The following is a 72,089-nucleotide window of genomic DNA, read 5'->3' on the forward strand; positions in this document are numbered from 1 at the left end:
CCATAGAAGTTTGGTTTTTTTTTTTAACTTCTTTCTCTAAGGTAGAACAGGAGGTTGTTGCTAGTTTGTAGTATTTCTATTTCGTTTATCCTGAGAAAAACCTAGAAATGAGAAGAGAATGAAATAATATTTCACAAATATCGCTAATGGGAAAATTCTTAACCAAGTGAGATCACAAAAGACAAAATAGAATATTTTAATTGCATGCAATTAGAAAACTTTTGAATGAATAAAATGAATACATGCAGTTAGGGTAAAGAAAACTGCCATTTGAGCAAAGGAAGGGCCCTCTGAATCAATTATCTCAAAAAGAGGCCAATATCTAAATGTACAGAATAAATAGAAAGACATAAACTTGAATTCATGGTCCTCTCAAGAGAGGAATTCTAAATAGTCAATAATTATATGCAATATTGCTCTAAAACACTATGCATAGGAGAAATGTGAATCAAAACCATTCTAAAGTTTTACCTCAACTAACCAATAAGGATCTATTAAGTGCCTTCAACATGACAGGTTTAGTGTTGGACACTGGGGTTACAAAGACAAAAGTTAAACGGTGGTTACCCTTAGGGAGTTTACATTCTGTCAGAAGAGACAGACATGACTGAAAAATGATTGAACAACAACAAAGAAATAATATGAGAGGTTAAGAGCCATCCTTAGAGCTACTCTGACCTGGGTTCAAGTCCCTTACATATGACCTTAATCATTTAATCTCTTTAGACAAACCTCTAAGATTGTAAATTACAAAGAAGGTACCAACCTGAATTGGCAGAAAGAGTTTCCCAATACTAATTCAGTTCCTTATACTAATGAAATCATAGGTCCACACCCTACCTCCTCTCCTATGACACATATACTGATGTGAAATGATATAAGCAAAACCAGATATAAGCAACCTGATAGATATAATTACTACAATACTATAAATGGAAAGATCCAAAAACTGAAAGTGGATGTTATGTATTCTATCAACCTTGCTCCCATAAAAGAATTCAGGAAAGTCATCTCTTTCCATTTGATGAAAAGGTGGAAGACTATGGGTATGAAATGTTGTATGTTACATATGGTCATTCTGTTGATTGGTTGATTATTTTTTCCTCCTTTTACCTTTTAAATACTTGTTACATAGGATGTTTTATATAAATAAATTATATAAATATATTATATAAATAAATGGAACATAAAAAGAAAAGCCATAAATAAAAACAATTTAAATGGCCCAAATAATTGTACTATAACAAAACCTCATTAATTCACATTCCCTGACTTCAGATTCTGTGACATAATTTAAGGGCTGGAGTATAGTTTATTTTCACAGTACCTATGAATAAAGTGTGTGCTAAAGTCTCAGCTTAAACTCTTACCCCTTTTCTGGGCCCTCCAGCTGTTAGCCTCTCCCTTCTGTGACCTTCTCTCTGTGTGTATGTAAGTATATGTATTATCTGAATATAATTTTCTGCCTATTGTCTCCTTCATTAGATTATGAGCTCCTTTAAGTCAGGGATTGTATTTTTGCCTTTCTTTGTATCCCCACAGGAATATAAGAATATAGTCCAGAATATAGTGTGGTAAAATAATGGAATTTGGCAGACTGATTGGGCTGGGCCACACCTGCCCTGGCCTGAGTGGCGTATGCTGATGTTGTCAGCAGGAAAAACCACTTGCCACAGGCAGTTTGAAGGACTTCCCCTTTTGAGGGAGGGAGAATAAACGCTCCCTGAGGGGAGCTCAGTTGGGTGAGCTGGCAGGAGTGGACAAGAGAGAGGTTTTTTCCTGGCAGTTTCTCCTGTGGGCCCTGCATATCTGTTTCCTATTGAAGCTACGGACCCCAGGTGGTGAGTTAATAAGCCCGGCTCTTTGAAATTAGCTGAGCTAGAAGGGAGTTTGGGGATTGTATAGGCTTTTTGTTATAGTTAGGGGGGTTATCCATTTGTCTTTTTCCCTATTCCCTTGTCTTTGACTTTATTAATTTCACCTTTGCTGTGTATTTTATTCCCATTAATAAAACCTGATTTGTTTGTGGAAAAGAGGCTGTTAAGCTCCTTTCTTATTGGCCTGGGAGAAATATCTAAAAAGGGCAGTTTGGAGGGGAGGGAGTTTCATACCTAGAGGTCCCTCATTATTTTCTGAACCCCAATATTATGGCAAGCCACCCAATTAACTCTCTACATATTAAATTTGGCCCCCACAATAGTAAATACCTAATAAATTCTTGTCGATTGATTAAAGCTAAGCCAATTGATAATTTGAATGAGGGGGATATTTTGACTACAAACCACTTTTAAGTACTTCAGAAGGATCTGTTTACATACATTTGAAAGCTAATCACATCATCATTATCTGTATGTCTTGTTGAATGATAGAAATATCCCATAATTCCAGTTTAGCCTTACTCTCTCCTTTCATTTTTTTTAGGTATTACACTCTGCTCTTTGAATGCAAGGCTTTGTCTGTGTTAGTGAAGTAGATATGTGGGAAGGAATTATAAAGGTCTGTGAAAGTCACAGAGGGAAAACAGGTCCCACAGCCCAGAATGAACTGTCATGCTTTGGAGATATAGCTTTTCTACTTTTTGGGGGTTCCTTTCAGTTCTAAGATGAGTGACTTTTCTGATTTAAATATCAATTCTAAAAACTGTTCCTTAGTCCTTCTAAAATAGAAATATAACAATGGAATTAGGTCTACATGCTCAAGGTAAAGTGGGGGAAATAGCCAATTACCTAAATAATCCAAGAAAAAGACACATCTTGACCTGCAACACTCAAATAATTGAGGCAAAAGCAAGGGTCATCTGGACAATTATCTCAGTTCTTAACTTCTAATCTATCCAGAGCTATAAAAGTACATGTAAACTGGACCCAAATCAAAGGATCCAGCTAGACCAAGGCTCCAGAATAAAGACAGCTTTAGAGGAAATGGTTAAGCAGTTCTTGGCTTTAGAGAGAAGCTTGAGGTCACTAAAACCACTGCACAATTTCCCAAAAGGCAATCCAACTTGCTCTCTTCTTTCTCTTCAACTCTACACCCAGTTCTGGGGTTCAGTGTCTGTCTAAGATTATTAAGTCTATGAGTTGTCCATCCAAGTGCACATCAGAGACTGGATAATAAGCATTTTATATCGACTTAATTTTTCCTGGTTGGATAGTTAGGTAAACTTTCTTTTCATTTTTTTGGAGTGATCATAAATTTCATTTAGGAGACCCTACACTGTCCTAAGACTTTATGTAATCAGTGCAAACATATCTCGTTTTCCAACTCATATTGTCTGTCCCACATGAAATTGCTCTATAAATTATGAAAATGCTTGTCCTAATCTAGACCATTAACACAGAGTCAAGAGGTATCTCATGTTATATCTTTAACCCTCTAACTATCTTACATCAGTTAAACTTCTCTAGAAAATAGTGAGAGAATCAATGTCTTTACTTTTGCCCACTTCCCATTGTTAGCTACAGACTGTTTCAACAGATTGGGCTGGAGTCATATTGTCCAACATATCCTTAGCCACTATTACAAAATATCAAGTCAACAGTCATCAAGGCATATGCTGATTTAGTCTGGAGGATTTTGTCATGTTCTTCATTTAATTACTTTAATCCTTCATATTTTCTAATAGAAGTTGGCCCATAAACTGCTATTACTTTCATGGTGGCCTTCTTACTTACATGCTTTTGTAGAGGGAGTTTACCCATCCTGTACTTGTCATAGTGCTGATTGGATTCCCTATGGAGCATATAATAATAATAATAACTAATAATAATGTATTGTTATTATTCCCTCCACAATGCAATGCCCAACCATGAAATGGAGCTATCTCTGAGTTCTTAAACTCTATGCCAACAAAGTTCTAAGAAGAATTGAAACATCCCCAAAAAGAGACAAAGACCTATTTCTACAAAAATATTTATAGCAGCTCTTTTTGTGGTGGCTAAGAATTAGAAATCAAAGGGATGCCCATCAATTGGGGAATAGGTAAACAATCTGAGGTATATGATGGTGATGGAATATTATTGTGCTAAAGAAAAGATAAGCAGGATGATTTCAGAAAGGCCTGGAAATACTTGTATGAACTTATAGTGAAGTGAGCAGAACCAAGAGAACATCCCAAAGGACTATTGATGAAACATATTATCCACCTCCAAAGATAGAACTGAAATTGATGGAACACAGACTGAAGCATGCTATTTCTCACTTTCATTTTTTTCCTGTTATTCAAGTTTTCTTATACAAAATGACTAATATGATAATGTTTTACATAATCGTACATGCATTTCCTATATCTGATTGCTTACCAGCTCAGGAATGGGGGAAGGGAAGGAGGGATAAAAATTGGAACCCAAAATTATAAATAAAAATGTTCATTACTTAAAAGAAAAGAAAATTGAAAGAGCCTATCTACTTGTACTTTTTACCTCTTCCCCATGTATCTTCAGCTGGCTTGGATTGGAGTGGGGGTATCTTTACTTATTTTACTTTCTATTCACCTACATTTTCTGTCCCCTGTTGCAGGTCTCATCACTTGAACACTTGACAAATTTTATTACTCCCTTCACATCATATTGCTCCACTGACCAATCACAATTCTATCAATAATATAAGAAAACAGAGTCCCATGGAGCTCCCTGAAAGATAATAGGAATCTATTTAATAAACTTCAAATAAGACATTCCATCTCTCTTCTCTGCACTTTTGTAACAACTGTTCCCCTTTTCTGGATACATCACCCATCCTGTCTCTCAAAATTCCCTGTTGCTCTCGCAATTCTACCTAAGTAGCACCTCAGTCAATAGTAAGACACCAAAAATTGATTAAGCTCCTAGCTCCTACTATGTGTGCCATGCAGTGTGTTAAGTGCTGTGGATAACACCCCCCCCCAAGGCAAAACCACAAATTCTGTTCTCAAGGAATTCCCATTCTATTGGGGAAGGTGGCATGTAAACAACTATGTATATGCAAGATATATATGGGGTAAATGGAAAGTAATCTCATAGGGATGTACTTTCTCCATGAAGCCTTCCTTGATTTCTCCCTCAAGCCTTCCCCAGTTACTAGTGGCTTTTCCATTTAAAAAATACTTTGTATTTATTTTTATGAGCTTATTCATGTATATTTTCTTTCTTCTGATAGAATATAAACTTCTTTAGGATGGGAACTATATTACTTTTTGTCTATGTATCCATGACACCTAGCATAGCACCTGAAATATAGTAGGTACTTAATACATAATTGCCGATTGATTGGTTGATAAAAAGAGTCCTTGGCATCAGTAAAATTCTGGCACTTTTCTTTTTTTAATTTTATTTTTAATTTATGGAATGGAACAAACATTTCTAGCATGTTTTATAATAAATTATCTTCCACCACTCTCCAGAGGTCTCATTTAAAGGCAGTTGGCTGGTTAATAACTTAGTTGTCTGGATTACAATCTTTACTCTAAATAATCCAAACTACAACTTGGCCCAGTTAAAACCACTGGTCAGGAGGGTACAGTTTGAGCACTTAATTGGGGCTGCTCTGTTTTATTTCATTTTCAAACATTTTCAGATACAGGCAACAAAAGAAAACCAGAGCAGAGAGAGCCTAGAAGATTGTTCTGGGTACTACCATTTTTGAATTTGAGAAATTAATTAGAGTGAATGAAAATAAAATTGCTGAAAGATGAGTTGAAACCCAATTAACATTTTGCAAAGAGTAAGAGCTTTGCAGATGTTTAAAATCTCATAACATGATCAAGTCAGAGCAATTCAGGAAAACAACTGAGGAAAATGCCTCTAATTATGAAACTCTATATTTAGATGTCATCACTGGATGTGAAGTTTTGCCAAAAAAAAAAAATTGAAGATAAAGAGAAAGCAATAGAGACAGACCACACATCTGGCTCTGCTAGTGAATAGTTTAATGGACCTCATGGGTTGAATGAAAATCAGCGGCATGGGAAATATGTATTGGCCTCAATCATTTACTCTCCCCATTTCTAGAACTTTGAACCCATAGAGTGCTCTACTCAGGCATAATAAATAGTGCGTATCTTGGGGGTAGAAGTCTGTTAGGGGAGCAATAATAGTGAGGATTGTGGTATATATAAGCATGTGTTCTCAAACACAGTGGAAAAAAGGATAGTCTCAAGTTAAGCTGAATAAACACAGTAAATTAATTAACTTGTAACACAAAGATAGAGAATTAAATGTCAAATCATGAGATAAACAGTACTCTTGATTTAGGTATACTGAGTCAGCCTGTCTCAGCTTCTTATTAGCCAATCACCCTACACAGTTTACCTAATTTTTAAAAAAAACCAACCAATCAACCTGTGGACTTAGTGTCAAAAGTTGGTGATAAGTGAATAGGCAAAAAAAATTTAGAAAGAATGTTGAAAGTCTAAATACTTAAAATAACAATATGGTGTTAATAATGATAAATGATCTTCCCATCAAGTCCTATTCTGTCAATTTCTTGTGCCATGGAGGAAGGTCCTACCAAGGTATAAAGTCTTTAAGGATATGCCCAGGTATGGGTTCTATGGCCATTGTCTCTAGGCTTGGAAATAGCCCAGAAAGCTAGCCAACAGGTGATGAATTTTTAGACTCATGATGACTCTCTATTAAAGCTTTATGGTATTATGATCAGTAGGAGGGAGAGAATCTATACTGAAGAAATTATAGATCTTTTTTGGACTAATGAAATAAAGTATTCAATTCCAAAGACTGTCATCAAACCTGAAAACACTGGGCCTTACTCAACACAAAACTCAGTGGGTGTCAGTTAAAAAATAAGCATGATTGACTAATTCTACCTTGCTCTCAGATCTCAGGACATGCCACTTATTTCCTTTTAACAAACTTTAACACATTTGATAGTCCAAGAAGCTCATAGAAATTAGATAGACTACCAGAATTTTGATAGACCACACCTTACAGTTTAGGTACTTTGTTAAGCATATTCACAGTTCTAGCCTTTCTAGTTTCAATATGTCCAGCTCCAAGTTTTATGTTTTTAGTAAAATGAATTTTATCCCCTGCCTTATCATTTCCTAAGGAATCTGCCTAGATATTATCCAGAGAGTTACTTTTATTCCATTGTAGACAGAAAGCTGATCCTTGGTGTCTGGCACATAGTAAGTGCTTGATAAATGCTTGTTGACTGACTTTTTTTTTTGTGGGGCAATGGGGGTTAAGTGACTTGCCCAAGGTCACACAGCTAGTAAGTGTCAAGTGTCTGAGGCCGGATTTGAACTCAGGAACTCCTGAATCCAGGGCCGGTGCTTTATCCACTGCGCCACCTAGCCGCCCCCCTTGTTGACTGACTCTTGACTGATTGGTGGTAAGCTGCAAGTTGATTCCTTCATTTGTGTATGTGTGTATGAATATATAAAATTAATATATATGACACATTTACCATCAGTCCTCGGCATTTGAGCATTTAATTTTTGAGACCTCAATCATTCATGTGGTTCTTTAGTATCCTCCTTTTCACTTTCGAATTGGCAACCTCCACATTTATGGATACATAAAGGAAAGGGAAAAAAATAAGAGGTATGATGCATACAAGTTTGTGAAGTGGCTGGTATCCTGCTAGGCATTTCACTGGTCTTGTTCACTATACCATTGTAAAGAGTTCCCCCTGCACTCATTGCATATTTTCATTGTTTGCTTTTAAAACTCAACTTTTATGTTGCAACTATGCCCCTAAAGAGTTCTGTAAGACCTTTGGGCTCTAAGCCCAAGTGTGCAAAGTCAGTGATGCGGCTCAGTGAGAAAATAAAGGTGTTAGATAAACTGCAGGCCTGAATATCTGCAGCCGATGGATTCATTATATCCACAAAAAGGAGGAGAGTATGGTACTGTAGATTTTGTGTGTTATGAAAAGTGAATATTGTCTGAAATATATTTTTTAATTGAGATGTTAGCACAGAATGCTAGGGAATTACTAATAAGAAAAATTTTTTGCATGTTACCAATTTTATTTTGTATGCTATATTTTAAAAATTATTTCATGATTACTGTGATAAGAAAAATACATAGTAGCAGGATTAATGTTTCATTACAAAGAATTACATGCATAAAAGTGTATTTTCAGTAATCTCTAGCAAAATATTAGTTTTGGGGGGCAGCTAGGTGGCACAGTGGATAAAGCATTGGCCTTCGATTCAGGAGTACCTGAGTTCAAATCTGACCTCAGACACTTAACACTTACTAGCTGTGTGACCCTGGGCAAGTCACTTAACCCCAATTGGTTCACTAAAAAAAAAAATATTAGTTTTTGGTTGTTGTGGGAACCTAACTCCTATTTCCAATGGGATCCATGTGTCAGCAATGATGTTTTTTTAATTTTCATGCCATTTTCTAGGAATGTTACCCTTGCAAAAGTTGAGGATTGACTGGCTACATCATACATGCATACATGCATATGATATATATGTGTGTGTATGTATACACATCCACCCATAATACTAACTACATATATTTGTATTTCTATATATCTAATTATTATTAAATAATTATTAATGATTATGTAACTATGTATATATGTGTTATATATGTATGTGTATGCATATGTGTACGCATATGAATTGTTTGCATGTTGTCTTCCTTCTTATTCCCCTCCATGTACTTCACAATGCAGTGACAATGACCTCCTTGTTGTTCTTCACACCTGATACTCCAACTTCCATTTTCACTAAATAACCTTCATGCCTAGAATGCTATTCCTCTTCATTTCTACCTCCTGGATTCCTTGGATTCTTTCAAATATCAGTTCAAGTCCTGCTTTCTGCAAAAAGCCTTCCTCAGTCCTCCTTAATCTTCGTACTTTCATTCTAAGATTATCCCCAATTTATCCTGTATACAACTTATTTTTAGAGCTGATTGCATGTTTCTCATCACAGACAATAACTAAAGCAATAAAACAAAGACACCAAAAGAAGAGCTAAAAAACATATGAACAAATGAAAACCAGCCAAAAGTCCTAAACAAGCAAAGCAAAGCACTAATACAGCTTTCCCCCAAAAAAAATTCCACAGAGAAACTGAATCAATTAGCTTAAGCGCCAGAAGCAAGAGGGATGGCAAAAAAAACTGCTATAGAGATCCTGAGAGATAGTCTCAAATCAATAAATAGCACAATCAAAGAAATTAGGCAAGAATTGGCAATGCTAAATAAAACCACAAGCCTAAATTTTAAAAGAATTTGAAGAAAGTAAAATCTCAGGAGAAATCAAGCTAAAATGAAAAGAAACCACATACATACATACATACATACATACATACATACATACATACATACATACGAAATTAGAAAATGACCACCAGAGAGAATAAAATAGAAACACCTCTAAAAGTATATAGAACAAACAATAGACGTTACAGAAAAAAACAGAATTGCACACAGCACAGAGCAATTAGAAATAGAGACTTGAATAGTTACAGAACTATCCAAATTATTGGAAAAGATGCAGACCCAAGTGACAGGCCTGGAGGATAGATCAAGACAAAGCAATCTCGGGATTACAGGCATCCCAGAAATTTTTTGTAAAAGCAATATAAACTCTAAATTCCAGGAAATCATCAAAGAAAATTTCCCAGAATTGACAAAAACAACTGGCAAAATACAGAGGAAGAACCCACATGACCCCAAAAAGAAAGAACCCAAGATTTAATACTCCTGGATGCATTGTAGTTAAACTCTTAACATTACAATTATAAAGAGGAAAATACTCCAAGTTGTCAGAAGAAATACAAAAATAACTTAGCAAATAAAAACAATCATGATCTCAGTGGACTTTTCAAGGAAGATAAGGGAAGATCAGAGAACTTTTAATATGTCAATTAAAAAATTAATATATGTGGATCATGAACTAATAATGATTTGCCCAGAAAAATTCAATATGTTCTTTGAAGGCTAGAGAAGTAGATTTGTGAAATAGACTTCAAAAAGTTTTTTAAAAGACATGTCACTTTAAGGAAGTGGTCCAAAAAAAATATAAGCTTCCAACTAAAACAATTCAATCATTCTGAAAAGCAATTGAACTTAGGAAAGGGACTTAAATATCCATACCTTTGATACATAGATCCCACTGCTAAAAATATGCCTCAAGATCAGTGTTAAAAAGAAAGTTACAACGTGCACCGTAATGTTACAGTAATAGCATTGTTTTGGGATGGTAACAAAAAAACTGAAAACAGTATTAATGTCCATTGATTCTAGTATGTCTAAGCAGTTGTGGTGCATGAATGGGATAGATTAGTACAGCTTTTAACATAAAATATAAATTTCCTTGGCTTTTGAAACAAGTCTGATATAGTTGGGAATATGTGCTTCAGTTACTTCTAGCAATAGATATCTACTCTGGCCTCTTACTAAAGGAATTATTCAACCAGAAGCTTCTGGTTGGTCATTCTTTTCACCATATTCTGGTGGGGTGGAAAAGTTTGGCTCTGTAAAATTGACATGTAAGTGAGAAGGAGTTATCCACTCAGGAAGCTTTAAAAGAAAAACAACTCTCTCTCTCTCTTTCTCCCCACCCCGGTTTGGACTGTGCCAACTGGGACTCAGACAAGCTGTCTGTCTGACCTCCCATGAGACAGTGAAGGGAATCTCTGTCCCCTACCCCCAACAAAAATGGTGACTGCATGCTCATGGCCGTGTGAACTTGTCCCTTGATCAATTTGAAATTGGACCTCATATCTCAGGCTGGTTCTCTTGCTTTCTATTCCTTTCCCTGAGCTTGGGTGATTGAATAATGATCGTGAAATAGTTCTTTCTAGACTTAGGAATAGAAGAAAGATTGTGAAGTTGGAAACACTTGGCTTTGGGTCCCACTTGCTGGTAGGAAATGAACCCTTCAATAGACTTTTGAAGAAGATGACCACTACTAGGAAAAACCTACAAATAAAAAGATGAAGAAAGTCCTGATTATAGCCTACCTAACTTATCCAAAGCTTTGGGTTTGTGAGGTTCACAGAGAGTGTAGACCAGAAATGAATGTAAGACTTTTCAAAACTTAACTAACTGTTCAGGAATTCCGGAAGTCTCCCATGAATCTTTGCTTCCTAGGAGAACATAAAAGGAGTAATGGGTTACCATGTCTTTTTTACAAACTTGTCAATGTGTACTCATGATTCTTTCGTGCTTCAAGCATTTCTTTTGTAAAGGAGGAAATAAATAATTATTTTATACCTGATCTACTTCATAAATTGAGTAAACATGTCTTGCCTTTCACCATCACTTCTGACTGTTTTAGGAAGCATTACTGCTCATAATCTTTATCAATAAGATTTTACAAACAAATGCTTATTATAAACCATTATAGCTCTTAGTTGACAAATTGCTTTTGTTGATGAGGAAATCAAGTGATTAGTAACTGGGGTGGTTTTTAGGTTCTGCTTTTGTTGTGGTGAATGGTTTATATTAGTTAAGCTTCCTTAGGAAATGGTGACAACCTGTGTTGATTTCTTTTCTCCTTTCTCCATTTCTCAGTGACAATGACTGGTTTAAATGGGTCAAGTTAGAGCTGTTTTTTATTGTATGGCAAATCTTTACATTTTTAGTCTTTTTTTCTACTTTGGTATTGATTTTCATCTTTGTTTTAATTATTGTCTTGGCTACACAGATAGCCGAATTGGAAATTACTCCCAGGTTATTAACTAGCCATTTTCCCATCTAATATAGTCAATTTATTTTTTGTATGATGTTATTCAGTACTTACCATGTCCAGTTTTTCCACCTCTCTTTAAGAAAACCTCCATGATACAGAGATGTAATGCTTCTGTGTAGGCTACAAGTCTTTAGAACATACGATTTCTTAATTCTGAGCCATATTCCTTAAAGTATTTTTCATCTTCCTTCTTATTTCCACCTTTTTATTGAAGTCACCAAGAATTATTCATCTAGTATCCTTTAAGATGAGAATATCAAGACTGATATAGGGGCAGCTAGATGGTGCAGTGGATAGAGCACCGGCCCTGGAGTCAGGAGTACCTGAGTTCAAATCCAGCCTCAGACACTTAACACTTACTAGCTGTGTGACCCTGGGCAAGTCACTTAACCCCAATTGCCTCACTTAAAAAAAAAAAAAAGACTGATATAATTTCATTACAATACAGCATATAATTTTACATTACAGTTAGGTTCTAAAATCAGCATATAAAGCAAAACTTGAATATAGTCAAAATTACCCTTGAAAAGTACCACAGTGTCTTTCAACAGTTTTAACTAGAAAGGGCTTTAAAAAATGTTTGTCTGAGAAAACAGAAATGGTCGCTATGGAAATAACTATATGTAAATGTTGCATAACTGTTTCTTTTTCACTATTCACCATGAGGCAAGTAAGGACAAAAATGCCAGGTGTGGTAGCCTGTAATTTCTGCTACTGGGGAAACTGGGATTCCTCAGGAGTAGTGAGCTGCAGCAGAGCTAAAGCATATCGAATGTCCACAGTAAATCAGGCACCAATATGGTGACCCTCTAGGGGCAGCCTGGAGAAGGGAAAAACTTCTAGGCAGCCTAAGGAGGGACAAACTGGCTCAGGTTAAAAACAGAGCAGGTTGGTGCTTCCCTGCCAATCAGTAGTGATATTGGGCCTATGCATGACCACTGTACATCCCATCTGTGTCAAATAGGGAGAGCTAGTCTCAAAAACAGAAAAGGAGAAGAGAGAGGAGGAGAAGAGAAGAGGGAAAGGAGAGGAGAGGAAAGGAAATTCAACAAACATTTATTAAATACCTACCATGTGTCAAACACTTTGGTAAGTGTTAGAGATATAAAGAAAGAAAAAAAAGATAGTCCTTGCTCTCAATTTGGAATTATGCCCAAAGGATTATTAAACTGCCTATACCCTTTGACCCAACAATACCACCACTAGGTCTATTTCCAAAGATCATTAGGGAAAAAGGAAAAGAACTCATATGTTCTAAAATATTTATAGCAGCTTTCTTTGTGGTGGCAAAAGAATTGGAAATTGCAGGGATGGCCATCAATTAGGGAATGGCTGAACAAGTTGTGGTATATGATTGTGGTGGAATACTACCATGCTATAAAAAATGATGAACTCAATTATCATAGAAAAACATAGAAAGACGCAAAATAATGAAGAGAAAAATGAGCAGAACCAAGAGAACATTATATACGATAACGGCAATATTATTTTAAGAATGATTTTGAGTTACTAAGTCATTTTGACTATTATAAATACTCCAAATTAATTACAAAGGATCTATGAAGGAAGATGCTATCTGTATCCAGAGAAAGAACTGATAAATAGAAGTATGTATAAAATGATATTACATATATATATTTTTTGTCTAATGGTAGCCATCTCTAGGATGGAGCAGAAAGGAAGGAAAAAAAGAAAAAAACAGAAATTTACATGATAACTATTATATATTTAAAAGGAAGAGCAAGTTGTATATCATAGATTTACAGTTTTATGTGCAATCATCATGTTTATCATATGATGTTATAGAAATGTTTGTTTTATTCCATAAATTAGAAATAAAATAAATAGAAATTTAAAAAATATTTCTGTCTCTCAAAAAACTAATAGTCTGAGAGGCAACATGAAAAAAATAATTGTATACAAACAACATATATACAGGATAGATATCAAATTGCTTACTCTCTTAGGGAGGAGGAAGAGGAAGGAGGGAGAGAGAAAAATTTGGAACTCCAAATCTTATTTTTAAAAGAATGTTTAAAATTCTCTTTACATTTAATTGGAGAAAATGAAGTAATATTTAAAGAAAAAAGGTACATACAGGATAAATTGGGAATCATAGCAGAGGTTATACACTATGATTAAGAAAAACTGAGAAGTCTAAGCAGAATAAATAGACTATAGATATGATCAAGATAGGCAAGACAAGATGTTAATGCTATCACAAGCACATCTACTGAGGAAATAAGAAATAGATTCACATCCAGGGCACATGTACATGTATTGAGTGTAGAATGACAATTATAATTACTGTACTATTTATATTATTATTATTAAATCATATAATTATATTAAGTGAATTATATAATTGTGTATTATATAAATTTGTATAATTACATATTATATAAATTTATATTATTATATAATTATTTAAAATTATTAAATTCTCTCTCCCTGCTCTCTTTCCCTTCCTTTCTCTCTCTCTTTCTCTCTCTCTCTGTCTCTCTGTCTTTGTTTCCCTTTGTCTCTGTCTTTCTATTTATTGTAGTCTCTTTCTTTCTCTTCCCCCCAAAACATACAATTAAATTCATGTCATTTCACATCATGGGAATCAAAAGTTAAAAACTCCAGGCTTATTTGACAGTCATATCTCCTCTGGCTCATAACACTCAAGAAATGTTTGAGCCCTTTCTTTTGTTTGAAGCCTTCCCCAACCCTTACTGTAGGAAGCAGTGAGTCTTCTAGCCTGATTTGGGATCAAGAGAGAAGGTATTTAACCTGTAACAGGAAGTGCCCCAAAGTGATAACAGGTATGAAGTCCCATGAACTGAAGTACTAAAAGTCAGTGAAAGATCTGAGGGTAGAATGGCAACATCAGGCTTCTTCTTTCATAATACAACGGACAAAATTGGGTGGAGGGATTTAACCGAAACAGAAAAGATTAAGAAGATGTGGCAAGAACACACAAAAGGGCTATATAAGAAACATCTTAACATCATGGATAACCATGATTATGTGCTTACCGATCTAGAGCCAGACATCTTGGAGAATGAAGTCAAATGAGCCTTGGGAAGCATTTCTAACAATAAGGTTAGCAGAGGTGACAGAATTCCAGCTGAGCTATTTAAAACCCCAAAAGATGATGCCATTAAAGTGTTGCACTCAGCATGCCAACAAGTTTTAAAAACTCAGCAGTAGCCACTGGATTGGAAAAGTTCAGTTTACATTACAATCTAGAGAAAGGCAATGCCAAAGAATGTTCAAACTTTCAAATAATTGAACTCATTTCCCACACCAGCAAGGTTATGCTTAAGATTCTACAAGTTAGGCTTCAGCGATATGTGAATTGAGAATTAGCAAAAGAGCAGGGTGGCTTTCAACGAAGCAGAGGAGCTAGAGACCAAATTGCCAAGATTTACTGATCATGGAGAAAGTAAGAGAGTTTCAGAAAAACATCTACTTCTGCTTCATTGACTACACGAAAGCCTTAGACTGGTGATCACAACAAATTGTGATAAGTCCTCAAAGAGATGGGAATAACAGCTCTTGATCTCTTTGATGAACCTGTATGTGGGCTAAAAAACAACAGCTGGAGCCAAACATGGAACAACTAATTGGTTTAAGATTAGAAAAGGAGTACAAGGTTGTATATTGTCAATTTATTTATTTAACACATGCATTTCACCAGGCTGGATGAATCTAAAGGCAGAATTAAGGTTTCCAGAAATATCAACAACCTCAGATATTCAGGTAATACCACTCTGGTGGCAGAAAGTGAAGAATTAAGAAGGCTCTTGACATGGGTGAAAAACAGTATAAAAGTTGGCTTGAGCTTAAAATTTTTTTTCAAAAAACAAACTAAGATGTTTGCAACTATTCCCATCACTTCCTGGCAAATAGAGATAGAAGAATTGGAAACAGTACCTGATTTTATATTCTTGGGTTCAAAGATCACTGCAGATAGTGACTGTAGCCATGAAATTAGAAGATGTTTGCTCCTTGGAAGGAAAGCTATGGCAAATCTAGATAGCCTATTAAGAAGCAGAGATATCACCTTGCCAATAAGGATCCATCTAATCAAAATTATGTTTTTTTTCCAGTATTAATAATGTATAACTGTGAGAGCTGAATTATATGGAAAGCTGAGCACAGCAGAATCAGTGCTTTGAATTGTGGTGTTGGAGAAGACTTTTAAGAGTCCTTTGGACAGCAAGAAGATCAAATCAGTCAATACTTAGCAAAATTATCTCTGGTTATTCATTGGAAAGTCAATGATTGAAGCTGAAGCTCAAATATTTTGGCCACATAATGAGAATATGAAACTCAATGGAAAAGATTCTAACATTGGAAAAGATAGAAGGCAAAAGAAGAAGAAAGTGGCAGAGGTTAAGATGGATAGATAGTGTCATGTGTTAAGGGCTAAAATTCTAGCTAGTCTGTCTAAAATATCTAATGAGTGGTCGCCAATAAATTATAAGCTTTAGTAAGAGTTAGGCTTTCAAGCATTTATTAAGGAGGATAAGAATTTGGTAAAGAGAGAGAGAAAGGCCTACATTCATCTATTTATTAAAGGGAGAGCACATTTCTAGCTCTGCTCTCCACCAAAGTCCAAAGGAAAAAGAGAAAGAGACAGAGCACCCGGCTCCCGCTTCCTCCTCCCACCAGCAAACGTCACTTCCTGATGCCAAAGAAAAGGCGCATGGTCTTGCCCTCAGAGATGTTCACCTCATTTCTACAGTAAGTCTCCAGCAGGTGGCATCATTCCAATCATTACACATGGAAGCAACAAACATGAGTTTGGAAGAGACTTTAGGAGTTAGGAGATGACAGAAGAGCCTGGTGGGCTATGGCCCCTAGGGTCATGAAACGTCAAACAGTTGAACGACTGAACAACATCAAGACTATCACACTTCCTTTTGCCTCCCCTCCTTGCTCTAGATACTATGTTTTTTGTTTGTTTTGGTGAGGCAATTGGGGTTAAGTGACTTTCCCAGGGTCACATAGCTAGTAAGTGTCAAGTGTCTGAGGCCGGATTTGAACTCAGGTCCTCCTGAATCCAGGGCTGGTGCTCTATCCACTGCACCACCTAGTTGCCCCTAGATACCATGTTTCTATGAATACAGTCTATTAACACAGATAAGATAACACTATTTTTTCATACACATCTCACAATGTTGATTCATGTTAACCTCACAACCTGCTAGAACCTTTTAAAAATGAACTGCTTTCTGGATATTCCTATTCCATCTTGTACTTGGATTTTTGAATCTAAGGGTAAGATTTTTCATTATCTTTATTGCACTCCATATTTTTAGCTTAAACCTACAATTCCAGCCCACCAAGACCTTTTAAATTCCTCATTAGATTATCTAACATATTTAAGGTATCTCTTCTAGTTTTAGGTGATCTACACATCTGTAATCTCTCTTCAGAGTCACATTTTTTTCAAAATTCTTTGATTCCTTTCAGTCAACCTATTCTATGGCACAGTGGATAGAGCACTGGCCCTAGAGTCAGGAGTACGCAAGTTCAAATCCAGCCTCAGACACTTGACACTACTAGCTGTGTGACCCTGAGCAAGTCATTTAACCCCAATTATCTCAAACATCTGGGGCCATCTCCAGTTGTCCTGATGTATATCTTGCCCCTGGGCCTAAATGGCTCCTGAGGAGAGAGTGAGGCTGCTGACTTTGTGCAGCCCTGCCTCACTTAAATCCAATTCACTACAAGTCATGACATCACCTCCTAATGTCATGGTATGCTTTGAGAACAAAGGAAAACAACAACAATAACAAGCCCACCTAATTGGACTCTCATCCCATTTGTGTCATCACCCAATTAATGCCTCTCTATCTTATCCATAATAACACTGCAAGAGACTTTGTGAAGTGCTTTGCTCAATTATAGATATTCTACATACATCGTATTTCCCTGATCCACCAGTCTAGTTATCATGTCAAAAAATGGAAATGATTTTTGCTTAATGAATCCATACTGATTCTTACTGATTCTACCTTCCTTTCTAAGTGTTCACAGACCATCCCTTGAATAATATATTCTAGAATATGACCAAGAATCTTTGTCAAATGTATGAGTCTATAATTTAAAGTATCAGCCTTTTTAAAAATCATAAACAAAACAAAACAACAACAAAAACAAGCCCTTGAACATTTTGCTTATGTTCAGTCCTATGTGTCTGGATTCCCCAAATATTGCAGAGTTCAACAATCAAACCTCCAAGCCCTTTGGCATGTTGTTCATCTGGGTCTGGTGGTTTAGGCTAATTTACATCACCTAGGTACCTTACCTATTTTAACTCCCTGTTAACCATTCTGTCTTAGGAGTGAAGGAGATTTGACTTCAATATTGTGCCTTCAAGTAACATGGGCGTCCAGTTCCAGTAGCAGCCTTTTTTTTTCAAGGAATACCTCCCAAGCATGCATTACCCAATTCCACCAAAGGCCTTGGTACCTAGCTTGGATTCCCACATATTATTCACATGAAAACCCAACATTCCAAATGGAAAACAATTTCCCTTCCCCATTCCTGGGGTAGTGAGGCAATGTACCCATGAGCCAATGTTCCATTTCTATACCTGAAAGTGGAGAGGGGGTTCTAGGGCTCCTCAAAGTAGCCAGCATCTCTGAGACTTCACTAATTTTCTGACCCAACCACAAGAAAGTCTTGGTTTGGTTCCCACATTTGAGAAGGTGTCACAATGAGAAGAAATCAGCACCACACATCTTTCTGCCCTCTAAATAGCTCATTGCTTACTCTAACACTTCTTATTCCTTATGCTGTGCTTTCTTCAAACTGGTTTTCCAGATGTTGAGCCACTCTGAACTTAATGTCAAATGCCAAAACCCTTCATAATAAGGTAGCATAGTTGAAGTTTGACTCATTAAGAAGTTTCGTCCTTTTTCTTGCTTCCAAAACAGACATTTCACACACGCTTATTAAGATGCCCGGTAAACAAGGGGAGAATGAGCGATTCCTTGGGGATCATGAATACTTCACTGTGTTTCAATCAGTCTCACTGAGCTCATAGTTTTCTCAGCCACGTTCATCATTTCCTTTACTCTCTTTTTACTTCCTTAGAAAAATTCTTATCCTTTGTGCAACTGAATTCTTTGAACTAGGATTCCAGCTCAGTCAGACGACCAGCTGCCCAAGATGATTTATATCAATAAGCTCACTGGTGAATTGGGTAGAGGAATATTTACAAGTACTTCTCTCACATCTATTTCTTTATCCTTTCAACCATAATTGATTGAAGCACAGGCCCTCTATCTGGCCCCTGATCCCATAGCATACCTTCAAAGAACAACGATCTGAGATAAGCCTCTTATTTTCTTCTACTATTGCCTCCAAAGACAGAATGCTCAATTTCTACTGCTTCTTCAAGGTTATGGAATGATAATAATGATAATAATAGTAATAATAATAGTTGGCATTGACATAGTGTAGGGTTTGCAAAGTGCTTGGCGATGAAAATTATCTCATTTTAGTTACACAAAAACCCTGGAAAGTAGGTGCCATTATTATCCCTATTTTACAGATAAAAAATCTGAGGCTGAGAAAGGTCAAGTAAATTGTCCAGGATCACACAACTACTAAGTATCTGAGGAAGAATTTGAACTTAGATCTTCCTGATTCCAAGTCTCAAACTCTAGCTACTGTGACATCTATATGCCTTAGGTGATATATAGAACATGGATCTATTCTAAATAATGGCAGTGCCTATCTCTTCATAAGGAAATATAACATCAACCACAATGTATCAAAACTTCTGACACCCTCAACCAGGAAAAGAAAGCAATGATTTTTATAAAATTGGTTTTTCTCCTTTATTGTTAACCCCAATGGGGAAAGTGATACAACTGACTCCAATTTGACTTTAAAAGAAGGCAGACTAGGGGCAGCTATGTGGCGCAGTGGATAAAGCACCAGCTCTGGATTCAGGAGGACCTGAGTTCAAATCCAGCCTTACATACTTGACACTTACTAGCTGTGTGACCCTGGGAAAGTCACTTAACCCTCATTTCCCCCCCAAAAAAAAAACAAACTTACATTGGATGGAATTCAAACTCTGGTCCTTACTAGCTATGTGATGTGAAGCAAGTTGGGTAATTTCTCTGATCCTCATCTGTGAAACAGGAAAGATAATCATGAAGGCCTCTGCATTCTTGAATATGGTTTTGTTATTAATAATAGAAACCCTCCTCCTAATCCAAGCTAGTAGACTTGAATCTGGATCCTCAAATTTCAATTAGCAGTCCATTTTAGTGGTTCTTTAAGATCCAGTAAGCCATCTGTCTCATCTGATTCCACAAGAAAAAGTCAATATTATATACACCATGGAAATAATAGTAAATTTGGAGTCAGAGAGCCAAGGATCCCCTGATTCTGCTACATATTACTTGTGTGATCCTGGACAAGTCACCTAACCACTCACTGTTTTTCTTGCTTTGTCCTGATTCACTAAAGAATTTTTTGCTGAGAAAGTATCTGAATAGAACTTGTATCTAGACCTCCACAGATGTGGACTTAAAGGATGCCCAGGTCCCATATAAGCTCTGAACTTAGCAATTTCATCTTTATTTTATCCCATAGAAAATGGGGGGGGGGGACACCTAGGTGGCACAGTGGATAAAGCACTGGCCCTGGATTCAGGAGGACCTGAGTTCAAATCCAACCTTAGACACTTGATGCTAGCTATGTGACTCTGGGCAAGTCACTTAACTCTCATTGCCCCACAAAAAAATAAAGAAAGAAGAAAGAAAGAAAAGAAAAAAGAAAATGAGGGGAAATTCATTAAAGACAATACTTGATAAATAGGTGGTATAATTCTCTTTCTTTTCTGGGAGATCCATTCACCCCCACAGCCCACATAAACCTCCAGATTCCATTGTTCCACCCTGTGGTGTTTATTCCCATCAGAAAGAAAATGAACTTTGAGTTATTAGAGGGGCAACCATTGACTTGCATACATGTGAGCACACACATACAGACATACACACACACACACACCATTCTAGTGAATCCCTTTGTTGTCCAAGAAATCCCTAAAGTATTCCATCCTTATGGTACTATCCCAAAGGCTTGCACTCTACCCCGACCCACACCCTAAAGGAAAACAAACTAGGGGTTGCTAGAAGAACAACCCCCTCCTGTCAGAGAACAATTCACACTAAGAAGACAAACCAATGACTACATCATTTGCTTTCCTGTATGGTGGCAGCTAGGTGGCTCAGTGGACAGAGTGTTGGACCTAGAGTCATGAAAACTCCTCTTCCTGAGTTTAAAGCTAGCCTCAGACACTAACTAGCCATGTGACTCTGGGCATGACACTTCACCCTGTTTCCCTCAGTTTCCTCATCTGTAAAATGAGTTGGAGAAGGGAATGGCAAACCATTCTTCTTTGCCAAAAAAACCCAAGTGAGGTCACAAAGAGTCAGGCACTACTAACTGACAACAACTGTGGCTTAGGCTTCCCTGCTGTTCCTGCAGCTTTGGGGGCCCCAGGAGCCTGGCTCTGCCCAATCCCTCCCTTTCTCTCACCAGAATAATTTATTCCAGATCTCTCGAAGTTGGAGTTATTAGAGAGGGAAGCCCCAAGGTTGGTTCTTCCCAGGAAGCCCCCTTCCATACCCCAGGAAGCAAGAGTTCAGGAGCTTCCGCCATTTTGGCCATGAGACTCTCATCTCCATGTTTGCCATTGCTCAGGCTTAAAGGTTAAGTTACTGCCTATCTGAGTTTGGTACCAGTGATGTAGAGATGGATTTAATTGATCAAATTGATCATGAGGCATCCCAAAGAATTACAAGACTCAGTGACTTGGTTTCCCAAGTTTTATTGTCAGATTGTGATGACCACAGGGAGAACACCAAGGAGATAAGTGTCTCCAATATGGAGAGGAAAATGGTTATATTTAGAGTGAGAAAAAAAGTGGGTTATCTACTCATTATCTTAATCTCCTCCTTAAGGAGGTACATGGGAGGTGTTATCCTAATTTGGACTTTCTGGGATCCTAAGACAATTCCTGAGGTGGGTACCTTTTTCCTTGGAGGTGTGTTTTTGGGGTTTACATGTCATAAGGTGACCCTAAGGATACATTTGGCCCTTTCTACGGATGTTCCTAAAGACATGCTTAAACTTGTCAGACCCAGAGGGTCTCTGTGTTTTTGATATCTCTTTACTTAAGATATAGTTTCTAGATGTCCTGTCATCTAGGAATATTGATGGCTATTAATTGTTAATAGTCTCTAGGTACTGTCTCTGTTGATAGTATTGGTTGGTGGGGATGGAACCCTTTTGGTTACAGTACTGTTGATAAGAACACAAACCCTCATTTCTCTATTAACCTTTTCAGGTACTATTGATCTTAGGCTATCTGTTAACCCTGTTTAGCTACAATTGATAGGTTATCTGTTAACCCTTTTAGCCTCCTCCATCACCAGGACCTTAGGGTCCAAAAACTCTCTGCTTGGGTTGCAAATGAGAGAACATGTAACTCCCCTGTAATTCTCTGCCCTGAGGTTCTAATTAGCAAAGGGCAAAGGATGATACTCTCTTCTCCCCCCTTTATACACATACATAATGGCTCAAATCTGGTGTTAATTTTACTGCCCTCTGTCCTAGCATATGAAAGTGGAAAAAGCAAAAAATGTAAAAGGGACAAAGATTAAAAAAAAACAACAACCCACCACCAACAGGTCCATAGATTTCCTTTTATAGGCCCAGAATAAAAGGGTAGCTCTGCCTCACAAGACTATCAAAGCCAACCAATTTATTTATAGTCGATCATGTTGAAATTGGGTAAAATTAACTTATTTGCTGCTCTTGTTGTTGTTTGTACTTAATTCTAAAAGAGGACCAATAATATCAGAGGAGTGATGTCTGAATTGCAAGTGAATTGGATTTAAGTGAGGTAGGACTATGAAAAGTCATCAACTTCACTGTCTCCTCCAGGGTCATCTCAGTCTAGTGGCAAGACAGTTCAGGGTGACTGGAGATGGCCCTGGATGCAGCCTTCTTTTTTTTTTTTTTTAAGTGAGGCAATTGGGGTTAAGTGACTTGCCCAGGGTCACACAGCTAGTAAGTGTTAAGTGTCTGAGGCTGGATTTGAACTCGGGTACTCCTGACTTCAGGGCCAGTGCTCTATCCACTGTGCCTCCTAGCTGCCCCAGATGCAGCCTTCTTAAGCTAAGGTCCTACTCATGTCTCAATTTGCTTAGGCAACACCCATTCAGTGATCTTAGGCTAGGTAAGAAATGGGGCAAAAAATGGCCTAGTTTGCCCTCAAAAAAAAAAAAAATCAAATTGGGAGGGGAAGACCTTCAGGGTTTCTGGCTATAACAGAAACAATTGCTATTTACACTTACTCTAAGCCATCAAAATCTAATGACCAGGGGCAGCTAGGTGGTGCAGTGGATAGAGCACTGGCCCTGGATTCAGGAGTACATGAGTTCAAATCCGGCCTCAGACACTTATAACATTGGGGGGGGGGGGCGCAATGAGGATTAAGTGACTTACCCAGGGTCACACAGCTAGTAAGTGTCAAGTGTCTGAGGCTGGATTTGAACTGAGGTACTCCTGAATCCAGGGCCAGTGCTTTATCCACTGCACCATCTAGCTGCCCATGGCCTCAGACACTTCACACTTACTAGCTGTGTGACCCTGGGCAAGTCACTTAACCCCAATTGCCTCACTAAAAAAAAAAAAATCCAAGACCAAGTGAGGCTTGGGCTGGAACTTATTATTGGCCAATCAAAGAGAGCCAGAGTGATTTGGGTTTAAGGCATGGCCAAGTAGCTCCATTTGAATGAAATTACATGGGACAAAGGAGCTAATTGTCCTGGTTGTTGTTGATGTTGTTTTTATTGATAGGATAAATAAGTAGGGAAGAGAAAAAAAATTTATTCCCCAAACACCAAGATATCTTGTGAGGTTTCAGTGGTCAAAATTTATATTCCTTTGGCCATAATTCCCACATGTAAGAATATGATTCCCCATGTGAACAGAGGGAGGTAAGGATGGATGGATGGAGCACTGACCAACTGCAACTACACTAGTAGGGTAATTGCTACAGGCCACAGATTGTTGTTTGTCCTTCATTCTCAAAGAGGACCAATGACATCAGAAGAGTGATGATTTGACTTGCAAGTGAATTGGATTTAAGTGTGGCAGGACTGTGCAAAGTCACCAGGTGCACTCTCTCCTCTAGGGTCATCTGAGTACAATGGCAAGATATAGGACAGGATGACTGGAGGTGACCTTGGATACAGTGTGAGACTTTGAAGGCCTTTTTAAGTTAAGTTCTTTTCAAGTCTCAGCTTGTCTGAGGCAGTACCCATTCAGTGATTTCTAACTTATTTTCACTCTTCATGGGGAAATACAGTCAAAATCATGAATACAGTCTCACCTCCCCATGAACTTACAGAGTTAATCAGGGAATTCCTTGATCAATCCCTTATATGTACACTATTACATGAAAGAAGACAGACCTAAGAAAGTATAAAATCATTCTGTCCCAAGAGCAATATGAACACATATGGGAAAGGACAATTTCTATCACAGTTTACAAGGAGAGATCCCAAGAGAAGCCAGAAAGTACTACAATTCATCATGAGACATATGAAATATGCCTCTGAGGGATCTGTTCCAGGGACCTGCAGGGTATAAAGTATGTTTGTTTTCCTGAATGAAGTAGTCATTAATTATAGGTTTTCATTTGCAAGTTAGTTTCCCTACTACAGAATAAGGTGAATGGACTTGAGAGAACACCTTTCTCCCTCTAGTTTATAAAGAGAATGAAGGGTTCTTAGACATAAAAGAGAAATAATTCAGGAAGAAAGCCAAGCAGAAAAAGAAAACTTACAAGGGGTTATAGGGAAATTTAATCTGATGTCAGGAGAAGAGTGAGTAGAAGGATATGAAGGAGAAAAAGAGAAGAACTCTGACACCATTGGAGCCAATTAACAGCTTACAAGCTATAAATGGACATGAGGTATGCCCCCAGGAAGCAGAAATCTTGATCTTCTGAAGAACAGTTGTCCATGCTCAATGGAACCAAAAGGAAGACACATGGTCAAAAAGAAGACCAGAAGAATCCCTTGACTGTTGTTAGAAGTGGTCCATCATGGTGGTTGAATACTCCTTCACTGAGGCATAGGAAGTGTGAGAAAATAATTATTCATATTGGATTTCTTAGGGGGACCCAAAGATCAGTTCCTTGGTTCTTTCTCCCCTCCCCCCCCACTCCGGCCACTCCAGAAAGTTCAGATCTAGCCTGGGACAAACCCAAGGAAACAGAAGAAATGGAGATAGACTCTTTTGTCTAGCTCAGTGAAGGACCACACCTAGAGAATAGACTTTGTCTTAAGCAATTTGAGTGAGGGTCTTCTCTCTGATGTCATGTGTAAAGTTTATTATAATTTAGACCACCCTCAAGTCTTGTCAAGCAATGGAATTGAATGATGATAGCCGATTAGTTTTGATCAATATGTAATTACCCACCTCTATCAAAAGAGGATAAAACACTTTGCCACACCAGGGTCTCTGTCTCTCTGTCTCTCTGTCTCTCTGTCTCTGTCTCTCTCTTGCCTCTATTTTTTGTCACACATTCTTCCTCTTAGGACAATGTAGGTTTTATAAGTCTTCTGAACTATCCCTGAGACCACACATGGTCTTCTGGGGCTTTTCTCCTGCTCATGCCAACTGCTGCCACATGGTCAACTCTTTACTGGTATGTATATATATATATATATATGTATAGGTATAGGTATAGGTATATAGGTATATTTAGGTATATATACACACATATATAGAAAATATATGTGTATATATGTGTGTATGTATGTATGTATATATACACATACACATGCATATATACAGACACATAAAAACACATATATAATTAATAATGATAATAATTAATATATAACATAATATAAATTAATAATAAATGCTTACTGGCAAAACTGGTGCAATAGCAATTGATTTACAAACACTGTAGTAGCTTAAATTTTAAAAACACAGAAGGCAGCTGTAGATGTGGGGCATGGCTAATAAGATGAGCCTTCTGTATAGGATCATAGCTATAGAGCTTGATGTCATCAAGTCCAGCACCTTTGTTTTATAAATGAGGAAATAAGCAGAGAGAGATAAAGCAATTTGCCCTGGGTCACACAACTAGCAAGTATCTGAGGCAGAATTTGAATTCTGTCTTCCTGGTAGCTTAGAACTCTATCTACTATGCCACCTAACTCTCTGCTGGAGGGTACAGTCAAGACCTGATAGAGAGTCTGCCAGAATCCAACCATCCCACTGACCACTTCAGTTGATTCATAAGAAAATGAATGACACAAGCAAAAACCAAACAAAACAAAAACCCATCCATGTCTATTTACTCTATAGCATCAATTAAAAATGGAAAAACTTGGGGGCATGTGTAATACTTTCATCTCTTCTTCCAATTGAAGTATAATGCAGGGCTCAAGCCTAGGCTTTCGCACAAGATTCTCCTATGGTGTAGTGTCCAGATTGCAACAGATATTTGGACAGACAACCTATATATAGCATTTGTACATCAATATATTCTTCTGGGACAGACAGAAGAGATGGACAATGGGTTTGGTCCAGAGTTGAACAGGAGATGGAAAACATGGTGTGCTTTCAGGAAACCACAAAACTTTATTAATGACACCAATCTTTTCATTGAAGTAGAGACCCATCTTTTTAATGCTCTCATTGTACCAGTCCTGCTGTATGTCATCCAGACATGGCATGTAACAGTTTTCAAAGAATTAAAAATGAGTACCACACAGAGAACAATAGGCATGTTAATGGTGGGTGGACACAGGCAATATAACCAATAAGGAATCCAAAGAAGAACAAGAATAAAAGTCATTGACAAGGAATTGTGGTTTAGTAAAAGAAGATTGATTTGTTACCTGGTGAGGGTGAGAGATAAGGTGTTAACAGCTATACTACCCTCTACCCAGTATCCATTGGTATTCATGACATGACTATCCCTCATGATGTGAAGAGAAAATGAAGTAAGCCTCTAGAACATTGTGTGGGCTTTCTCTGGTGAATTTACATAAAATCATGAGCAAAAAATGCACAGATGAGCAGGAATGAATGGGATGGAAGTGATGAATGAGATGGAGGGAACTTCCACAGATCCATTTGAGTGTCTAGATTAAGGCAAAGAATAATTATACCATACTCTGGATCAAACCACATCTGAAATGTCCATGTCTGGACATAATTTTTTTTTTGGTGGGGCAATGAGGGTTAAGTGACTTGCCCAGGGTCACACAGCTAGTACATGTCAAGTATCTGAGGCCAGATTTGAACTCAGGTCCTCCTGAATCCAGGGCTGGTGCTTTATCCACTGCACCACCTAGTTGCTCCCTGGGCATAAAATTTTAAAAGGTGCTTTCACAAACTGCAACTTCCAAAGTAGGACAAACACAATGGTAAATGAGGGGCCAAGAATCCAACACAAGGAATAACTGAGAAACTCGAGATGTTTATCCTGAAGAGGAAAAGATAAAGAAGTGGTTTTTCCTTCATCTTCTTTTCTTTAAGCTAAACATCTTCTTCAAACTAAATAACTTCAAACATTTGAGGATCTAATCCATCAAGAAGTAAATAAATGTGTTACATGGTTCCAGAAGTTAGAATCATGACCAATGGTTAAAAGTCATAAGAAATCAGTTTTTAGCTCAGCATATGGTTCAACTTGTTCTAAAAACCAGAACTCTTCAACAATAAAATGGGCTGCCTCAAAAAGGAATGACTTTCCAGTCAAATGAAGCCATGGAGGCTACAGTTCTTACCCTTTTGGGGGAATTGAACTAAACCACCTCCAAGATCCATTCCAATTTATTTCCAAAAGTCAATAATATTTTAATGTGACATTTTCTAAGAAAATAAAACACACGTGCGCGTGCGCGCACACACACACACACACACACACACACACACACACACACACACACCTGAACTTAGCCTGACAGACAAGAAACAAACACAGCAAAATAATGACAATACCATTGGGAAATGCACTTGATGTCATCTAGATGTAGAATTATTAAACAGATTAAGGGATTCTTACAGCATGAAATAAGGAATGCGAGCAACTCAGTGCCTGAGGACAGAGGAAGGTAATGAATGAATGGTGTGTTTGACAAGGGACTCTGAATTAACAGGAAGAAAAGGTGTGATGAAAATATGAAAAACAAACCAAAAAAAAAAAGGTGACAAAAACTGATAGTTGTGTATTCCAGAATATGTACTGAATCCCAGTTAGCTTCAAGACAAAAAAAACCAAACAAACAAAAAACCCCAAACAAACAAAATTATGCTTCTTTTTCTGTATATTATTTTACTTTTAAGCAATTAGACAAATTATCATGAGAGGACATTTAGCATGTGTCCTAGGATACTCCTGAGGCTCTCAAACCGGAATCTCACTGCTGCAATTAATCTACTACAATGATTGATACTTTGCATGCAAAGAAATGCATTATTCTCTGTCCAAACACTGTGCTTCATTGTAACATCAAAATAACTGTGGGTACTTGAAGCCCACACCAAAAAAAGTCCAAAGTCTAGCAGGTTCTACCAAGCTAGGAAGGCTTTAGGTACTACTCTGGTAATAGGCAGTAAGTATTTTCAAAGTGCCAGAAGCTAATTACATGAAGATTGGCCATCATGTGATGGGACTTTGTTGTTGTTTGTTTGTCTGTTTTTGCCAAACCAACATAAGAAATAGAAAAAAATACAATGAAAATTACAATTGTTGGAGAGGTTACAGGACAGCATTTTTTGTAGGGCTGTGAATTAATTGGTCTAACCATTCTGGAAAGCAACTGAGAATGATGCTCTCGAAATCACTAAATTGTACATGTCTTTTGACCCAGAGATACCTTGACTAATTTTATATCCCCAAAGACGTCAAAAAGGAAATGATCCACATGTACACAAATTTTTATAGTATCACACATAGTATATGAATATTTATAGTCAAAAATTGGGTGGGAGAGGTAGGAATTGTGTATGCCCATTGATTGAATAATGGTTGAAGAAATTGTATGAATGGATTTTTAAATTTTTATTTTTTTAATTTAATTTTTAAAATTCTAAACTTAACAAACACCAAAAATTTCCCACAAAACAAAACATCACAGGGACTTTCATATACAAAGCAAAACACTGTGGAAATTTATTTTTATTTGGGGACCCTACCTTTAGGCTGATATTAGAAAGCCTTAGGCCTTCAGGGTCTCTCCCCCTCCTCCTCAGCTTCAGCTGAGCAAAAAAGCCCCGTGGGCTATACAAGACGCCAGGTCAGACAGCTGGGGGGAAGAAAAAAAGCCCTAGCTCCCTCCGACCAGAGCGGAGCAATCCGAAAGATCCCGGATAGCCTGTGCTGAGGCCCGTGAAGTGGGAGTGCACCGCCCCCAACCAGCCGCAGCCCTGGCCGGCAAACTAGCTTGGTCTGTGGGGGTGAAGGAAGCCCCGAGATTTGAGTGGAGAGAAGAAAAGGTATATATAGACATGGGAGTGAGAGAAGAGACGAGACGGGGCTGACTAGAGGAGGATGGACTAGATAGGGGTGACTGGAGGGGAGTACGGACAAGGACGGAGGAGAGTTCGGTTCGGAAAAGGAGAGACAGGGCTGACAAGGTACGGGGGCTGACAGGAGGACTGGAGGCCTGCGGACGAGACTCAGGGGTTCGGACGGACAAGAAGAGGTCGAGAGGTGGCTGAGGAGACGGCAAAGATTGGAGACTAGAGACGGGGCTACAAGGACGCAGGAGAAGACGAGAAGGACTAGGAGCAGGCAAAAGAGAGGCCAAAGGGCAAACTGACAGAGCAGACAGGCAGAAGGTTATAGGCCTTAATACAAACCAGGGAAAGTGTAACGTGCCCTGAGGTCGGAGGAGGCTCAGGCCCTTATTGTATTCAAGAAGTTCGAATTGCAGCAGGTGGGAAAGAGATGCAGTGGAAAGAGACCACAGGAAAGCAGTCCGGTTGTACATTTTATTTTCCTGTATTCTTAATTTTAAATAGTATCTCATAAATAAACTCTGCTTTGATTATTTGGTTAAGAGGCTTCTTAATCTTTAGTCTATCAGTCTGGGAGCAGTGTGGTGGAACTTTATAAACGGCCCACATTAAATTAACAAAGTCAGATAGCCAAATAGTCAAAAGTCCCCAGTTTAGTCCTCTAGTCAGCTTCAGCCCCCAAATTAGCCCTAGTTAAGAAAATATTTTCACAACACAAAAAGAGGAGGGCGTGGGAAATCATGAATCTCCATTCCAAATTGCTTGTCTTTTAAAAAAGTAAATACATTTCTCTGAGTTTCAAAATGGTACCACTTGTTTGTACCATCCTCTAAAGCTCCTTCTAGTCTATTTTGCACTTTATAAAATGTTTCAATGGCCCTCCTATTTTTCCTATTTTTTAAGCATCACCATTGTCGCCTCTACATTCTCCCTCAGATCTCATCACATTCCTGAGACCTTTTGTGGTTTCTTTCAGGAGGTTATTGGTGACTTCTTCCTATATTTCACTTTGCCCTCTGATTCTAATAGATCTTGTTTTCTTTTATGGTTTCTTGAAATATGATGTTCAAGATCTTTTTAACCATGGTTTCAGGAAATCTAATAATCCTTAGATTATCTGTCCTTGAACTGTCTTGAAGACTTTTTTTTTAATAATAGGTACCTTATTTTTCTTCTTTTTTAAAACTTTTGATTTTTTATGATTTTTTTTTTTTGCTGTTTTTATAGAGTCATTGATCTGTGTTTGGACTATTCTAGTTTTTAGGAAATCTGTTACTTGAATAAGGGTTGCCATTTTCTTTTTTCAAGCTAACTGTTCTTTTTCTAATTTTTGCTCTAGACTTTTAATTTCATTTAAAAAAATCAGTTGTTTCCTTCCTTGTAGATATTCCTGTAGCCCTCGTGGAAACTTCTTTTTCTTTGAGTCTCTGCTTGTAGTTGTTATGGAATTATTCTCTCTAGATTGGATTTTGGGGCATCTCTGAATTTATTATAATAATTCTTTATAGTGGTTTATATTTTCTTGTATTTACTTATCTCTCCAGCATTATTTCCTAAACTGGGGTTTTGTGCTAGGGTCAGGTTCTACCTCCTGCTGCTCTTACACAATAACAGAGATAATAATGTTCAATGATTCACTGGGTATTGATATCAAATTAAATGTAAAAGAAAGAGTTATACTCTCCCTATAACACGGAAGGGGCCTTATGTATAATCCAACTTTTATATGCATATTTCATATGTATGTGTGTATATGTATATGTTCCTTCTTTATGCTAAAATTTTCTAAATATTCCTATTCCTACATGACTTTGTATTAATTAAATTGTGTCTTTGAACACTAAAAAGTTTTCTTAGTGAAATCTACCATAAAGTGAAATATGAAAGTTTGCCACCATAAAAAGTAGTTTTAAAAATTTTAAATGGAAACACATTCCTCACATGCAGATGGATAGGTTGCCTGTCAAATTAGTCCCTCAATATATGTATCTTGGACAGGAATTCCTGATAAACAATGAACTGAGCCTAAGGCTGATTAAAAATGGGATGAAATTTGGGGAATTGCTCAGCGTTTTAAGTAATCCCAAACTGCTTCTATATTCATTTCTACCTTTGTACCACTATTGACCCTGTAAGCCATATATTACTACTAATCATGAAATATAATCCAAGATGATAAAAAATTATAAATAACACATATAGCAATGAAAAAGTGGGGATTAGTATATTATAGCATGTTGCCAGCAAAGATTTATGTTGGAGGCTTAGCCTAAAGACTTTTCACTGTTGGACCGGACTTAGACCAGTCTCTTGGTAATTTCGGTTCAATATTGGTATAGAATGGATAGAGTACCAGGCCTGGAGCCAGGAAGACTCATCTTTATGAGTTCAAATCTAGCCTCAGACATTTACTTACTAGCTGTATGACACTGGGCAAGTCATTAACCCTGTTTGCCTCAGTTTCTTCATCTTTAAAATGAGCTATAAAATGAACATGACAAGTCACTCCAGTATCTTTACCAAGAAAATTCCAATTAAGGTCATGAAGAGTTGAGCACAACTGAAAAGACTCAATGACAACAAATTGAAACAAAAGAAGACACTCAATGATCATTCATCCTTTTAACAAAAGATCTACAGTTATCCCTTCCATATCATAACTTTCCTTTGAAAGTTTCAATATATCACAGGTCAAGATAAGAAATTAAAGGGAATTTGGAGAGAGTTTTGTGGAAGCTGCAGACAACTCACAAAGGCCAGCAGATGACACAGAAAAAGTTTAGATATTCAGAAATGCATAAAATATATGTATAGTATTATATAATATCAACCCAAATTCTACATTAAAGTACTATAAACACCCCCAAACAAAAAAAAAAAAAGAAAAAATTTCAAAGTTCTCTGATACGAAGGGCCAAAAATGTATATATTTCCAGATTGTGGGGGGTGCTATGCCCCTAAACCCCCATGTTCTGGAAGGGATAACTGCATTTTAATCACTGCGGGAGAAGAATTTTCAGCAAGGATAGGCATTGAGAACTCCTAGAACTGATTTAGTTGAAAAAAGATCCCATTAGTGACTTAGGAGCTAAACAACTGAGCCCCACAGAACTACTTCATACCCAGGCAATGAGGTTAGTTCACCAAGCCAACTAAGTTTCAAAGATTGTTTCAATACCTTTTAAGGAAAAAATAGCCTAAATTACATGGGGATTGGGAGGTTGAGAGAAGGTTTCATTATCAAATACATGTATGAAGATGGACTGATTATGTAGTGAGAATGAAAGGTAATGTCAGTCAACAGCACTTGTTAAGAGCCTGCTATGTGCTAGGCAGTGTACTAAACACTATGAAAAGAAACAGAAGACAATATTTACCACATTAGGTAGATCTTCTATAGAGATTTTATGGAAATACAAGGGGGAAAATGCACAGCTTGAGAAGATATGGAGAAGTAATCTGAACCAGTGAAAGGAATACCCACATGGAGGATATCATCAGTCCACTCAAATGTAGAGAAGGTAATTATAGCCTCTAAAATATATTTGTTAAGTATGTGAATGGCATAAACATTTTCCATACTCAAAAGGCCAATTTAGGTACACAAAGACTTCTACTAAATAATCTCCTAATGGCAAATGATTCATGTTTCATTATTTATTGAATTAAATAATTCCCCAAAGTACATGGCTTTAATGAGGAACTACCTTAATGTTACTTCTACTTAAGGGAATATTGAAATGTAAAGCATGTTATAAACATCAAAGTACTATAAAATGTGATTAGGTTGATTCTCAACTACTTAACAAGTCCAAAATCTTACTTGGAATGATACTATTGTAAGTGAAAACAGACCTGGAGTTGGTAGAAGTTTATTGTTCATCTCCTCAAAGGTCAAAGACACTACAGAGAGAAGGAGAAATGGACAGTCTCCTTCATTTTGTGGATTTGTTAAATACTCTAAATGATTATTTGATGAAACCCTAATGTATTTGGCCAAGTCCATTTCCCCGCATTTTAAACATGTGCATCTTGGGAGAAATGTGATCCATATGTTTCTGATTCATTTACACTTAACTCAACAAAATGCTCTTCGGGAAGAGTTATTTGATATCCAAGGAGTCTTAAGTGCCTTTTCGTTGGCCCTTTCCCCAACTTATTTAAGAAAAGGAAGTTATGCTTTGCTAGGAGTAAACATCACAGTCAAATGCTAAGGGCTTCAATTAGCTGAATATTTGGGACAGGTAGTTTGTAGAGTCTGACTACTTTAAGGTCTAGGAGAGTAAACCTCTCTTTTGGTGGAAATTGTTATTGTCACTGTGTATAAAAAGCATTTTTTTTTATGTGAAAGGATATGATTCTTTGGGAGGGGAGGGAATGCCCTTGGGGCACACCTCGGTGAGTCATCAAAGAAAACTTGAGGAAGTGGGTAAGGCTGGTAACCTAAGCCAGGAAAAGGGTGATCAGTCATTGGACTCAGGGTATGTTAGTCATTTCTATCCTAAAGGCATCTCTCAGTTCCAAACAGGACCCTAGTGGGAGGTCCAATGTAGGTATGAACTTTGCAACAGGAAGAGCCAGTCTCATGCTGGATATCAGGAGGATCAAATGAGATTCTAACAGGCCTTAGGAATGATATTATCTTCCACTAAAACCCCACAGCCACCAGGGAAACTTTGCTAAGATACTAACTCAGAACCAGAGATGAAGATGTCAAACTTGGGAAGAACTGGCCGCATTAATAGATTAATGCTTCCAGTAAACGGATCAGGTCAGAGAGGAATGAATGGGGTAAGTGTGATTGGATATCTTCTAGTTTCTAAACCCATAAATATCTACAAGGAGGATGAAGGAGGTGACTTCAACATCAGAGCAAGATAGCCTAAAATTCAATTTATTTTTAAGGGAAATAAAGGGGAGTATCTTTACCCATTAGCCAAAAACCGTGGCAGCATCCAAATTAGCAGTGAGGTTGCAGGGTAGAGGTAAAATGAAGTAACTCCATGTCTAGAAGAAATAATCTATGAAGCATTTATAGGGAGAAGAAGCTTCTGAGAGTCTGAGAATCTCATCAGACTTAACCATATTACTTTGGGCTTGGAGGTTGAGTAAGCTGGTCTAGTTTCCAACTCAGACTGAGCTGAGGTGATAAATAATAATGGTGGCTGTCCCCTAAGCCAATGGTCTTCAAAGTGAGTGCTGGGGACCTCTATGAGGCTGGCTTGACCCTAAGGGGTGTTTGGCCCAGCCAACAGTGAGTATAAAGATGGTTCACACCCCTCTGTCCTAATGATAGCCAATCATGGATCTTATCTCCAACACAACCACAACTACACTTTGCCCATTATTGCCCAATATTTTCCCCATCCCCTTCAAGTTATACAAGTTCCCAATGTTCCCCTTTGTGAGTCAGACATGGGTACCAAAGACATTGGCCTTTGAGTATATCCTTCAATTACACAGAGTTACTTCCATGCCATAAGGAGGCATCCAGGGAAAATGTTAGTGAAGATTTTACTAATGGATGATGAGAAGTCTGTGCTCAGTCAGGTTGCTCTTTGCCTTTACTCTTTTCTCCCTCACAAAAAGAATAAGATGTTATATAAAACTGACTCAATCCAGAGAGATGTTCTGAGAGATAATCCTAGAAAACACCTCCTTTCAGAAGGAGATATGACTCTTGATTAACTGAGAAAATGATGAGCCAGCATTACTTACCTTTATGTCTGGAGTTCTCTTTAGAACAATTCCAGAGATACAATTGCAAGAGACAGGCACAAGCACAAACTTCTGAACGGCTCCCAGGACCCTCAGAGTCACTGATATTGAAGGGAAGATGCCCCCTACCTCCTCAATGTCTCAACTTCCAGCATTTTCAACCTTGAGACTGGAAAGGAATTTTTCTTCAATGAGATCAGTGAGATCATTCTCTTTCCTTGGTTGAGCTGAGGTGTTTTATCTTATTTCCAGTCAAAGAGTTCTTTTGCTATTGTGCATTATTTGGTCTACTCTTATTTGAATAGCAGATCTGACTTTTGTTTTGCTTAGGTAAATCTATTTATTCACTATTTTTCTATTTATGAATTCAAATTCTGGTCTCAGACACTTAGTAGCTATGTGACCCTCTGGAAGTCATAGTCTCTGTGTACCTCTGTGTAATAATAGCATCTACTTCTCAGGGTTGTGAGGATAAAATGAGATGATATTTTGAAAGTACTTTGCAATCCTAAAAGTGCTATATGAATGTTAGTTATCATTATTGTTATTATTATGTTAGTATAACGATAATTTGGTGTGAGGGAGCTAAGTGGTAAGTGTACTAAGTGATACCCTCCACCTAATAATAATTAGGGAAAGTGTCTTTTATTTTAAACCTACTGTACCCCATGATTACAGATATTTGAAGTGTAATGAAGAGCTATAATCGCAGCCCAATGCCTCTCTTGGAAATAAGCAGGGAAAGGAGCAGGCACCCAGCCCCAGCCTTCTTCCTGCTCCCCACAAAGGTGGTAAACAAAGTCTTCCTCAAAGAGGAGTGGGCCAGATCCAAAATAAAATATCTGGCCATAACACTCATAAGCCAAACTTATTTCATATATTTAGACAGCAACCACAAATATGAGTATGTATATGTGTATATGTATATACATATACACATAAACATATATACATATATAGTTGCTGCCTAGATAATGTATTATAATATAAATTATATTATTCATATGTATATGTATGTGGGGGGCAGTTAGGTGGTGCAACAGATAGAGTGCCAGACCTGAAGTCAGGAAGACTCATCTTTCTGAATTCAAATCTGGGTTCAGACACTTGGTAGCTATGTGACCTGGGCAAGTCACTTAAGCCTGTTTGCCTCAATTTCCTCATTTATAAAATGAGCTGGAGAAGGAAGCAGCGAACCGCATCTTTGCCCAAGGGGGGGTCATAAAGAGTCATATATGACTGAAACAACTGAACAATATGTATGTATAAGCATACATACATATGCATATATATCTATATGTATATATATTCACATACACACTATATATGTATATGTGTGTGCATGTATATATATGTATGTGTATACACACACACACATACACACACACACACACACACACACACATGGAAACCATGGTAATAATACTGGCTCTGCTATAAATCACTATGCATCTTTGGGTATCAGTTTACCATTTATGTAAAACAAGGGTTTGTCATATACTAGATGCATATTCTAATGCAAGATCTTATTATCTTAAGTCTTATTTCAGCAGTAATCTTAATTACCATTCAAAACCAAAGATATTGTTATTCAGTTTTAGACTTTTAAGACCAGTAACTTCACAACCCTTTGTGATTATTCTTTATTTTATTTTATGTTTTTTAGATCAAGAAGCAATTTGTTGTGTTGTTCCCCTCGCTACCCCATCCCCATTCCCCTCCCATCTCCCTGATTAGAGTTGATTTTCATGACAGATCTTTGCAGTGAAAAACAAGACCAAAACTTAAATAAAAAACAACCCTAAGTAAGCCTAAAGAAATACTGTGTATTTAAGTTAAAAACTAATTTAAAAAGTATTTATGAGCTATAATATAAGCAAGGACTGCTCAGCTTTTGTCTTGTGTCCCCAGCATCCAGCAGCATGCCTGACACATAGTAGGCAATTAATAAAAGCTTGTTAAATGAATCAGTGAGCAAATAAACGAGGACTTTTTTATATCATACATCCTCTCAATCAGTAGATGCAAATAGTATAACTGCTGTGCTTATGGAGGTCCTCTCAAATGTTTGAAATTATTTTTTTAAAGATTGTCATACTTGAAAAGGTTAGAAATCACTGTGTGTGAGAGTCTATGAATCAACCAAGTTGTATAGACAATTATTCCACTGCATGGGCTAGAGCTACCCCTGAGGGACCAATCAGCTGGAACATATGACATCTCAGCCCCTAGATCATTGTCGGGGAGAGGGGGAACAGAGTGGGAGGAGATAGAAGTTATTTACTTTGTTTTGCTTTGTCCAGAAATTTTGACTTCCTCTCCATTCTGGTGGTATAATTTGAAGCAGGTGGGTTTCACCCAGATTTTCCTGAGGTGTATAAAATATTTAAGAGGGCCAGATGTTTATTTGCATGTGGCTTGCATATGATCTAATTAGATGGTGCAAGTTTCTTCTTGACCAAATTTCATGTTAAAATCTTTTTTTTTTTGTCTACCCCAAAGTGGTTCATTTTTTGGCTATTAGGTCTTCTCTATTTCTTCTTAGTTATATAATATTATTGTCTTAGGACTACCATACCAGAAGTCAACAAGAGAAAACATAGGGACATAGAGACAAGGAAAATTCAAGGATAAACAATGAGTTTACTAGAAATATTGGCCATGTTTTGGAGATGACTGTGTTAAAGTCACCTAGCTTCTGGGATTACTCTTCAAAGAATGCTTTACATAGTAGGTGGTCCTAGTTTGGGGAAATTACATAATTCCTTGACGCACTGTGGTTTAGAGGCTCATCAGATGACCCCTATAGTTCTGTGAGTCTATGATTCATCAGTAGCAACATAATTGGGTAGGTCTTCCCTTTCTTTTACTAAGGGAAGTAAGCTTAGTTTGAGTAATGGTTTTTTTTTTTAGAAAAAAACAACTAATGTTAAAAAGTTGATGCTAGCTGAAAACATTGATTTCCAAAATCTCTAAATCTATGGGATTCCATAACTATACCTACTAGGGAATTAAACAGAGCATGCAGAAGGCAGAATGGGATAGTGAAATGAGCTCAGACTGGGTTTCACAATCCCAGTTGTGGCCTCAAATCTCATTTCCTGCACAAATGTTACAATGAGCAAATTGATTCATGTCTCTAAACTTCACTTTCTTCATCTTTGAAATGGGTCTAATAATGCTTGCACTTACTAACTGAAAGGACAGTTATAAAAAAGGTATTATGTAAACCTTAAAGTTCTACATATATATAAATTATCATTTGTGTAATAACCATCACTTACATATATAATCAAATGTCATGTCTTACAAAGTATTACAGGTACGTCAACTCATTTGACCCCAAAACAACACTATGCATTAGGGAACAGAAGTATCGTTACAGATGTTCACAGATGAGGAAACTAAGGGTCAAAGAGGTTCAGCGACTCAGTAAAAGTCATATATGTCTAATAACAAGTCTTCTGACTGTGCAATGCTCTCTGCCTTTGTCCTTCCCCAGAAAGGGCATTGTTCATGCCCCACCAATTGTCAACACCCCCTCCTTCCTATTTGACAAAGTCTCTCATGTTTTTATTCAATCAATGAATATTTATGAAGCACTTCCTAAGTTTCAGTTATTGTGCTAAGTACTAGAGATACAAAGAAAAAGCAAAATCAACTCCTGTCCCTAAGGAGTTTGCATCCTAATGGGACATAATGGAGACAGAGAAGTGGTTAGGGTGACAGTACAGTAAGTAGGATTGGGAACTGCATAAATGATCAGACCCCAACAGTAGTTATTAGTGGGTCAATGTCAGCTTAGAGAAATGTCATAGTATCATATATCTAGAGTGGGAAAGGACCTTAAAGCCCTCATTTAAGTGATTCTCCATTGGGATCTATAACTAGCCCATTGCCATTTAACATTTTATTAAAGATAAATAAAAACAGAGGAAAGCATGTCTATTGTATATGCTAAGATATTAGGATGACAGTCAGGATTCCAAAAGATCTCTATAGGCTAGAATACTAGGATGATCTAATAAAATGAAATTTAATAGGACTATGTAAGAGTCAGACATGTACTTGGATTCAAAAATGAATTTCACAAGTTCAGGATGAGAAAGCCATAGCTATATAGCAATTTGTCAGAAAAAAAAAAAAAAAGATCTTGAAGTTTTACCAAACTCAAGATGAGTCAGTCCATGGTGTAATATGGCAGCCCCAAACAGAAAGTCAATGTGATCTTGGGCTGCATTAAGAGAGGAATAGTGTCTAGAACAAGGCAGGGGTTGATCACACTATATTCTGCCTGGGTAAAAACATATCTAGAGCATCATGTTCTACTCAGTATGTCTCATTTTAATAAAAACATTGAAAATCTGGAGAGTGTCTAAAAGGACAATTTTACAGCATAAAAGGAAATAAAAGTATTCTGTCTCCATTCAAAGAAGCTTCGTGCTTGGCATTAGTGTGTATCTACTTAGGCCCAAAGATAGATTTCTGGGGAAGCTGAGCGAGCTTGTATGGCTAGGATCAGGGAGGGAAAGAAGGGATAAAATGGGGAGGTGGCTGAGGGAGAAGTTAGGGAAGACAACTGGTTCGCAATCAGCTCTTTCTAGGACAGACTAACCATGAAATGTGTATTTTTGTGAGTATTACCCAATAAAAGTGGAACCCAGGATATTTAAGTGTATGTTACAATATTTCAGTCCTCAGGAGAGGGATTTTCCACTACTGGTATAGCTCTCAAAGATGTAAGGGTCTGAATACTGAACTCACCTTGGAAGAACTTGACATTAGGCTCATCTCTTGTCCAAATCCTCTGAACTTGATTCTTGCCATCTCAATCATTCAGACCAGAAGAATCTGGAACAAGATTCAGATCTAGGACCAGAATCAAATATGGAAGGGGAATTCTCTGGTCTCTACTATCACCTAAGAGACATAATAGACCTACATAAGAAGGAGAGATAAGTTAAGAGGCAATTAAGACTTACCAAACCTTCCTATTCCCAGTGGTAATGCTGCTGCTTAGATATGCAAGAATGGATCCAAGTAGTACACCAATGGACCAGATGGCAGGCTGTGGACCTTGTATGTGTTTCAGGCACAGCCTAGGCTCCAGAAAATGGTAGAACTGCCCATGAAGATCCTTCTCAAGACCAATGAACAAAAATACACCATGTGGAGCAAGGGAAATAAACACCTCAATCAGGACAGGTGCTGTCAGGAACTCCCCAAATTGTGAATATCTCCAGGCATCTCTTGGCCATGGGATAAATACCTCATTAACAGGTGAGATAAATTATTACCTCTCTATTGTATTTAATCACTAATTATTAAATTTGAACCAAGATTTCTCTCCTTTACTCCTTCCTCATCCAGAAATCAACCAGTGAGAAATCTTGCTCAAAGACTTACCCAGCCATGAAAACTAAGCTCTAATCAAAGACAATAAAGAAATTCTAAGTTTAGGCAAATGGGTAGATTCCTGCTCATTGTGTTTACTCAGGTCTGGGGAAATGTAGATTCTCCCTTTTGTCAGACAGATGATATGGAAATTAATGTCTCATTGACCAAGATTTGGGTATTCATTGTCACAGACCTCAAGACCATCATTGGAATACCTCTCATTATAATATTCATTCTCTTATTAATTGCTAACCAATCAGAGTTGATTGACATCCTCAAGAACACATTCTCTTCCAAGGGTATATAAACTGTGAGTCCCACCACCATAATTGGGCTTTGGAATTTTAGAGTGTCACTGACCCTTTTATTAATAAAATTCTAGCATTATTAATAAAAAGAGTAGTTACGCAGAGTTCAAATATGGCCTCAGACAATTACTAACTAGGTGAAACTGAACAATTCACTTAACCCTGTTTGCCTTAGTTTCCTCATATGGAAAATAAACTGGAAAAGGAAATGGCAAACCACTCCAGTGGCTTTGCGAAGAAAATTCCAAAAGAGATGCAGCCAAAGCAGTTCTTAGGGGGAAATTTATATTCCTAACTGCTTCCATCAATAAAAGAGAAAAAAGGCAAATCAATGATTTGGGCATGAAACGAAAAAAAACCTAGAAAATTAACAAATTAAAATTCCCCAACTAAACACCAAATTGGAAATCCTGAAAATCAAAGGAGAGATTAATCAAATTGAAAGTAAGAAAACCATTGAATTAATAAATAAAACTAGAAGCTGGTTTTATAAAAAAAAAACAACAGCAACAAAATAGATAAACCCTTGTTTAATTTCATCATAAAAAGGAAAGAAGAAAACCAAATTATCAGTATCAAAAATGAAAGGGATGAACTCACCACCAATGAAGAGGAAATTAAGATAATTATTAGGAACTATTTTGCCCACTTATATGCCAATAAATTTGACAATCTAAATGAAATGGATGAATATCTACAAAAATATAAATTACCCAGATTAGCAGAAGAAGAAATACAATATTTAAATAGCCCAATTTTATAAAAAAAAACCTGAATAAGTCATCAATGAACTTCCTAAGAAAAAGTCCCCAGGACCAGATGGATTCACAAGTGAATTCTACCAAACATTTAAAGAACAATTAATCCCAATACTATATCAATTATTTGAAAAAATAAGTGAAGCAGTCCTACCAAATTCCTTTTATGAGACAAATATGGTTCTGATACCCAACCCAGGAAGAGCCAAAACAGAGAAAGAAAATTATATACCAATCTCACAAATGAATATTGATGCAAAAAAAAATTTTAAATAAAATACTAGCAAAAAAGATTACAGAAACATGTCACAAGGATCATACACTGTGACCCGATGGGATTTATGCCAGGAATGCAGGGCTCGTTCAATATTAGAAAAAATATCAGCATAATTGACCATATCAATAACAAAAGCAACAGAAATCATATGATTATCTCAATAGATGCAGAAAAGGCCTTTGACAAAATACAGTACCCATTCCTATTAAAAACACTAGAGAACAGAAGAATAAAAGGATCTTACTTTAAAAGGTAAGTACTATTTATCTAAAACCATCAGCAAGCATTATCTGTAAAGGGGATAACATAAAAGCCTTCCCAATACAATCGGGGTGAAGCATGGATGCCCATTATCACCTTTATTACATAATATTGTATTAGAAATATTAGCTATAGCAATAAGAGAAGAAGAAATTAAAGGAATTAAAATAGGTAATGAGGAAACAAAACTATCACTCTTTGCATATGATATGATGTTATACCCAGAAAATCCTAGAGAATCAACTAAAAAGCTATTTGAAATTATCAACAACTTTAGCAAAGTTGCAGGATACAAAATAAACCCACATAAATCATCAGCATTTCTATATATGACCAATAACGTCCAGCAACAATAGAAAGAGAAATTCCATTTAAAATAACTGTGGCCAATATAAAATACTTGGGAGTCTACCTCTCAAGACAATCCCAACAACTATATGACTAGAACTACAAAACACTTTTCACATAAAGTCAGTTCCAAACAATTGGTAGGCAGAGCTAATATAATAAAAATGACAGTCCTACCTAAGTTAATTTATTTAGAGCTATACCAATCAAACTATCAAAAAACATTCTATAGAGCTAGAAAAAATAATAACAAAATTCATGTGGAAAAATAAAACTTCAAGGATATCATGGGAATCAATGAAAAAAATTATGAAAGAAGGTAGTCTAGCAGTACAAGATCTCAAACTGTATAATAAAGCAGTAATTATCAAAATAATCTGGTACTGGCTAAGAAATAGAGAGATAGATCAGTGGAATAGAATAGATGTAAATTATACTATAGTAAATCACTATAGAAATCTAGTATATGATAAACCCAAAGATCCATGCTTTTGCAACAAAAACTGGAAAACAGTATGGCAGAAACTAGGTATAGACAAACATCTCATACCATATACTAAAATAAGGTCAAAATGGGTACATGATTTATATGTAAAGGCTGATACCATAAGCAAATTAAGGGAGCATGGAATGGTTTATCTGTCAGATTTGTGGGCAGGGAGTAGAATTAAGGACCAAAGAAGATATAGAGAATAAAATTAAATGTAAAATAGATCATTTTGATTATATAGAATTAAAAACCTTTTTTGCACAAACAAAACTAATATAGCCAAGATCACAAGGGAAGTAGAAAATTGGGAAAGAATTTTTGAAACAAATATCTCTGATAAAGGCCTCATGTCTCAAATATATAGAGAGCTGAGTCAAATTTATAAAAATACAAGTCATTCCCCAATTGATAAATGGTCAAAGGATATGAACAGATAGTTTTCAGACAAAGAAATCAAAGCTATCATAATATTTTAAAATGCTCTAGATCATTACTGATCAGAGAAATGCAAATTAAAACAACTCTGAGCTTATCATCTCACACCTATCAGAGTGGCAAATACAATAACAATGGAAAATATTGGATTTTGGAGGGGATGTGGGAATGTTGGGTTGCTAATTCACTATTAGTGTTGTGAAAAGATCCAACCATTTTGGAGAGCAATTTGGAACTATGCCCAAAGGACTATAGAACTGTGCATACCCTTTGATTCAACAATACCATTGCTAGGTTTATATCCCAATGATATCCCCCAAAAGAAAAAAAGACCTATTTGTGCAAAAATATTCATAGCAGCTCTTTTTGTGGTGGCTAAAAATTGGAAATCAAAGGAATTCCCATTAATTGCTAAACAAACTGTGGTATATGATGGTCATGGAATACTATTGTGCTTTAAGTAATGACAAGCAGGATGACTTCAGAAAGACCTGGAAAGACATATATGAAATGATTTATTGTGAAGTGAGCAGAACCAAGAGAACATTGTACACAGAGACAGCAATATTGTTTGATAAGGAATTGTAAATGACTTGACTATTCTCATCAAAACAATGATCCAAGACAATCCCAAAGTACTATTGATGAAGCATATTATCCACCTCCAAAGAAAGAACTGATATTGATGGAACAGACTGAAGCATGCTTTTTCATTTTCTTTCATTTTTTTTTCTTTTAATCAAATTTTCTCATACAAAATGACAAACACGGTACATAATCATACATCTATAGCCCATATCTGATTGTTTGCTGCCTCTGGGAGTGGGGAGGGGAGTGAGGGAAAGAGGGATAAAAATGGGAACCCACAAGTATAAATAAAAATGTTTATACATATATATATATAAGAAAACACCAAAAGGAGACACCAAGAGTTGGACAGGAGTGAAAAATGACTAAGCAATAACAATAATTCCTTCACATTCCCAGAGTGGTATCCCTTATAAAAAGTAATTTAAAAGCTAGTCTTAAAGAATAAATAAATAAGCTAGTCTTTAATTTAGTTATTAATTTAATTTAGTGGCTAACTTAAATTAATTTAATAATAAAGAAAAAACCTAGTTGAAAACATCTGATATATGTAATGTCTCCCACTTCTGCAAAGAGAAAAAGAGATTGCCTCTCCTATCTCTTCTTTAGCGACCCACAGGGTCATTATATTTATAATTACACAGAATCCATTCTTGTTTGTTTGTCCTTCCCATTTACACTGTTGTAGGCATTGTGTATTTTGTTTTCCTGGTTCTGCTCCTGGCACCTTGCAGCATTTCATTTAGAATTCCCACATTTTTTCTGTATCCACCATATCCATTGTTTCTTTTTAACAAGATTATATTCCACTACATTCATGTATCATAAATTGTTTTAGTCATTTCCCCAATCAATGGGAATTTAGTGAGGCAATTGGGGTTAAGTGACTTTCCCAGGGTCACACAGCTAGTAAGTGTTAAGTGTCTGAGGCCAGATTTGAACCCAGGTACTCCTGACTCCAGGGCCAGTGCTCTATCCACTGCGCCACCTAGCTGCCCCGTTGATATTACTTATAATGAGGTTCTTTAAAGGAGCATTAAAAAATGTCTCTAGATATAATCTATAATGTAACTGAGCTATATAGATTTTAATTATAATTGCACCTTAAAACTTTTTGAAACTGGCTTATGGGGGTGTTACCTTCCAAACTTTGTTACAAGACTTGTATTTGCATGCTGCCTTTGATGCTTAGTAAGTACGTGGCCACATGACCACAACTAATCTCTTAGATTTCAGTTTTCTCTTCTGTAAAGTTAAATTAATTATTCTTATACTGCCTGCCTCGCAGAGTTATTTTGAGGACTGAGTGGAATGATATCATATACAAAGTACATGGCAGGCCTTGAAGCCTGTAACTTTTTTTTAATGTTATTCTTCATTTGCTTATAGAACTATTTCTGTAATTTTTGTGATGTTGAAATGATTTAAATTTATTTAAAACTCTTCTAACTACTCTATATCCATGTATCCCATGCCACCAGTTAATTGATTACTTCTGGTAATTTGCCTCATATTGAATTGGAATATATTATGAATTATAGGGATAAACCCATTAACCTCTAAAGACCTATGATCCTATAATGAATTATATGCCCAACTGTATATGAACAGAATATAATGCTCCAAGCTTTAGAGACGTATCAAAATTTTAATGAGCACAAAACTGATTGGTCTCTACCTAATATTGATATAGGGAAGAAATAGTTAACCAGTGACATAATGTTCCTCAAAATAGTTTGATATGTCTTCCAGGAGTTTTAAGTAGTGAAACATTGCATAAGATGAAACCCATTGGGAATATTTCTGCTTCTTACTATTCATTTGTGGTCTATCCTTGATTCTAGTTTCAGATATTGGGTTGAGTATTAGTAGATATTCAATGGAAAATTGAATTCCAAATTTGAAAATTCAAATGGAAAATCAAATTGGTGTTAGAAATCATTATGGATGTGGTAGACATGATGATGATCAGGTATCTCTACAACGAAGGGAAGAACTAGTTGGGTGTTACCCACTTCTGGTTCTGGTGATTCACATGGACACAAATGAGACATACACTGGTTCCCTTCAACAAGAGCAACCAATTTATTGAGTCCTTTGCAAGTTCGAGGTCTATTGTCTTGAGGTCATTATGTATGCATAATAGACAAATTATGTTTATTTTGCAAATACTACATATTTAGGATTCTAAGTATCCTGAATCAGTCAAATTAATATTAAACAAAATTATTCATAAATTTTATTTTGCTTTAAATAACATTTAAAATTTCACAGTACTCTTAGTTAAATTTGTGGCACACTTATGTACCATAAAATCCTTTTCAGAACCATAGATTTATATTTGCATTTCTTCACTTGAAACTAATTTGTTTTGAAATTGAAAAGCTTTTACACAAACAAAATCAATGCAGTCAAAATAAGAGTGGAAATCATTGGTTCGAAAATAAAAATCTTTACAGCAAATAATATCTCTAATCAGGATATAATATCCAGTATATATAGGAAATTAATAAAATATGCAATGGCAAAATGCCATTCTCCAATAGATAAGTGGACAAGGGATTTCAATAAATACTTTTCAAAAGAAGAATCGCAAACTATTCAGAACCATATGAAAGATTGCATGTAGTCATTAATAACAAGAGAAATGCTATTCAAAAGGACTCTAAGGTTTCACCTTACATTACATAAATTGGGGGGAAATAACAAAAATGGCAATAATCAATTTGGGGAATGCTGTAGAAAGACAGAAATAGCAATCCTATAGGGGTAGAGACATGAATTAGTCCAATCATTCTGGAAAGCAATTTGAAATTATGCTAAAAATGTAGAAATGAAGATAATCATAAAACTGTAAACTGTATCTTAAGGCAGAAATTATTAAGAACTATTTGAGACTGGTTAAAAATATATTTTGTTTTTAATTGTATCTTTGCTGAAGTGTTGAAAACTTGTTCTTTCACATGAATTCTGTTATTTTTATCTAGTTCATATTACTTTATCAATTTGATTGATATAGAACTAAATCTATGCATTAATTTTGGCAGTATTGTCATTTTTGTTGTATTGGCAAGGTCCAAATATGAACACTAATCATTCTAGTTTCAGATATTGCTAATCATTTGTCCAGTTTAAGTGTCTATTTTTGTAAAGATCAGTTTGCATTTATACATATCTTGCAAGCATCATGGTATATTCACTCTCACTTGTTTTATTATTTTGATAATCATTTTGAATGGAGTTTTCTTTATCATATCCTACTGGATTCTTTTGGTACTGTATGCTGGTAATTAATAGAGACTTATTCTATAATTTGCTATGTTACTGAAGCTGTTAATCATCTTTTTCTTCAATGATTCTTTGGGAATTCTTAAACATACCATCATATCATCTGCAAATAGGGACACGCAATTTTATCTGTTATATGTTGATACTTTAAATCTTTTGTCTCACTGTTGTACCTGGCATTTCTAGAACTATATCAAATAGAAGTGAAAAGAGGGGTCAACTTTGCTTTATAACTTTTTGTACTAGGAAAGTTTCCAGTGTTTCTCCATTTTATTTGTCTTTGATCATATTAAAATTAATGCCTATGGTTTTTTTAGCAATTTTAACATAGACAAATGCTATATATTTTCCAAAGACTTTTTCTAATTATTGAAATATTCACGTATTTTTTTCTGTCTGTATTATGATTTATGCTATGTTTTCTAGATATTGAACCATCCTTGCATTGTGGAAATGAATCCAATTTGGTCATAATGAATTATTTTCATGATATATTTCTTAGATTTCTATATAAGGATTTTACTTAAAACTTTTGCATCACTATTTTCTTCTGAAATTGGTCTATAAATCTTTTTCTCTACTTTTTCTCTTTCTTATTTGGAAATCAGTACAATAATCTCATCAAAGAAATTTTATAGAGGGCCTTGATTTCTCTACTTTTAAGAATGTTTTTTTTTGTAATAGATTTTATTCTCAAAACTCATCTGAATTGGGTTGATTTTATATTTGAAGTTAATTTAATTTGTTCAATTTCTTTTTCTGATTAGTTTTAAAAGATGCGTGGTTTTTATTTTATTTTCTCTGCTTTCTTTGAATTATCAGGGTTTTGGCATGTGATTGTTTATAGTGGTTTCTGATGATTTTCTTTAACTCCTATTTGTGTAAATTCAACTTGCTCATTTTGTAATTTTGGTTATTTAATCATCCTCTTTCCTTTTTTAAAACCAATTAGGGGGCAGCTAGGTGGCACAGTGGATAGAGCACCAGCCCTGGATTCAGGAGTACCTGAGTTCAAATCCAGCCTCAGACACTTAACACTTACTAATTGTGTGACCCTGGGTAAGTCACTTAACCCCAATTGCCTCACCAAAAAAAAATTAAATAAATAAAATTTAAAAAACCAATTAAACCAATAGTTTGTGAATTTTGTTTTCTTTTTAAAAATACTTATTAGTTTTAAGTATTTTATTTTCAAGTTTATTTGTCACCTGATTTTCAAGATTTCTAATTTTGGATTTGTTATAGAACTAGCAATTTGTTTATTTTTTAATCATTTCAATTGCATTTTCAATTCATTAACCCTCTCTTTTTGTTTTGTGCTAATGTTTTCAAAGATATAAATTTTCCTCTGAAGGCCACTTTAACTCTGTTCCATAAATTTTTTTACGTTCTCTTGTTGTTATTAATCTCTCTCATATAATTGTTATTTGTATGATTTATTCCTTGATTGAGTTATTATTCAGGAATTTGTTATTTAATCTCCATTTAGTTCTGAGTTTTTTGCTTATGTTCCCTTTTTTAACTACTTTATTGCATAAGTCTGTAAAGCATGTTTATTATTTCTGTCTTTTTACATTTGTCCTCCACCCCTATGTATGTTGTTACTGTTGTTATTCAGTCGTGTCTGACTCCAGATATCCATGAACCACAGCATGCCAATAATGTCCATGGGATTTTCTTGGCAAAGATACTGGAGTGGTTTGCCATTTACTTCTCCAGTGGATTAGGGCAAAGTGACTTGCCCAGGGTTACTCAGCTAGTAAGTGTCTGAGGCTAGATTTGAACTCAGGTCCAATGCTCTATCTAACCATCTAGCTGTCTCATATATGTATATACATATATTTCCATAAATATACATATATGTGAGTGTATATCAAAGCAAAGTCGAGTGTTGTTGCCTGTGTTTTATACAATTCTGCTCCTGCCATATTAGCTGAGGAAAGTCTGAGAGTTTCCTTTTTTAAAGTCTTTTTCTTGTCTATAGAAACATAGGGTAGTCGTAAGTCAATTTAATTTAAAATTCAAAAAGTCACTCAGCCAACAGGCTTACATATATATATATATATATATATATATATATATATATATATATATATATATATATATACACACACACACACACACACACACACACACACACAGGTATATGTATGTGCGTACACACACATCTAATAGGTATACTTACTTACATGTTGTCTTTCCTATTAATAGGAGACATCCTCAGGGTCATGGATCATGATTTTGTTTTTCTTTGTATCTGTAGCCCTTAGCACACAGTGCTAGGCACCTAAGGAGTACTTAATAAAACCTCATTGGCTTCCTACCTGTCTTAAAAACTGCTTGTTGAATTGAACTGAGTTGACTTACCACCATACTATGTTTCCACTGTCAAGAAAAAGATTTACTCAAAAAAGGGAAACTCTTAGACTTCCCTCAGCTAATACTGGAGGAGCCAGATTTTTTGTAAAATACAGCAAACACCACCTGGCTTTGTGATCATGTGTTGAACCTGAAGTCATATAAAACTCAAAAAGTACCACACCTTGGGTTGATTTTGATTTACATTACATTAGCCAGTGCATGACAACTGCCCCATTGTTAACCCAAAGTTTTGGTTCCTGAAATGAGGTCACTGAATCTGAAAAAAAAAGTCACCTAAACGGTTCTTCAAGCAAAGCAATAGGTGTGGTTTAAAGTCTCATTTTTTTCTTCTTGAAAAGTAATTTGACTTTAAAATAAACACACACATACACACACACACATATATGTGTATATGTGTGTATATATGTATGTATATGTATATATATATATTTCTTTCACAATATCCATCTTACTATTTCAATTTCTTCTTTCTTCCATTTTTTGAAGAAATTCAGTTGTAAAAATATTTTCTTCCAAATTGCACCTCCCTCTCTTCTTTTCAGAGGTGAAAGACTTGGTTAGTTTTGCTGAACTTTTTGTTTTATCTCTGTTTCTATTTGTCTGTATCTGTAAGTGTGTGTGTGTGTGTGTGTGTCTGTGTCTGTGTGTCTGTCTGTCTGTCTGTCTCTTATCTTTTTCTTCTTCCTCTCCTTCCTTCCTATCTCTCTCCTTTTCCCTCCCTCTCATCTGTATCTTGTCTCTTTTCCTTTCTCCCCACCTCTTCCAATCTCTGTCTCGGTCTCTCTGTCTCTCTCTGTCTTTGTCTCTCTTTCTGTCTCTTCCTGTCTCTCTCTCTCTCTGTACCTCTATCTCTCTCATTCCTTGGCTCTCTAGGGAGGGGAAAGGTTATATTTGGAAATAATAATATATATCAATAAAATTATATAAATGTATATGTTCTCCAAATAATTCTTCCTAATCCTTCCTGCCCACACGCGCATACACACACACACACACATACTTTTTTAAAATAACAGAGGATGATGTGGGCTCAAATAATTAATTCCATAGCTGAAGATAGAATAATTTTATTAAAATATAATAATAAAAACTTATGGGTTTTTTTGCGCATGTTTCAATTATTACATTAGGGAATATCATTCAGAGAAAATGCCATGTGCTTTCTTCTTGCCAGGGCAGACAAGAACTAAAATTAAAGGACCATCACCTAGTGTCTGTCAGTTTGCCCTCCTCTGGGGTGGAAAAAAATGCTTAGCAGTGTTTTGCTCAGCTCTCTCCTACGGCCTTTTTTTCTTCCCCATTGCTTAACTATACTCCTCTCCCCTCTCTGGGAGTGTTTATACCAAGCTTGGCTGGTTATTAACTGGGATAAGTATGTTTCTGAACAGATTTGGTAAAAAGGAGAAGGTAAGTGTTGGCTCCATTAGACATTTGCCTGAAGAACTACTGCAGTTTTGGGGAAAGAGACCAGGCAGTGGCCTAGAGCTGTACCAGCTGATTAGTCCTGGCTTCCCCAAGGATCAAAGCTGCTTAAACCCCAAAGCTGAAACTTGAAAGGAAAGGAATGCTAAATGTAAACACCCTTAAGTCTTACAAATCACTTCACACTTTCTCCTCCACCTCCTTCTGTTTTTCACAAACAAATTAATGTTTTCCCACACTGCAGGTCTCCACTGAAATTTCTTAGAGCATTTTTCATTCGAAGTGGCACTTTTGACAGATTGAGCTAACCTGAAGAAAATCAGTTTGAGCAGATTTAGGAGATCTGGATTCCAACAAGTTTCACCACAGGGTGAAGCACCAAATGGTTTCTAAGAATTTTTGCATGATCACTAAAACTTCATTGTTTTGTATGAGTTATCCAGATGATCAAAATTCAGAATTAGTGAGATACAAATATTCCATGCCTACTCTACATAAGACACAATGCAAAGCACTGACAGAAATATAATGATTGGGGCAGCTAGGTGGCACAGTGGATAAAGCACCAACCAACCATGGATTCAGGAGGACCTGAGTTAAAATCCGGCCTCAGACACTTAACACTTACTAGCTGTGTGACCTTGTGCAAGTCACTCAACCCTCATTGCCCCACCAAAAACAAAACAAAACAAAACAAAAAAATTAATAATCCTCATTGTCCCACAAAAAAAAAAGACAAAAGAAAAAAGAGCATAATGATGAAAAGTCCCAGCTCTCAGGGAACTTACAATCTAGTTGGGAATACACAAGCAAATATTACATAAAGGAGAAAACAGATTAGTTGGAGGATGTAATAATGTTTAGCCCTGGAAGGCAGAGAACTTGGTGGGGAAGGAAGTTGTTACCTATCTATAGGCAGCCATGTAACACAGTGGAGAAAGCACTGGACCAAGCACTCAGATCAGGAAGACCCAAGTCCAAAATCTACCTCAGAAACTTATTAACCTGTGTTGTGGTGGTGCTGCCGGTGTTGGTAGTGCTGGTGCTGGTGGTTGAGTCATGTTCTTCATGACCTCATTTGGGGTTTTCTTAACAAAGATATTGGCATGGTTTGCCATTTCCTTCTCCAGCTCATTTTACAGATGAGGAAACTGAGGCAAACATCTGCCCAGGGTTACACAGCTAGTGTCAGAGGCCAAATTTGAAGTGGTGAAGATGAGTCTTCCTGACTTCAGACCTAGCACTCTCTCCACTGCATCACCCAGCTGCCCCTTACACCATCTAGTTCTATACTCCTAGTCAAGTCACTTAAACTTTTATCTGCCATAATTTCTATTAAAAGGGGCTGATAAAAGCACCTACCTCCTAGAGTTGTGGTGAGGATAAAATAACTAATATTTATAAAATGTTTTGCAAATCTTAAAGTACTAGTATAAATATTATTATTGCTATTACAGTTATTATTATCATCTCAGAAGGAAGAATTAGAAGTAATGGGCAGATGCAAAGAGGCAGATTTGAGGGCCATGAAAGGAAACACATGGTAATAAGTTGGGTGGTCTAAAAGTTGACTCCAGAGGTAGAGGGTATCCCCTCATAGCTGTCCTCCTATAGCCACCCACCTACCTTAGGATCTTTGACGATCACTTGCCAAAGATCTTGGAAAAGGGATTCTTCTTTTTTTTTGGGGGGGGTGTGAAGCAATTGGGGTTAAGTGACTTGCCTAGGGTCACACAGCTATTAAGTGTTAAGTGTCTGAGGTCACATTTGAACTCAGGTCCTCCTGACTCCAGGGCCGGTGTGCCACCTAGCTGCCCTGAAAAGGGATTCTTCTTAAGGTACACATTGGAATACATAGCTTCTAGGGTCCCTTCCATTTTTTTTTAGGTTCTTTGACCTGCATGTACAATCATAAGATTTGGAAGTTGGAGGAAATTTAAAGATCACTTCCTTCAATCCTCCCATTTTAAAGCTATTGAAGCTAAGTCTCAGGTAAATTTACCCAAGGTCACAGAAGTAGAAACAGGATTTGAATCCAGGTCCTCTGACTCCAATAACATGTTACTTCCCTCTAGGGTCATGTGAATTTAAAGGAGAACAAGCTCATTTTTGATGAAGAAAATTTCACAGGTAAGGTAGTATTTGATATGATCCTTGAAGAATGGGTAGAATTACATGGTAGAAGTGGCAAGTCAAGGCATTCCAGATAGAGGAAACAGCATAAGCAAAGGTATGGAGGTGGGAAATTGCAGAACATTTGGAGATTAGTTTGGATGGTGAACCAGTAAGATAAATTGAAGTCCATTTGGGAAGTATATTGAGACTCAAGCTAAAGAATTTGGGCTTCAATTGGTGGTCAGTGCATAAGAGGTTAAGAAGCCTTTTATATCATTGAAATGACAGAAACTCATGCACTGTGGGTAAGGGACAGCAAGCCATAAAGTGGAAGTTCTTAACTCTTTTTGTATCATTCATCCCTTTGGCAGTCTGGCGAAACCTATGGACCTCTTCTCAGAATCATTCTTTTGGGGGATGGAGGAGGGGCAATGAGGGTTAAGTGATTTATCCAAGACCACACAGCTAGTAGGTGTCAAGTGTCTGAGGCCAGATTTGAACTCAGGCCCTCCTGAATCCAAGGCTAGTGCTTTATCCACTATACCACCTAGCTGCCCCCTCAGAATCGTATTTTTAATTAATAAAATAAAGAAAGTCAATTCTACTGAAATAGTAATTAAAATATAAAGCAAACAAACTGTAAAGAATTGTTATTTGAGGTTTTTATGACCCCATCTTTTGGCTAGAATTAAAAAAAAACCTTGGTGGTGCACTGGTCTGGGGCTCCACAAACCTCACGGTGCTCTACCCAACTGGTTGTAGCCATTGCCATGGCGCTGGCACCTCACGTCATCACCACTCGCCGATGCCTACATGGGCCTGGCAAAATTAGGATTGGAAGCCCAGTGCGGGCAGTCATGTGACAGTCAGAGCAGCCATCCAATTGGCTGGCGGCTGTGTGTGGTCAGCCTGGGGTCTGCTGGGAAGAAGGGAGGTTTTTCGCCATTCTAGCTTGAAGCTGGAAGGCAACAGGACGCTGCTGTGTGTTCTCAGCTGATTCCTGGGCAGTGGTGTTGTTCAGGTTGTATCATTTCCCTTTCCCCATTTTATTTCCTTTCCCTTAATCCTACTGATCCTGCTTGTGTTTTTAAGTTCGTTCTTGCTAAATAAATCCTGCTCTGTTTTGAGGGACCCTGTCGGTCTCCTTCCTTTCCCCAATACTGCGGCGAGCCGCCTAGCTAACACTCCCCAGTTAAAAATTGATCCCTACAGTTTTGATGAGCTCAAATAACAACTAATTCTTTACAAAACAAACCAAAAAAATAAAAAACCCAAGTTCATGAATTGTAGGTTTAAAGCCCCTGCTCTAAACATACATGCATTGGGCTTGGAGTTTGAGAGCTCCAAAAGATCGAATCCTGGGTCTCCTACTTAATACTTGTGTGAGCTCAAGCAAGTCACTTAATCTCTCTAGCCCTCAATTCCCTCATCTATAAAATGAGGGAGTTGGGTTAGATGACCTATAAAGCTTCTTTGAATTCTAAATCTTTTAATTCTAAAATAAATTTGGATATCAGTGAGTGGAATGGATTAAAGGGGGGAGAAATTAGAAGAGGGGAGGCCATTTAGGAAGCTGATTACAAGACTTAAGGAGGGCCTGAAGGGTGATGGTACTGGGAATGGAAAGAAAGGGTTAATTAGAGAAATATCACAGAGATAAAATTCACAGGATAAGTGGGACATGCTTTCCACTGAAGGGAATGTCCCCTTTCAGATTTCCAACTTTCTAAAACCTTAGGATGCCTCATGAACTATGTCTATAGAGTCATTATTGAAAGACATATTCATTGTTCCATCACGACCTTCACTAGAATATACTCAGGAGTATTCCCATTCTAGGGCACTTGGGTGGTACAGTGGATAGAGCAGTAGGTCGAGAGTCAGAAAGGTCTGAGTTCAAATCTGGCCTCAGACACTAGCTTTGTGATCCTGGAAAGTCACTTAACCTCTGTTTGCCTTAATCTACTGGAGAAGAAAATGGCAAATCACTCCAGTATGTTTGCCAAGAAAACCTCAAATGAGACCAGGAAAAGTTGGACATGTCTGAAATGATTAAACAACAACAAATGTCCATTCTGCCATTAATTTGGCCCTCTTACTCTCCCCCTCATCTCTTTCTCAGGCAGGACAACTAACTCCTAGCTGCCTCTATTGCTTCTCTGCCTTCTCTTGGGCCACAGAGTCTGATCTCTGCCCTTAGGCAACCTCGAAGTCAAACAATATGATGATAGTACCTGGCCTCATTCCTCATCCTTCTTCCTGCTTCTGGGCAGCTCTTCGACAGGCCAGACTCCCTTTGAAGTCTCTGGGAGCCCTGCCAACAGGAGGAATCTGTGTTCAGGGGCCTTTGAAGGGGGACTCAAATGTTTACCCAGTGCTTTGGGATCTCCAAAGCTGCTGGCCCAGAGCAAAGTGCCCTAGAACTAGTTAGTCCATGGTTGGCATCAGCTTTTAGGAAAGCCAAGTTGGAATTAGTTTCCTTGGGTGTGGATTCCCCAATCCCTCCCTCCCTCCCTCACCCCTACCCTCCATTCATTTTCCCAAAAGGAGATTCAAGACACTAGAGAATGATTAATATGACCTCCTCTAGGCATTAGACTAAGTACACTCAAAACAGACATAACAGATAAGGGTCTGGACAGGAGGTCCTTCTCTAGGAGTTCTTTGTTCTGGGCAATAAAACCACTTTGGGAGGTTCTAGAAACAATTTTTTATTAATATCTTGTTTTCTACCTAATTAAATGCAGCCTTCAAACTCTTTGGAGTCTTAATTGCCAATCTCAACTGATAAGATAACTCTGTTACCAAAGGGATCTCTTGCTTGGGATCATCTAGAGACAGACAGCTGCACTCTCATTGGGTCATGGATGAAAGGGCATGATGATGTCATCCATTCAAAAACTTGGACTATTTTTTTAGCATCTTATAAAAGAAAGAAAGAAAGAAAGAAAGAAAGGTCGATAGTTCTTCCACAACTCCACTGGGAGTTCTTTTTTTAAAAAACTAGATGCTTCTCTGATGTGTTGTTTCTGTTTTCAAAAGAAGACAATACTTTACACAGGAAATTAAACTTCAACTCTTCTTTTAGATTACTTTTCCAACAAACCCAGGCCACCCCTGATTTAACAATTTATAAGTAACCCTGATATGTAGCTACCACTCACCCTTCCCTTCTCTTATTTCTCCCCCCACCTCTAAAGCCCCCCAATGCTGCCATGGGAGCCACTGTGGAGAGAAAAAACAATAACAACTTGGAAATTTCTGGGAAATCTTATAGTTTTGGAGGGGGAAAGGTAGAGAAAGGGGAGGGGGGAACCCTGTGAAAAGAAAGAGTCAACTGAGAGAGCTTCTCCAGGTGCAGAATTCCAGGCCAGGCAGACCTACTCAAATCCTACTGCTACAAAATATTCTTTCCCTACACTGCTTGAATATTTTCTCTTCACTTTGCCAAAGTAGGGACCTGAAATTCAACCAAATGGAAATTCATCAAGGTTAATGAGAATTCTGTTTTGAAGAGGCATCTATTCTGAAAAGTCAGTCACAGGTATGGGAGAATAAGTTCCATTAATTTTCTTTCCTCCCAGTATTCAGATAGCATCCTGACAGTTTTCTTTGACACTCATTTCAAGTTGTTGTTCAGTGATTTTTTAAAAGATGTGTCTGATTCTTTGTGACCCCTTTGGGATTTTCTTGGCAAAAACAATAGAGTGGTTTGCCATTTCCTTCTCCAGCTCATACAGATGAGGAAACTGAGGCAAACCAGGTTAAGAGACTTGCACAAGCTTGTTGTTCAGTCATTCAGTCATATCCAACACTTGATAACCCCATGTACCACAAAAGATCAGGTTCTTCTATCCTTCACTATGGCTTGAAATATGTTCACATTCATGTTCATTGTTTCCATGACACTATCTATCCACCTCATCCTCTCCTGTTCCCTTCTTCTTTTACCTTCAACCTTTCCCAACATCAAAGTCTTTTCTAATGAATCCCATCTTCTCATTATGCAGCCAAACAATTTAAGCTTCAGCTTCAGTATTTGGCCTTCCAGTGAATAGCATGAATGAATTTCTTTTAAGTATAGACTGATTTGACCTCCTTGCTGTCCAAGGGACTCTCAAGTCTTTTCCAACAACACAATTCAAAAGCATCAATTCTGCAGCACTCAGCTTGCCTTATAGTCCCACTCTCACAGCCATAAACTACTGCTGGAGAAATCATAGCTTTGACTATATGGAATTTTTTCTGCAAGGTGATATCTCTGCTTTGTAGTAAGCTGTCCATATTTGCAGTAGCTTTCCTTCAAGGAGCAAGTGTCTTTTAATTGTATGGCTGCAGTCCCCATCAGCAGTGATCTTTGAGCCTAAAAATATAAACTCTGACACTGCTTCCATTTCTTCTCCCTCTATTTGCCAGGAAGTGATGGGATCAGTTGCTAAGATCTTAAGTTTTTTGATGTTAAGCTTCAATCCAACTTTTACATTCTCCGCTTTCATCCTCATCAAGAGGCTTCTTAATTCCTCTTCACTTTCTGCCATCAGAGTGGTATCATCTGCATATCTGAGATTGTTGATATTTCTCCCAGCAACCTTAATTCCAGCTTTTGATTCATCCAGCCTGGCATTTCCCATGTTGTACTCTGCATATAAGTTAACTAAATAAGGTGACAAAATACAGCCTTGTCATACTCCTTTTCCAACCTTGATCCAATTGTTCCTTGTTCACTTCTAACTTTTGCTTCTTCTTGGCCAGCATACAGGTTCCTCAGGAGACAAGTAACATGATCTGGTCCTCCCATCTCTTTGAGGACTTGCCACATTTTTTTGTGATCCGCACAAAGGCTTTAGTGTAGTCAATGAAGCAGAACTCAGGTCACACAGCTAGTGTCTGAGGCCAGATTTGAACTCAGGAAGATGAGATAACCTTACTCTAATCCCTGTGCTCTGTGCTCTGTGTGTGTGCAACTAGAAGCCTCAGAAATTGACAAATGCTAAAAATTGTTTTGTTATTTTATTAATGATCTTGACAATAGAATCATGAAGAAAATGTTAACAATACAGATTAAACTTAAAGGGGCTATGTGTGTACTTTTTTCCCCTCAGAGAGACAGTTGTTAAACATTTTCCTGGTTAACTGGCTTGCCTTAGGTCACACAGTATATAACAGAGTCCAGATTTGAACTCAACTGTTGGGACCACAAACCCAGGATCTTTTCTGACTTCTTCAGTGCTCTTTCCACCAAACAAGATTGCCTTTTTATTGGGTATCAGCTTACCTATGCATATCATGATGATTCTAGTCAAGCTAAGTCACACAGTGCAAAGCACATTGGACTTTCCTTCTCTTTTCCAGAAGAGTTATGGGTAATGAGAGAAATATTGGTAAACCCCCAACCCCTTTATCATGCTCCCAGAGGCAGAGACTGAAACACATTTTCCCCCCATTGGAAGATAGTTATGTTGACCAAGTCATTCATTACTTTTAACAACAAGCAGGAGAAGGCAATAAATGTGTAGAGGTACTAGAGGCAAAAAGACTGTCCCCTGTGTAAGAATGGTATGATGGGAAAAGTCCTAAATTGGGGTATAGAAGAGAGCTAGGTTTGCATCTTGCCACAACTGCCTTCTAGTTATGTTGCCATGGGCATAAATTTCCTGACCTGTGGCTTTCTTATCTGTAAACTAAGGACATTCACTTCAATTAAACTTATTAAGTACCTCCTATATGTCATGTACTGTGCTAAGCACTGATCATACAAAAAGCAGCAAAAGATAGACCCCCCCACCATCAAGGAGCTTATAATCTAATGGGGGAGACAACATACAAACAAATATGTACAAACTATATACAGTAAAAATAGGAAATAATTAACAGAGGAATTAGCACAGGAATTAAGAGAGGTCAGAGAAGGCTTCCTGTAGGAGGTGGGATATTCATTGGAATTTAAAGGTAACCAAGGAAGTTAGTAGTTGGAGTGGAGGAGAAAGAGCATCCAGGCATGGGGGACAGCCATAGAGAATGCTGGGAGATCAGAGATAGAGTGTCTTGGGGGAGCTAGGTGGTGCAGTGGATAAAGCACCCGCCCTGGATTCAGGAAGACCTAACTTCAAATATGACCTCAGATACTTGACACTTTTTAGCTGTGTGACCCTGGGCAAGTTACTTAACCCTCATTGCCCTGCCCCACCCCCAAAAAAATCCATTTTGGGGAGTAAGGTGTGAGAACATTGGAAAGGTAGGAGGGGGCTAGGTTATGAAGGTTTTGAAAGCCCAACAGAACATTGTATATTTGCTTCTTGAAGCAATAGGCAGCCAGTGGATTTAATTGAGTGAGGTGTGTGTGTGTGTGTGTGTGTGTGTGTGTGTGTGTGTGTGTGTGTGTGTGTGTGTGTGAGAGAGAGAGAGAGAGAGAGAGAGAGAGAGAGAGAGAGAGAGAGAGAAATAATGAAAGAGAATCAGACTTGCATTTGAATAAAATTGCTTTGGTAGCTGACTAAATGTTGGGCTGCAGTGGGGAGAGACTTAAGTCAGGCAGACCCACCAGCAGACTATTAAAATAATCAAGGCACAGGTGATGAGGGCATGTGCTAGACCTAGACTACCCACCCCACAGGGTTGTTGCTTAATGAGGAAAAGTTGAAAAGGAAATGAAAATGAATAAAGTATATTAGCATATAGATGGAGTGGAAGGACTGTGGGCTTTAAAATAAGAGGAACAGGGTTCAAACCTGGACTCTGCTATTTCTTCCCAACCCATGTAGTTTTGGGGAACTTGCTTGACTTTCTCTGGGCTCTAGTGACTTTATCTATAAAATGAAAGGGCTGTACTCAATGATCCAGAAGGTTCTTCCTAAGTCTAAAATCCTATGTTCTACATACTATGATCCTATAAATTTCATCCAGAAAAAAAGACAAAATAAAACTATTTGCTGATACGATGGGAAAAAAAATGATTTTATAGAGCCGCCACCCCCACCCCAAAAAAGAACATGCTTATTAATCTTCCTTCAAATACTAAGAAAATGTTCTCTGGTGTTTCTTTAATTTTCCAGTAGCATTTTGAAAAGCGTTTACTGAAGTTTGCTAGTAATCAGATAACCAAGCAAATGAAATGAGGATAGCACCAGAGAAAATGTCAAAGGAAGCAATTTAAGAAGCCTAATAAAGTCATAAAAGATTTCCCAACAGAGAAAGGAATTCAACATAGCAGCAAAACTCCAAATTCCTTTTTAGTTGAAAAAGTGGAATTTCATTTTTTCCCCTACCTCCCCTGTTTACTTATGCAGTTCTTCGAAATGTGATCATCTGAAATCATTTTATTCCCTCAGAAAGGTTACCTGATGCCAGCCAGTAATATTAGATGGAGCTGTTGTGACTCAAAAGCAAGGAAAGAAACTTTTCAAGGCTGCCCTGGAATGTGGTCTTCAAAACAGCGTTTGGAAGGCGATCTCCAGCTGTGCACAGACGAGGGAGTTTATCGTATGCAAGGTGCCCCAAAGTACTTTGAAATGTGAAGCACTTCTGCTTATTTTTCTTAGGAGAAGCATAAAGATGGAAGGGGTTCTAAGAGATCATCTAGTCATCATTTCATTGATGATGAAACCGAGGCCTCTAGACTAAGTGACTGGCCTAGGGTCACATGGCTAGTTCATGGTAGAATAAGGGCTAAAATCTGGCCTCCTGTCTCCCAAGGCCAATGCTCTTTTTATTTCATGTTGCCTTAGACTCCTAGATTTTGAGTCTGATGAGACTTTAGAGAGAATCTAATCCAATTCCCTCATTTTACAGATAAGGAAATAAGCATATTACAAAATGCCCTATTTGGGCTTCGAGGTTAACCTGGTCCTTGTGAAGCTAGTCATTTTGGCTCTAGTGAGGAAACCACTGGGTAAAACAAATCTCCCTTTTAATAGTGTAGTTCTAATGGGTTGTGTTGTTTAAAATTCTAAATGTGGGTTCTAATCTGTCCCTCCAGTTTTGGGGGAAAACTGGCTAAAATCACTGATAAATTCACCAAGAGTTTAGGCTTTTAAGAGTTTATTAAAAGATATAAGATAGTAAAGAGACAAAGATTGTGAACAGATTTCTTATAGCATGGAAATCCTAGTCTTCCTAAACTCCCATGTGAAGTCCTGCCACCACACCGATCTCTCGAGAAAAAGAGAGAGCAGTTCCCCGCCAGAGTTCACTTCCTCCTTTATGTTCTCCCCCCAGAAATGGGAGGTTCTTCAAGCTTATTGGCTAGCATCATTCAAATTCATTGGTTCACTGGACCTGAAGGTGGTCTCCATGTAAGGTTCAAAGTTTATAGCTTCTAAGAACAATACCCTCTTAAGTATCAGCCAGATATGCTTACAATCTAGTTAACTGGAAGTAAGCCAGTCAGCAGTCAGTCGCTCTCACCCAATTCAATCAGTTTAGATCAATCTCCAGGTGGGCCCCTGAGTATCTATCTGCTAAATCCCCTCATCTGTGTAATGATTGGAATGACGCCACCTGCTGGAGACTTACTGTAGAAGAGTTCCGCCCATGAAGCGAAGGTCTGTGAGGGAAAGACCAGAAGTCTTTTCTTTGGCGTCAGGAAATGACATTGGCTAGTGGGAGGAAGAGGGAAGAGACTAGCACTCTGTCTCGGGCTCTTTCCTGAGGACTCCAGAGGAGAAGGGAGCTAGAAATGCACTCTCCCTTTAATAGATAGGAATCTAGGCCTTTCTCTCTCTCTTTATCAAATTCTTATTCTCCTTAATAAATGCTTAAAAGTCTAACTCTTGCTAAAGCTTATAATTTATTGGCAACCACTCATTGGATATTTTAGACAGTTTAGCTAGAATTTTAGCCCTTAACATCTACCACATTCCATTATCTTAACACAGTGTTTAAAAACATTCAGGGAAAAGTCGTTTTAAGACATAAGTAGGATAGCTAGAAATTGTTGTTGTTTATCCTTCAAACTCAAAGAAGACCATGGCATTGGGAGGTGATGTGATTTGCAGTGAATTGGATATAAGTGAAGAAGGACCGTGTAAGGTCACCAACCTCAGAACCTAGTTAGAAAATAATTTTTACAGCAATCCTAGCTTTAAAGACAAGGAGAGTGGTTAGAGTACTGGCCCTGGAGTCAGGAGTACCTGAGTTCAAATCTGACCTCAGACACTTAACACTTACTAGCTGTGTGACCCTGGGCAAGTCACTTAACCTCAATTGCCTCGCCAAAAAAAAAAAAAAGCATTTATTAAGCATCTACTATGTGCCAAGCACTGTGCTAATAGATGGGGATACCATCTTGTCCTTGAAGAGTTCACAGTCTAATGGGAGAGAGTCTGCCACCTGTAGGTGAAGTATAGAATAATAAATATCAGCTAATACTTATACTTTAAGGTTTGCCAAGCAGTTTATTTATCTTCTCTATTCCTTCCAACACCCCGGGGAGGTTGATTAAGTGACTTGCATGAGGTCACATGGCTAGAATGTATCAGAGATGGGATATGAAGGTAAGTCTTCACTTCACAACACCTAGTCCAGTGTTCCATAATTATGGTAAACGCCTCATGAATATAGCAGTGGGGAAGGAGGAATGTGGACTGGACTTATTGCTTTGCTGCTGTTCAGTCATTTTCAGTCTTGTCTGACTCTTCATGACCCCATTTGGGGTTTTCTTGGCAAAGATACTGGAGTGGATTGGCATTTTCTTCTCTAGCTCATCTTACAGATAAGGAAACTATGCACTCTGCTGTTGCTTATCTTTCTGTTTATATGCAAGAATAGGGTAGGAGGAGCTATGAGGAGACAATAGAAGTTATGATAAAGACAGCAATGTCAGGCACAATAGAACAAGCACTAGCCAGAGAGTTGGACAAGTTCAAATCTTGCCTCTGAAATGGATCACCTGTGTGAACTTCAGTGAGATACTCGAGTCCTATCTTCCTCAAATGGAAAATGAAGGGCGTTGGACTCATTGGCCTCAGAGGTCTCTTCCCGTTCTAGATCTATGTCTCTTCCCGTTCTAGATCTATGATCTTTGGATTATTCTTTATGAGATGCTATCTTCCTAGAGTATAGAGAAAGCCTCTTGTTTGAGGCAGCACTTGCTCCTCCCATTTGGCTGATTTTGACCCATGGTAGTGCTTTGCCTGCCCACTGGAGCCCATTTGGCCAGCTTTTGACTCACGACTACGGCTGTAACTCCCTCCTCTTTATACCGTAAGGCCTGATTTCTGGCCTGATGTCAGAGGAATCAATCTTCTCGAGTGAGTATAAGCTTTTTGAATGCAAACTGTTCCCTTAACTGACTCCCACCCTTTGTGCCAGCTTTCAGTTCTGGCCTGCAGCTTTGTCTCTAATCTTTACCCTACTGCTCATAGCCCCAGCATGATTTGCCATCTCAAAAAAACTGTAAGTAGGCAATTAAGGGATTCCATGCCAAGACATACCAAAGCAATGCAAACAGTGCCACAGCAAATCGAAAATGAGGAACCTACCTTCAAGAAGGCTTCAGACCCTAAGAAAAGGCTCATAGTAGAATTAAAAGATTCATTCTACTTCTCTTGGTTAATTAAAAAAAAAAACAAGATCAAATCAGCAATAATTGAAATGGTTTACTTTTTTAAAAAGTATTTCATTTATACCTCATCATTTTATTTCCTTGCATCTTTGTCTGCAACCTTCCTAATATAAATATTTCCTATTTAGGAAACAGTAGAATAGGGTGAGTATTCTCCAAGGCCGATAGGCCCCCATATTGTTTTTATGTCTCAATGATCAGGACAGGTACTTTTTCCACTGATATAACAAAAGACCTAAGTGATGGGACCAATGAGATATCTTCCAACTCTTTCTCTATTAACCTTGCCCAAGAAAGCTTAGCACCTTTTTTCATATAGCCTTTTAATGGTTTCCAACGTCATGTGAAAACACGTTCATTTTAACACCCCCTCCCAATATCCATACTCCATCACAATAAAATAGTTTATTTAACTAATTTTCTTTTCCCATGTGTTATCCCGATTAAATTAAGAATTTTTTATTACTTCACAATATGAATTTTTAAAATAATAAAATTGTACTGTATATACAGATTAATAATGTATTAATTAAAATCCCTTATAATTTTCTTATTTGTAAGTTATAGAAATAATAGCCTTAATAATAATGTTATTCAAAAATAATAATAATAATGTTATTCATGCAATAATGTGAGCTTGCTTTTGTCACAAAATTTCTCAAAACCCGGTGTTATTGATGATATTGCTTCTAGTTATCCTTTTCAACCATTAATCAAGAACTATTATTTGTCATTATTATAGCTGCAAAAGAAAACTCCACATAAAAAAACAATCATATCTCTTTGATAAATGAGTGAACTCCTTATTCACCCATAGCTAGAATATACTTGTTTCAACACAGCATCACAACAAGTCTATCAACTGTTCTGGTTCAGATGGGGTAAGACCAAATATATCATATTTTTACACAGCAAATGATTTTCCATTCTATTGATATTTTAAAACATTTAGGCATTTGAAACAAAATAAGAATTGCTTTGGTATATTAATCAACGTATTAAAAAATAGGTTTTTATTTTCTTCTATTTCCTTAGTATAATAATATTTTTAAATTGGGAGGGTATAAAATATTATTTTGTACATTTATTATATATTGTTCTATGTTTTAGTTGTGTAATTTCATATAAATAACTATTTTATATTATATATAAATTTTACGTAATACATACATTTGTGTAATTTACATAATTTGAATTCTTTATATGATTTATATATTTTCTATAAATAAATATATAATTTACATAATTACATTATATATAGTTCTAATTCTTGTAATGTAAAAATTAAAGGAATCTCAAAGGTACTCTAGTCCAAAACCCTTCATTTTATAGTTGAAGAAACTGAGGAACACAACTGTTGACAATATGTTATACATCAGCACATTACATCATACTCAACGATAGTCAAGTACAGACTGATGATGTAGCTATGGGCTAAAATCTCAATTGACTGACACACATTGCATTCATTTAACTTTGACTCACATTAAATGTGACCTGGTATCACTTTATTATTTTCACTAAATCAGATTCCTTATTATTCAAAATGAATGAATTGTGATCTGGTAAATACAGAACCATTTTCACATATTAAAACAGAGGTGTAGAGCTAGTGAATCTTTCTCTAAAAATTTTTTAAAGTAAATTTTTATTGATCTCTTTGGGTTTCACATCACCCTCCATTCCCAATATATTCCTCCCTTGCAGCCTATCCCAGAAAACAATGCCTTATTTTTTAAAAAAGGACTTAATAGAGAAAAATAACAGTTCAGCAAACTATTCTTTGCCAAGAAAACCCCATGGACAAAGTTAATGGGAGTCACATAGAGTCAGACACAACTGAACAACAACTGCTACTACTTAAAAATAAGCATGTGGATAAAAACTAGGGGAAAATTACTTGTATGTGGGAGAGAGAAAGTGTCACATAATGCCTAGAAAGATGGCCTTGAAATCAGGATGACCTCGGTTCAAATCTTGCCACGAACACATACTGGCTATAGGGCCCTGGGCAGGTGAATTTACCTTTTATTGTCCTTAGACAGCTCTCTATAGTCTCTAAGATTATAAACTGCAGAGAAGGTACTAACTCACATTGGTAGAGAGAAATTCCTCACCCAGCAGTCCCTTATGACAATGAAATCACAGGTCTGTTCTCTGACTTGTACAAATCATGTATAAACTTCCCGCATATCAGATAGGAGAAGCATGATTAGACAGAAGTCTGAAAATTTTAAACATATCCAAGGGTTTTAATGGCCTGAAAGTTGACTATGAGTGAGCAGTGTAATATGGCAGTCAATAAACTAATATAATTTTGGCATCACATTAAGAGAAGGATAGCTTCCAGGAACAAGGAAGTGATAACCCCCTGTACTTTACCCTTGTCAGACCTCCTCTGGAATCATGTGTTAGTTCTGGATAGCAACCAGCATGGTGACAGACTTTGAGTTCAAATTGGGAGTGTGGGGGAGTAGGTGAATGATAACTGTATTGAATTGAATGTTTGAAGGTCAATCCCATGGAAGAAAGATTAGATTTGTTCTTTTGGGCCCCAGAGAGAAAATTGAGAAACAAGGGAAAGAAGTCGCAAGAAAAATTCCCAAATAGTTAGAGCTTTACCAAGGGCCTGCCTCAAGTAGTGGTGGGTTGCCCCACTCAGGGATCTTCAAGTTGAGGATCAATGACCACTATTCAGGTTTATTATACTGGAGAATCATTTTAGGGTTTTATTGGTCTTGCTGTCTACTGAAGTCCCTTCCAACTCTCAAATTCTGCAATTCTGTGATATTTGGCCTATGAGTAAGCAAACTCTGCTTAACTGGATGAATATGTGGGGACCAATTTTTAATTGGGGAGTGCTAGCTAAGTGGCTCCCTACAATATTGGGGCAAGGAAGGAGACCAGCAGCCTCCCTCAAAACAGAACAAGATTTATTTTAACAAGAACGAACTTAAAAATAAAACACAAACAGGATCAGTAGGATCAAGGGAAAAGAAATAAAATGGGGAAAGGGAAATTATAATACCTGAAAAAATACCACCGCCCAGGAATCAGCTGAAAATACGCAGCAGAATGCCTGTCGCTTTCCAGCTTCCACCTAGAATGCCCAATTCTCCTCCCCCAAACCTAGAAACACCCCATACAGCCCCAGCCAATGGGATGGCCACTCTGACAGTCACATGACTTCCCTCACTAGGCTTCCAATCATTATAATTTTGCCAGGCCCATGTAGGCTTCCACGAGTGGTGATGATGTGAGGTGCCAGAGCCCTGGCAACGGCTACAACCAGTGGGTGGAGCACCATGCGGTTTGTGGAGCCCCAGGCCAGTGTGCGCCAAGGCATAAAAACCTCAAATAACAATTAATTCTTTACAAATATTAGTGCATGGAGGAACATAACCCAGAAGAGTCAGGGAGTTATTCTGGTATACAGAGTTCTCTACTGGGAGCCCTTCACAACCATTGCTGCAATACTCCTAGCCCTTTGTTTTTAGATACATTTTTATAGATGTCTTTTGTTTGTAGAGCACTTACATTTCCCACTGTAACCCTTTTCCCAAGCTCTCCCAGAGAGCCATCCCTTATAATAAAGAAGAAAAATTAAAAAGGAAAAATTCTGCAGAACAAAGCAAATTATCAAAAAATCTGACATTGGATGCTGTGTTCAACACCCATGCTCCTCTACCTCTTCGTAGAAGGAAGGGAAAGATGCCTTCTCATATCTCTTCTTTGGGGCCAAGCTTGGTCCTTATAGTTGGTTGGGTTTTTTTTAGCATTCTGTTTTGATCATTTTGGTTTTGTTACTGTTCCTTTAATGTATTTTGTTGTAGTTATCATGTATATTTTTTTCCTGGTTCCACTTGCTTTACTTTGTATCAGTTTATATGTCTTTTAACACTTCCCTGTATTCAACATGTTCATCAGTTCTTACTTCACAGTAATGTGGATGGATGGATGAAAAAAGCATCTATTACATGTTTGCTATGTGCTAAGCATTGTGCTAAGAACCGAAGATACAAATTCAAAAGCAAAAATAGTCCCTGTCCCAAAAGAGCTCATCTGTTTATGAAGGAGGTGATGCATAATTGGACATGGGGCAGAGAGACACTCTTTGATTGGAAAGTTAGGAATAGTGAGTGGAGCCAAAAGGGACTAGATTGACACTGCCTATCTAGGAACAATGGCAGAACTGAGCAAATCATACCTCATGGCTCCAAAAAAGAGACTGACAATGGGGAGAGAAAATCATGAAGTGAAGGAAGACTGGGACTTTGCTAAAATGGCAGTCTGGGAAAGGAGATCTCTGTTCAAGTTGAGTATTTTAATTCTTTAACCATTTCCCAACAGAAGGGCATCTCCTTTGTTTCTCATTCTTCACTATCACAAAAAAGTACTGCTGTTAATATTTTGGTGAATATAGAACCTTTTTTTGACACATTGATCCTGGGGTATATTCTTAGAGATCCATCTACTTTTTAACAGTTTCTCCCTAAAGGGGTATAGCCTATTTTATCTATTTTGTGGGTACCCAAAGATTGGGATTGTGCTGTTAAATTTGCCCAGAGGCTAAGATATTCCCTCACCATAAATTAAGCCCTTTAAACTTTGAATTCATCTTTACTTCATTTAAGGAATCTGGGGAAGTGGAAAGAGCAATAGATTTGCAGTCAGGAGACCAGTACTAAGATCTGCTTCCTTAGCAACATTGTCAGCACCAGAAGAAAAGGGAAAAAGGTGATGTTTTAATAAAGCTCTAAAATTTACAAAAGATTTTAGCATACTCAATTTTATAACATAAATGTGTGCCTACTGCTTCTGAGATTTCCATCCTTAGTTTGTTTGTAAAATGGGGATAGTGACAGTAGATCAGCCTAGTTTAGCCTGCCTGCTGAGATGGTAAAGTGTTTTGAAAATGTTAGAGAAAAAAAAAAAAGAAAAAAGGAAAACGTTAGAGAGCTATAGAAATATTAGCTATTGTTAAGTCACTCTTCCCCTAAGGGTCTCAGTTTCCTCATCTGAAGAATGAGGGAGATGAACTAGATGATTCTCCAATCTTCCCTGTGACCCCGCAATTCTTTTTAAACAGACTTTCAGGGCTACTCACCCACCTTTGGTGTTCATCTTCACCCAGCCCTCACCAGTGGTTACAAGAAGCTGTAGCATGTACATTGGTTACACCCTGGTAAACCATCTCAGGAGACAGGCTAAACTAGGCTGAGGGCCACTGTCAGGCCTCAAACCTGGCTTTGAGTTAGGGGGATGTCTACCCCAAGCATGTGAAGAAATCCCCCAGAGGAACAGGCGGATGAGAACAATTTGCTCCCAGGGTCATGAAGGCGTCTGAAGCAGGCTCTGTGGAGCACTTAGAGCTTGGTCAGACAGCAAAGATACCAAGGTCATTCACTGCATCTCAGGCCAGCACCATTCATCCTTGACTTTTTTCCTGCCACTGTACTTCAGTGTCTAAGGAAGAGAGAGTGAGGTTTCGCAACTCTGCCTCACTTAAATCCAATTCACACACAGGTCAAGACTTCACCGATAGGGTCTCATTTATAAGCAATGAAAAACACTTAGACACTAGGGATGAGAGGGAAATGTGATTCATTATGTAAATGCTGGACATTTTGTGGGGGAGAAAATCACCTGCAAAGTGTGCAAATTTGGTTGAGATTTGTTTGTTTGTTGCCTGAGGAATCTAGAAAATACAATTCAGCCCTCACTTTCATCTTGGCTGTAAAGATAGAGCCTGGGAAGAGTAATCTTCCCAAAGAAGCATCTGCTCTGATTACTTGAGACCCAAGACACAGCAACTCAACCATCACTTATATGGCGTCAATTCCCGGCAGGAAGCTGACACAATGCACTGTGACTCTTCAGGTCAGAGTCTGAAATTGTGTTCCAGCAGATCTCAGAGGAGCCTGAGTCAGACCTGTGAGGGCTTCCTTTCAAGGCCAATTAACTGTAGGGTTAAGAGGTCACAGTTAGGGGACTGCTTTTCTGTTCTGAGGGTTCCTCCACATGTGTCAACATCAATGATTTTAATTCTTTAGCCATTAGCCAAGACCACCCTGCTATACACTACAGGGAATTAGAGAGAGAAGAGCTGCTGAATACTCTAAGTGGAACTGACTGGGCCAGGGCTAGAGTCCATACACAAAGCCCTGGAGAGGGGTTGCAATGAGATCATTCCACCCATATGGAATCACGGACATCATAGAGGCTCCTTCAGCCAAGATCATGGATGGAGTAGTTATAGTGATTTAGAGTTCCCTTTACTGTGGGGTTTATTTCCCAAGGCTTTTTTTTAATTATTATTTTATTTTTTATTGACTCCAAAAGCTAGGCATAAAGGTCTAGTAGAAAGGATGCTAGATTTGTAGTCATAAAGCCCTGGTTCAAATCTTGGTTCAGCCACTTACTATCTTGTGTTACTTTCACCTCTCTGAAATTTCATTTCCCCCATCTATAAAATAAAGTGGTTAGACTAGATGACCTCTCTTGTCCATTCTAGCTCTGACTCTATGATCCTATAACCTGCCAAACCCTTAGTCAAACACATCAATTAACAAATATTTATGAAGCACCTTCCATGAGCCAGGAGCTATGCTGGGGGTGCAATGGCAAAAAGAAATCTTTCCTGCCGTCAAGGAGTTTATATCCTAATGGGGGAGACAATATGACTTGTTGTTCTGTTGTTTCAGTCGTATCTGATACTTTATGACCGCATCTGGGGTGGGTTTATTTATTTATTTATTTTTCTATTTATTTCTTTATTTGTCTATTCATTCAATCATTCATTCATTTATTTTGCAAGGATAATGGAGTAGTTTGCAATTTCCTTCTCATTTTACAGAAGAGGAAACTGAAGCCAACAGGATGGAGTGACTTGCCTTAGTCAAGGCCTGGCACTCTATCCACTTTGCCAACTAGCCATCCCTAGACAACATGTACATTTATAGAAATTTACAAAAGAGATCCAATGTAAGCCTGGAAGCACTCATAGCTGGGGGAACAAAGAAAGGCCTCATACAAAAGATGTCACTTAAGCTGAGTCTTAAAAACAACAACAATAACAACCAGGAAGTGCAAGAAATTGAGGTGAAGATGAAGAGCATTCTGGGCTCCAGGAAAATTCAATGCAAAGGTCCAGAGATGGGAGTATGTGAGGAGCAGCAAGAAGGACCAAGCACTGGGCTTCAGTTTCCATGTTTTAGGCACCACTTTGCTTTTCTTGATAGACCTCATTATAAAGGCTGAGACAGGGGCAGCTAGGTGGAACAGTGGATAAAGTACCAGCCCTAGATTCGGGAGGACCTGAGTTCAAATTCAGCCTCAGACACTTGATACTTACTAGCTGTGTGACCCTGGGCAAGTCACTTAACCCTCATTGCCCTACAAAAAAACAAAAAAAACAAAGACTGTGACAAATGCTCTCCCCTCCTCCCTCCTTTTTTAGCTTGGCAGTATGGAGGAGGGTCAAAATGAGTACATCCTGAGTAACTTTTTTTTTTTGGTGACTTTATTTTTTAAGTAAAATTATTCAATTTATGAACAAAATTCATAATAATTATAAAATTCTCATGCATAAGTATGACTCTCCTGGTTACTTTTTTTTTCAAGGCAATTGGGGTTAAGTGACTTGCCTAGGGTCACACAGCTAGTAAGTGTTAAGTGTCTGAGGCCAAATTTGAACTCAGGTCCTCCTGACTCCAGGGCCGGTGCTCTATCCACTGCGCCACCCAGCTGCCCCTCCCCTGGTTACTTTATACAGTGTGATGCAGAATAATTTTAAATTTGTTCTGATAAATATATTCCAACTCTATATCCAACCTGTCTCTTCTTCCAACCTCAGTCCCAATATGGGTCAATTAGCTTGGATCTAGTAGCCCAGAAAATAAACCCTTAGCTACAGTCAACCATCTGATAAATATGAAATGGGACTCATTTTTTTAAGATTCCAGAGCTTAAGCAAGTGCTTCACCCTTCCTTGTAGTCACCAAGAGGAGCCAAGAATGCTCTTCATCTTAGTCTCAATTCCTTGCACTTCCTGGTTTGTTTTTTTAAGACTCGGCTTAAGGGACACCTTTAGTACGAAGCCTTCCTTTGTTCCCCCAGCTATGACTTCCATGTAGTTGGTTCATTCTAACAATCCTTCTAGGGTTCAAAACATTGCTGGATGTCATCTTTTGTAATTGCCTTAATTGTCTGGAGCATGTTCAAGCTAGAGAGGAGCAGAAGTATCATGTAAACTTAGCAAAAGAAGACTCAGGACTCACTCAGTTCCTCTGATTACTTGCCAATGTCATCCATGTTAACACTTCTTCATACCCTAGTGGTGAATTTGATTTTGGAAAACAGTTAAAGACCATTCAGAGCTAAGTCTAGTGAATAAGATGGGCTATCAAGTTACATAATACCAATTTGGGTAAAAAATAGAAAAGAGATAAGACAGATTTTCTTTTTTTTGTTTGTTACATTTTGAGTTTCAGTTTATCTCCTT

Source organism: Dromiciops gliroides, chromosome 1, assembly GCF_019393635.1.
Source record: "Dromiciops gliroides isolate mDroGli1 chromosome 1, mDroGli1.pri, whole genome shotgun sequence".
NCBI lineage: Eukaryota > Metazoa > Chordata > Mammalia > Microbiotheria > Microbiotheriidae > Dromiciops > Dromiciops gliroides.